This window comes from Uloborus diversus, chromosome 6, assembly GCF_026930045.1.
Source record: "Uloborus diversus isolate 005 chromosome 6, Udiv.v.3.1, whole genome shotgun sequence".
NCBI lineage: Eukaryota > Metazoa > Arthropoda > Arachnida > Araneae > Uloboridae > Uloborus > Uloborus diversus.
In genome coordinates this window covers 92,012,195-92,084,283 of record NC_072736.1, presented here as the reverse complement: position 1 = coordinate 92,084,283, position 72,089 = coordinate 92,012,195, and the positions used below count along the sequence as shown (strand labels likewise).

Sequence of the window (72,089 nt, the reverse complement as noted above, 5' to 3'; positions counted from 1 at the left end):
AAAAAAAAAAAAACCATATCAATTCAATTTTTTTTTGGAAAAAACCCCCCTGCAAAACAGTATATTAAATTTTTCTACATGGAAAGATTATAGAAAATTATTAAAAAAAAAAATACTTTACTTCCAGAAACCCCTTAGCATAAGAATTTTAAGAAACTATTAAAATCACTCTTTAAAACATATGTGTATTTATGATAGAACTAAAAAGTAATAGAAATTATTTTTAACTAAATTTTCAAACAGTATAATAATTGTTGCTAGAATAACAAATAATAGTGAAACAATAGAATTAATGTAGTTATTCTTATATAACTAATTGACATATTTATGCAAAACAGATGAAATTATTTGGCATCCATTCATAGGGAGCTTTTCTCTAATCAAGAACATAGGTTTTAATGAATGAATACAGCATTTTAACAATAAAAAAATAAAGATATTTACATAAGTACACAAGTTTACTGTATTTCAAATGATTTCAGTATGTAACGAAAAAAATATCTTAGATTGCTTTTGTAACAAACAACTTTGAAATGCGAGGAAAAAAAAAAAACAGAATAAAAAGCAATTAGTTAATCTTAAAATATATAAAAGAAGAATACAACTTGGTTATAAAATAAAAGAATCATTAAAGTCTGAAGAAAAGAAAACCTTTATAATCTGCGGCGACAACAAAAAGTATAACGGCAAAAAACTAATTTTTTTTTTAATTGAAAGTTCAATTTTAGAAATTAAATTAAAAACGTGAAGAATTAGTAACTTTTAAGCTTTTATGAGTATTAATTCAAAAACCAAAGATTTCTTCTTGAAATCGTGATTACAGTACGCTAATTACTTCGAGACAATGGAATAAGAGCAAAGGAGCTAAGGCATTAATGAAGGTTCCCTATTTGCCTGTATGGTTATTTATTTTACGTACCATTGAAAGCGTGAAAGGAAATTTCAAGCTAGGTAAAATTAACAACCTAACAGACACAGAAGCAATCTTAGGAAGTTCATCCTGTGATTAATAAGTAAAATTCAATACTTTGACGTTGAGGAAAAAAGATGCACAAATATGCGGCAGTGTATAATCGCACCTCATTAATTTTACTTTTTTTTTTTGAACAGATAACTGGCGGAAAATGCGTAGGGAATTAGAGTATTTAATTTTGTAAAGAAAAAAAAATCTTCATAAAATAAATTTTCCCTAATATTTTTGTTATTTTTTCAAAATTCCCTGATATTTCCCTGACTTTTCCCTGATTAATAAAGTTCCCTGACTTTTCCCTGATTTCCCTGATCTGTCGACAACCTGCGATTGCCTTTGGAACCGATTTCTCGTATCTAGTCAGTACTGCATCTATGGACTTGAAGCACACACGTGCCTAAGATTGGGAAATGTGTCACAATAATGGAATTAACACTTGTGTCTTTACAAGGTACATACGGTACTTTGCAAAAGCAAAAAACTATATTTAAAAATAAACGCACTAAAAACTCATATTACATTTTTTAAACTCTTTAAAGAATTCTACATTTCTCCATTAATTCAGCTTTCAAAAATTAGCGAATACGACTCAGTCCGTTTTCGGGAACATTATGCATCTTTATTAATAATAAAGCCGAAAGTCTCTTTGTCTGGATGTCTGTAGGCTGTCTGTGATGCGCATAGCGCCTAGACCGTTCGTCCGATTTTCATGAAATTTCGCAAAGTCAGTTTGTAGCATGGGGGTGTGTACCTCGAAGCGATTTTTCGAAAATTCGATTTTATTCTTTTTCTGTTTCAATTTTAAGAACATTTTTCGGAGCAAAATTATCATAAGATGGACGAGTAAATTACAAAATTATCATGACGTGGAATGGGAGAGCGAATGAATATAGCCAATTGGCAAGAAATTCGTCATTGATTATTAGTAAATATACAGGCGAACCGATTGACCTTTTAATTTTCAACTACGGGCAAAGCCGTGCGGGTACCACTAGTAGTAAATAAAAGCGTACCAGATTTGAGTTTTGAACTAAAAAATCAAATGAGGTCTTTTAACATAACGTTGCTTGTTGCCGATCCCGAACTCTAAGGTAGGAGAGACCGGGGCTGGTTTTCGCGCTTGGCACGTTTTCGATTTGACTTTAACTCGTTAGCGAGCCGGTAGAGCGAAGAACCGATCAGACTATTTGAAAGGCAGCGCTACTAGACGACAACTACGAGAGTTTCAGTTGGATGTCTGTTCACATCGCTACGTAACGTTAGTTTTACTTGTTTTTATACTGGTAAGTAAATTTTGATGACCTCATTTAAACTAAAAACAAACATATACGTCTTAAGTTAAGTTTTTGTCTGTTGTAATATATCAAAAGAGCACATTTAGGAGCTACCACTGATGTGATAGTTTGTGCATCAAATTCTTTTTTTGACCCTCTGCGGGCAGTTAAAGGAAAAACATGGCGACGGGGCAGGTTTTCGAACACCAAGCGGGCATATTTTCGCATCGAAAACGTGCCCCGTCGCATCAAAAATATGCCCCGCCTCCTTCGATCGCTACTATTTATCGATGTTTATTATATTATTTATTCTTAAATGGAGCATAAATAATTAAATACACATGAAAAGGTAAGCTTCTTATTTGACAACTTATCTTTTTAAACAAGAAACAGACAAAAAATAAATTACAATCTCAATCATTCATGAGAGATACATGTTAAAACAAAATAGGCTTAAGAGTTTATAAAAATAGCATTAAACTGATATGTTCACAGAATGACTTGATTATTATGACTTGATATTGATCTGTGTGTTGGGTTTTCAGATTTGTCATGGTACGACACTACAGCCACAAGCTTCAGCCGTTGGATCGCAGCGTGTATGGGCCATTGAAGAAGCACGCCAATTCTGCCTGTGATGCTTGGGTTTGCACAAATAAAAGGCCTATGAAAATATATGATGTCCCATCAATTATGACAATAGCAACGCCTCTGGCTTTAACTCCAAACAATATGTCTGACTTCAGGGTGTCAGAGATTTTTCCCTTGAAACCAGATATCTTTATAAATGCCGACTACATGCCAGCCTATTTCACCGACAGACCTGCCCCAGTGCAGGCAGAGGTGTACAGGCCTATAACAGGGCAGCACGAAGAGGCTGATACTCAAGTTCTAACACAGCCAAACGTAGGTTGTCCCACCCCAGAAGAAGTGAGACCTCTGGAAAAAGCGGGTCCGAGAAAACAGACCGGCAAATTGGAAAATCTAACAAGCCCGAAGAAAATGAAGAATCAAGTGATGAGGAAGAAGACTGTGCTTGCATTTACTACTTAGAATTATATAGTAAATATAAGGCTAAAGAGATATGGGTAAAGTGCACTCGTTGCAAAAGATGAGCCCACGAGTCTTGCATCAAAGGAAACCCTATGTTCTTTTTATGCATTAATTGTGACAGTGACGATGGCGTTTAGTATTTTTAACAGTCCTACATGTATTAAAATTATTAAGTAGCCAAGTTGGTGATGAGTTTTTTTAAATGTATATTTACTGAAAATCAATAAATAACCTACCTTAAAAATATTTCGTTTGATTTCCTAAATTATATTGATTTAAGTGCATGCGAAAACTTGCCCCGGTCACGGGGCACATTTTCGCACGTGACATAACGACACTCACTTAAAACAATTTTTCTGTAAAACAGAGCTTAATTAATTGATGTAAGTAATTCCACGTTGTAACCAAGGTTTCTCTGCATGGTGTAGTACAGTTTTTTCAAACGTAGGTAAATAAATAAAAAATAAAATGATTAAATTAATAAAAGCGCGAAAACCTGCCCCGGTCTCTCCTACAATCTCTGAGTAAAGAGTAGAAAAACAAAGCATGGAAATATTGAGAATGAAGGGAAGTCCTTTTCTTCTATTGTATAACTGTTAGCTGTTAAAAAGTTGATCCCAGTAAAAAATAAACTGCTCTGATCTGAAGATCAATGTTTACAATTATACAAAGTCATTATCTAAACTTGATATCCGTATTGTAATATTCTATGATCTATCATATATATATATATATATATATATATATATATATATATATATATATATATATATATATATATATATATATATATATATATATATATATATATATATATATATATATATATATATATATATATATATATATATATATATAATAAAATAATAAAGTTCTCGTAATGAAGTTTTTAAATATTGATAAATATTGATATCAGTTCAGAGCTTATTTAGTTAATATTAGGCATGCTTTAATTTTAAATGTTTAGTATAATTTGTCAAGTATGCTTGGGGTAAAGTGAAATAGGTCATTTCGTTTACTTATTCATTCCTTTATTAGATCACTTATGCATTCATTTATTAGTTCATTCATTTACATTCCTTCATTCATTAATTCATTTATTGTTTCTCCTATAATTTTAAACTAATTTATTTATTTATTCGTGTACTGTTCCATTATATATTTATTTAAACATTTATTCTTTTATTTACTCATTCATTGGATCAAAAAATCTTAATATATGTGATAGGCAATGATCAAGTACCATTTCTGACGCCATCAACAATGAAACTCGCGCCACAGCATGATAATTTGATAATATGTTTCGGTAATATTTAACATTCAGGGAAAGGATTTAAGACTTTATTGTGACAAGGTTGAACTCCATCCGGCAACTTAACTGTTTTACTGGTAAGACCGTCATTTCAGGGGGATGAAGAAATGAAGAAGTGGTCAATAATGAACACTATCTACTGGAGTTTAGGGCTAAGTACACTGGAGTTACAGTTAAAATTTCAACTAACAAAATATCACCGAAGAGGCAACTGCTACGTTCAAATGTAGAAGCAATTTTCACTCGTCATACCTTGAGGGGTGATTTTCTAGTTTTTAATAACGAAATAGAAAATATTTCATTAGGAAAATATTTTAATTTTCGCTTGGCCCCATGAAAAAAAAGGGGGAAAGTTTTCAACTTTTTTTTAAGGTCCAAATTTACATTCAAAAATAAAAAATAATACTTTAATGGAAATTTTATTATAAAATATTGTTTTTCTTCATGTACAGTCATTTTCAAAACAAATTTCGTACTTTTAAATATTTCAATTTGCCCTACATTCCCCTATTTAGCCTCCTCATTAAAAAAAAAATTTGAATGTTTAGATCTTGAGTTCATGTTTTTCGCAATCACAAATTGCGATAGGACCCTACTCATTGGGTTTCTTGTTTCTACTAAGTGAAACCTGTGTAAGTTGACCACCTGCGGTGCACTACTTTAGTGGCCAACTTAAACAGGTGGTCAAATTTCAGAGGTTGATTTATATGATAATGGCTGATTCCGTGCCTCAAAAAAGCGGCCAACTTAGACAGGTGGTCAACTTACAAGGGTGGTCAACTTCACAGGTTTTACTGCAATAGTTTTTATCGTAACCATAATTTGAATTCAAGACGTCAAAATTCAAACGAATACCAGGAGTTGGGTGCTGGATGTTATGTGATGGATGCTAGATGCTAGGTCCTGGATGCAGGTTGTTGTGTGGGATGAATTCAGTTTTCGCGGGAAAAGGATTGTGTAAAGTCGAGAAGGTCGTTTATAAATAACTAGCAGTATCCGCACTGCGATGCCTGTGCTAAGAAGTTAAAGAAAGTCCGTTGAACAGAAAAAATCCACGAGCCCCCTTTTGATGTTAAATGATCATTTTTCTTCAACTAAAATGCGTACACACCTTTTAAAAAACCTGTTAAAGTTTTTCTAAAATTTAAAACTATTCGCCAAAACACATAAAAAGATTAACAGTAGCTCTAAAACTCAAAATAATCCTTCAACTACATAGTTCATCGCATGACGCGCCAAGCAACCACGCTACCGAAACCCTGCCCTTTAGCGAGTGACGCGGTTTTTTCCCCTGCAATTTAAAATGTTTCGCCAAATTAACTGTGCTATAATTAAAAAAAAAACAAAAAAAAAAAAAAAAAAAACAAAAAAAAACAAAGAACAATTACTATTGAATAACGCGACAAATCAAATTATTTTCTTTGATAGGTAACTATCTTCAACTATAAGAACAAAAACAAATGTTGAAGAAATAAGGAAAACAAAACCCAATAGAAAAATCCTACAAAAACAAATTATGTACATGAACATCGAAAAAAAAAAAAAAAACCGCTTTCAAAAACCTGTTCGATGATCACAACAGCGTAGCATGGGTATGGTTCCTCGCAACTATCGACACTGTCGGCCAGCGCACCCTTGAAGAGTTAACTTACCCCACCATCTATTAGGAATTCATAGAACTAAACTTACCCCGCCATCTATTAGAAATTCATAGAACTAAACAATTCATTAAACTTTTAACTTGCAATAGCAAATATTTCGGTCAAATTGCTTTAACAAAATAGCCTATAGCCTTCCTTAAGAAATGAACTATTCAACACAAAAATATTTTTTTTAATTCGAACCAGTAGTTCCTGATATGAGCGCGTTCAAACAAACAAACTGTTCAGCTTTTTTAATTAAAAAATTAATAAGAAAAATAAGACAATGATGTGTCATATAATTATTTTTACAAATCATTTTCAGCATTTTTTAGGATGTTTGAGATTTGCCTCATGGTTGCCTCGAGCCTACACTCTCCACGAAGCCCAAACTTTCAGGTCGAGCCACCGTGGCCACGCTCGTTTTTCGTTCCAAGCATTTTATATTATAATATAAATTTTCCCGTTTTCAAAATAATTTTTAATGCTGCTCCACTCCTATTAGTCATAGCGTGGTGTTATATAACTTATAGCCTTCCTCGATGAATGAACTATTCAACACAAAAAGTTTTTTAATTTGAACCAGTAATTTCTGAGATTAGCGCGTTCAAACAAACAAATTCTACTGCTTTATATTATTAGTATAGATTCGACTCCGAGGGACACGAGGCCTTCCCACCCCACTCGGTAGAAGGAACATGCTCGTGGAGACCCGTGCACTTGAAGAGTTTGCATTATAGTGATAGAAAAAAAAATCAAAGGACATCAACTAATGTCAGTTAAAAACAATAAGCAATCGTGATGTTTCAAAAAAAAAAAAAAAAAATAGTTTGCCATCTGAGCTTTTAATCTTCCAGTTAACCGACCCGGCGGGTCCAACATTCAAGCCTCTTCCGAATTCAAGCGAATGAAAATATTTAGCTGAAAATCTCAACACCATTCCGTTTGCCTCTACCAAGCGTGATTTGGGCAGCTTCCAAATCTCGTGTCCCTCTAGATTTCGTGACTTCATGTAACATTTCGTCTTTTGTTTTATTCAGTGGTGCTATCATCACATTAAGCTCTTTTGCGGAAAAAGGTACGTCCGCACAGGCATCCAATGCAGCCAGATCTTTCTCAATGAAGCAATTTATTCGGGAAGAAGAAAATTGAAAAAAAAAAAAAAAAAAAGGAGCAGTTGACATTTGTCATTCCCTTTAGATCGTCACTGAAACTGAAAATTGATAATTGCAGTAAAAAATGATGCTTGCTTCACCCCAATTGGTTGCCACATCTGAATACTTTTGAAATGATTATTGCATTAGCGAACTCAGGATTTTTTCTTGGGAGGACATAATTAAAAAGAAAAAAAAGACCTTTCATATGTAAAGTGAGAGTTAAAACCATTGGAATTTCAAAGGCCTCCCTCTCTGAGATGAATGCATTTTCTTTTTTTTTTTTTAAATTTTATATTAGGTAAGTTTTATTACACACTTTTTACACGCTAATTTTATGAAATTTCTTGAAAGAACGAAGTAGTGCTCTTAATTGTTCTCAGGGTTTTCTATTTTGCTATCGAACTACAAAATCAGTTTAAATTTGCAAATGATAAAATACACACTACAAACTAATTATGCTCCATTTAAGGAAAAACATTAAATAAAGAAATCTGCGACAAATATTATTATTAAAAAAGAAGTTGGGAAAAGAATTTTGCAACAATCATATTTTAAGAGAAGTAATTTTCAACTATTGTATAAAATCTCCAAATTTAAAAAAAAAAAAAAAAAAAAAAAAAAAAAAACGCAAGTTTGGTTTTGTTATTGGTGGTCTAGTCAAGGGGTTCATGACCTTTTTTGATTTTCTTCTGATCTCTGGGAGAGGTTTAAGTCCCACAGTTACATTTGAATTATCCCATTATATTACATTTACATTCTTAAGAAATTCTAGAAAATGATTTCTTTTCTCTTTTTTAAGTGCAAAATTTCAAATATTCTCAGTGTTAAAAATCCAAATGGTACTTATCTCTTCTTCTCCTACCCTCTTCTATTTCATCTCCATAAATGAGATCACTATTATGGCATTTCTTTTATTTTTTTATTTCACTTCTCTGAAATAAATTTTATTCCTCTAACAATATCAAGGAATATTTTGTAGGAAATCCTAACTATTTCTTAGTACCTCACTTTAAGAAACGCTAATATTAGACCATCACAGATAAGAAGTAAAGAAATACATTTGTGCAGAAAAGTAAAAGATAATATAAAACGTTAAATCGCACAAGTATACAGAGAACAGAGAGTGTTTCAGGATTACAAGGAATCCCTTTTTTTTTAAAGAGGTGAGCTTATGGCTGAAAACCCGTCCGACGAAAGTCTTCATAAAAGGGGGTTCCTTGTTTCCCCGAAACACGTGTACGATGTCTTCTATAAATTTTTGCGATTTAACGTTGTTACTTTTTTTCAACACTACAAATAGTTTTTTTTTATGTCTACCTAGAAAACAAAACGGAAATTGAAAAAGTATTAAGATAGGCAAAGCAATTGAGTTAATTACTGGCATCGCTTCACTCTGTTGTGTTATTTAATGGATGATCAAAGAGAAATAATAATGCAGAATGTATTCAGCAGAAATAATTTACTCATTTAAAAAACCAAGGAGTATTTCACACCTTGAAAGAAACCCTAGCTATATCTCTGCAGCTCACGTCAAGAATCGTTAACATTAGACGGTTTTAGAAGGATATGGTTTTTTTCCCCTGATGGCTATCCAAAAAATATAACCGAAACAGAAAAAGTATTAAGATAAGAAGAGCAAAAGAGTGAATCCCTGGCGTTGCTTTATTCTGTTGTACTATTAAATATTATGATCAAAGAAAAGGAGTAAAGCCGACAGTATTTGTAAAAAAAAAAAAAAACGATTTTACTCCTCTAAAAATATCAAGAAGTACTTCAACACCTTGAAAGAAACCATAGCTATAACGATGCACAGATCCCTCTAAGAACCGTTAATATTAGACCCTGAGAGGTAGTCTTTTTTCAATGATGGCTGCATAGAAAACCAAACGGAAATTGAAAAAGTATTAAGATAAGCAAAGCAAATGAGTTAATTACTGGCATCGATTTACTCTGTTGTTTTATTTAATGGATGATCAAAGAGAAATAATAATGCAGAAAGTATTCAGCAGAAATAAATTTTACTCATTTAAAAACCCAAGGAGTATTTTCACACTTTGAAAGAAACCCTAGCTATATCTCTGCAGCTCACGTCAAGAACCGTAAATATTAGACAGTTTTATACGGACATAGTTTTTTCCCCTGAATGCCATACAAAATATAAAACCGAAACAGAAAAAGTATTAAGATAAGAAAAGGCAAAAGAGTGAATCACTGGCGTTGCTTTATTCTGTTGTTTTATTTAATATTATGATCAAAGAAAAGGAGTAAAGCAGATAGTATTTGGAAAAAAAAATAGTATTTTACTTCTCTAAAATTATCAAAAATTACTTTAACACCTTGAAAGAAACCCTAGCTATAAGGATGCAGATCCCTTTAAGAACCGTTAATATTAGACCCTGAGAGATGATTTTTTTTCAATGATGGCTGCATAGAAAACAAAACGAAAATGGAAAGAGCATTAAGATTGGCAAAGCAAAAGAGTTTAACACTGACATCCCTCTACTCTGTCACTCTACTCTCTAGATGTTCAAAGAGTTACCAGAAATTACAGCAAAAAAAAAAGTTTTACTCTTCTAAAAATAACAAGAAGTACTTTCACATCCTAAAAAAATCCCCTAGCCATATCCTTGCAGCTCACTATAAGAACTGTTAACACTAGATCACCGCGTATAGTTTTTTCCCCTGATGCCCGCCAAGAAAACGAAACCGAAAGTGAAAAAGTATTAAGATAAGCAAAGCAAAAGAGTTAATCACTGACATCGCTTTACTCTGTTGTGTTATTTAATAGAAGATCAAAGAGAAAGAATAACGCAGAAAGTATTCGGCAACGTCCGAATGCCAATTCTGCTGATGGCCGGCGCTTAAGCATGTCAAGTCAAATGAAAGCGAGAGTCACGCGATGCTGCAGCTGCTTGGAGAAAGCGGGTACGTGTACACGAACTGTCCCTCACGTATCCATCCATAACTTGGGAGTTGAATAACTTAGTCACGATACAGCCTGATTTTCTCGGCTTCCATTTCAGACAGCATCTTTTTTTTTCTTGCGTTTTCCATTGAGCGGTACTTTTTTTCGTTTTTATGTAGGAAAAAGAAAGCTTTATGAGGGAAAACTCTGAATATCAATTTAAAAATTAGAAAACAAATCTGATTTTAATATAAAACTATGATGGTCGTTGAGAAACTATTTTTTATGTCATAAGATTATGCTACGCTAACTTTCTCCTTTGGAACGCCCCCCTCATTGGTTCAGGTCATTGGTGTCCAAGCTATTTTTCCCGCTGGTCACACGTGATATTAAAATATTTCTCGCATAAAGATATATCGCTCATTCTATTATTTAATTTTTTCTAAATAGCATGGGAAAAAAAGAGAAATGATAGACAATTAACAAACCAAAAATAGCTGTCAGCATTACCACATGCTTATTGTTTATTTTACTGATGCGAACATTGCATCTGTGTTTTAGAAATCAATTTGTGACTACTTGACTTTAAATTTGCAACAACCATCCATAACACCGAGAGAAGATGATCATAAGTTTTGGAAGGTTTCAGAATAAGTTTCTCGTTTTGTATCATTGTACACAATGACGGGAAACTTGGATCAGCTTCGGGGCCACCTGTGGTACGTTGGCCGTGGGTTGGACACTACCGGTTTATGCAATGGCCTAATATCGAAGTCTTTTATTTCTAGTCTTCCTTGATCCATCCATAGTTTTGAACTTGAAAGACATTTACCAGAGAACCACACGAATTGTGCAATAATTATAATAAATGGAGTTGCAATCGAAAGAACATACTGAAAAACTTTTTGACTCATATATTGCCTACCCCTTTCCGGTCTGCATGTTTCAATATATCCATCTGAAAAGTGTGTGAAAAATGTCTTCCTTTTCTCACCGATATCCACTAAGTTTGGTGAGTTTTCTGTTCTGATAAAACGTGTTAAAAAGTGTCTGTAAATTTGCAGTGTTCCATCCTTTTATCATTATACATTGACAGAGTTCACAACTGAAGCTTTTTTGAGCAAGGACCCTTGTCTTTCTTTTATAACACTTTGAAGCACATTATTTGAACGCTTTCAGAACATTTATAAAAACACTTATTTGGCTCAGCACTTTTTGAAACTTTTGTGCGCTCATTTTGGAACATTTTTAGAAAATTTATGAAATACTCCTCTTTTTTTCAAATATGTTACATGCTGTAATTGATACAAGTACGAGTAAAACTGGATTAAGTCACCATACGCTGTGTTTCATATTTTGGTGAATGTTAGTCCTACGAATGGTAAATGTTTTGTGTTGGTATTAGTTTTAAATGGATATATCTAATTATGAGGATCTACAGGCCGTATATAAAAAGTTAGATTTCGTATCTTTTCACTAATTTTCTTTTTCGCTTCAAACTCTTAATATCTTAACTCTTCTGCTTAATTTGACCATTTTTTCAAATTGGAAGTGTGCATCTTGGACTAACGACGGCGAAAATAAAGGTTTTGCAAGCTAAACGGGGACGCAATGCTGTTAATGATGTCTGTTGTACACTTACATGTTTTAATAGTATTCCCTGATACCTCTCATACGTTAATGGCATAGCACTAATTTATTTCATCAGTAATGAACTAGTTAACATACTATTACTTAGTACAGCGATAAATTTTACCACTCGCAGGCTGCTCTATCAGATATGCTAAAACACTGACTCATTGCAAACTACTATACTTTGAAATTCAACACTACAGGAACCGATAATAGCAAATTGCTTGAATGTGTTTTCGTACAGGTGCAAGTATACCATTTTTATTAATACTTGAAAAATCACCCGTCATTCCCATCGCCCATGAAAATTACTTCTACATTAGAATGAAACCATTGCCTGTTTAGTGATATTTTGATAGTACAAATTGTAACCCTAACTCCAATGGATGAACCCTAAACTCCAGTAAGTAGCGTTCAATGTTTACCATTTTTTCTTGTCTTCATTTCCCTGAAATGACACAGTTTTACCAGTAAAACAGTTAAGTTACCGGATCGAGTTCAACCTTGTCCCAATGAAGCCTTTCCCAGCATGTTAAATATTAGCAAAACATATTATCAAATTATCATGCTGTGGCGTGAGTTTCATTGTTGAATCACGTGCGTTACTCGATCATCGGCTATATACAACCCAAATTCAAAAAAATAGAATATGAGAACTATTTAAACAAAACTTGTCAGTGAGTCAGGAAAAATGAATGTATGCTAATTAAACAAAGTAAAACATGCTATTTATGAATAGTTAAAACAATTTCAACAACGTTAATGTATTATTTTAACAATTTAAGGGTCATTAAAACATTTGAAAATTAAGTGGCATTTTTATATGAGTCAAAAAATAAGAATAATCAATTCATTTAATGAGAATATGAAAAGTAGCGAAAGTATTTGCATACCTGTTAATTGCGTAGGTTGCGACAAGTATAAAGCTTGGTGTCCGGAAAATTTTACGTTATTCTTTTGCTGAAAATGGATTTTTAACGTGACAAAATCGGAAACCAGGAAGTTGCTTATTGTATCAAGTTTAAATTTAGAAAAAAAGACAGTTAATCTTGGATTAAAAGCGCTATTTACTGAAACAATACCGATGGACCGACCAATTAAAAAATTAACCGAAATAAATGAGGTAGAAACTTGCAACAACTGATAAAGATGAACTCAAGTTGAAGTGAATCGTCCAAGAAGAATCGTTTTAAAACTGCCTCTTACATCCATTGATGTTGGAAAGAACCTGTAGTTATCGTGTCCAAACCAACTACACTTGGATGACTGCATAAACTGCAGTTGCAATTGCGGGTCCTCGAAGTAAAACCAAAGATGAACATGAAGCAGAGACGTGACCAACTCTCCTGGAGCAAAGAGAAGCTCATTTAGGTGCAACAAGACTGAAAAGGCATTTTATTCAGTGAGGAATATTCATTTGTAATATCTGTCGAAAAAAGAGGTGTTCAGGTTTGTCATTAGAGAAGCGAAGCCATTGAAAAATATTTTTTAAGACGTTCTATTAAATCGAGACATCCTTTATGGTGTGGGGATGCATGAGAGTGAGAGTTGCTGGAACTAGGTAACTGTATGTATCTTAAAACAATGCGTGAATTCTGCTGTTTATCAAGATATGCTGAATTACTGCATGATACTCTTTTCTGAGGCACAGCAGAGACACATTTATCTTTCAGCAAGATTCCGTTTCGTGTCACATCTCGAAATCGACTCGTAGCTTTTAAGCAGAAAAGGGATTTCGGTGTTAAACTAGCTTAGCAACTTTACCAATCTCGATACCATCGTAAATTAGTGGCATCATCAAATCTAAAGAAAAAGATTTATGACCTAGATCCCGCTAACAAAATTGAACTCATTGCCGCATGGAAACAGTATCTGAAACCTTGAATGTAAACAGCTGGTGGAATTTTCATCTGAAAGGATTAAAGATGTGGTTCTTGAAAAAAAAATGACTCAACAAAATATTGATAGTGTTTCGTTTCAAAATGTTTTTTCCCATTTTAACTTTAATATTCTATTTTTTTGATTCAATGTAAAGTTTCATCACTTTTAACTTTTGGAGAATTCTGTCAAAGATAATTTTTAATTAAGTTTATATGAAATATTATGTGAACTTTAAAGTCTAAGGAAGGCGGCACGTTCATTTAAATATCTACTTTGCATTTATATTTTGTTAGATTAAGCATTTTCTCCAAACAAAAAAAGTATTCTATTTTTTTGAATTTGAGTTGTATATATATATATGAGGATTACAAACTGCTGTCTAGGTGAATATGTGGAAAAAAACCACGAAGATCAACTTTTGCAAGGATTTTTCAATCCAGAAAGTGTCTGTTGAGACAGACTTCATGCTCAAGCAATAATAGGATCGTGGCATCTGTACAAACATGGGAGAAAGTAAGTGCTTCTTACATATGCATAGATATATTTGTGAAGGGACCTTCTGCCGAAACGTGTAACGGGAAAGATAATTTTATTCCGTGAGTCATATTTACTAGTCTGGTCACATGACTTGCATTCGAGGTGAGATGCAGCTTCATCTACATGCATATTTGTTCATTAAAAATGTGTGCTCAACGCGATGGCAGGTGCTGAACCCGGATATGTGCGTTAGCACTAAAACAAAAACCAGGTTTTTTGAACCTGAAGAACACAGTAACATTCATCGTGAATTTATTTTTTATAAATGATAAAATAGTTTTGAACTGTCGCCAGATGTATAGAAGAGATACATTTTCAGCTATAATTTAGTTTAACTCTTTAAATAGAAAGAGATTCAGTACATATACAGGGTGTTCCGTTTTAACCCGCAAGACCTTCATTTTCGCAACCTTTAGTCCTAGATGCATATTTAAAATTGCAAAAATGTTTAAAATCAGATGCAGAGTTAAGATATTGAAAGTTTGAAGAAAAAATGAAAATGAGTATAAAAATACAAAATTTAACTTTTTATACGAGCCCTAGGTCCCATGACTAATATTTAGAGAAATAATCTCCATTGAAAACTATTACTGGCACAAAAAACTTGACATTTGTGCAACCAAAACTCAAGGAGATATTCGAGTTCAAAATTTTGAGGGACCATACAGAAGATGAGATTGAAACTTATCGCTATTTCAGAAGAATGAAGGGTCGTCTAAGTAAGAACAAGGTATTTATATTTTTCATTGCTGTTCAAAAATAAATGCAAATGTTGTGCCGTGATACGCAAAAGCACACAACAAAACCTCGAACAATATGAAAAACCACACTCCATGCACACATATAACTTTAAACATTAGTTAACTGCTATATTTCCCCCCAAAAGGTGTTATTGATGGTCGGACTAATTTCAAACTTTATGTGTTGGAATTATTTTTCAATGGAGATTATTTTCCTAAATATAAGTTAGGGGACTTGGGCCCGTATAAAAAGTCTCTGTATTTTTAGACTTATTTTAATAATATTGCTTCAAACTTTCAATGTCTTAACTCTGCATCTCATTTTGAACATTTTTGCAATTGGAAGCATACATCTAGAACTAACAAAAATAAAGGTCATGCAGTTTAAAAAGGAACATGCTGTATATATGGCACTATGCTAAACTAATGAATGAGAAAATTGACACTTTATAGGAGAGTAAAAACAGTGAATATAATTTTTCTCCTCCTGACGCGTTTAGTTATTTTCAATCTTTAACTTTTTATACATAGATAATTTTACAAACATCGAATTTAAAAAACGCGATTTTTCCCATTCGTTAGTTTAGAATGGTGCCGACGATGTATTGAAGTTGTTTAATATTTCCAGAAGGCGCAACGCGCTTGAATGATTTTAAAAATTGAGCATTCAGCTTTTTTTTTTTTGGAATTCCCCCTCCCCCTCCAGGTTTTGGCGAAATGGTTTTCTTTTCTTTCGTGATTTCTTTCGGTCTTTTAAGATAATTTTCGTGGTTTTTGAAAATAACTGCTTAAGTTTTTTAAAGCATCATGGTTTTTATAGCTAAAGTGTTGGTAAAATAGGCATTGATACATCAACTGTTTCTTAAAGAAGTTATACAACAGAGTTAAAGCCATATTAGAGTCAGTATACGAGTCCTTAACAATCGCATAAATTTACAAAACATATGAAAAAATTGCCTTTATTATTAGTTTTTTGGGACTTTGTGAGGAATCAAATAGTGACCTGTATTCAGAAAATCAAGTACTTTTCTTACATAGTAGCATCTGTTGCAATTTTTTTGTTCTACATAAATGAAAAAAACTATCGAAGCAAAAGCGTTTTCTTGAATATTGAGGTTCGTTGCAAAATAGAAACATATTATCAGATTCCAATTTTTTTTTGCCCGTTTTTTAAGTTTTTACCAATAAAAACTTTTTGGCTGCATAGCGACTCGAAAATAATTTTTTTCTCTCTCTACCCTACTGTTTATTTTCCCGTAGCTTCACTTTGCACTTCTTAAAGCTATATTTATTCAAATCACATTTCAAGCATGAACTATCTGAAAAAAATTGCTAAATTTTTTTTTCCAAAAGGACAAAAAAAAAAAAAAAAAAGCAAAATTTGTGAAAAACCCATTAAACGTTATTAGCTGTAACTCCTGATCCTTTCATGGTTCCTATCTGAAAGTTTTTGAGTGGATTCATTACCTCACATTAAATACCATGCTATTTTTTTCAAACTCTGAAAATTTTTTATCCTCTGAATTTTATTTTTGTGTGAAACTTTTTTGGAAAAAAAAGTATTTAATTTACATGTCAAATTAAAGTGCGTAAAATTTTCATTGAAATGAGCTATTACACAACTCTGCTGTACCCATTGAACTCCAGTAATAGTATTTTAAATTACTGGTGACAAGTAAAACAAAAGTGCTTACAAATGAATTTTAAAAATTAATTACTCTTCTATTATGAATGATAGGTTTTTGTCAATATAAAAATCTGAAAGTTTCATGAACATTTTCAATGATCAGGTAGAGAATATATTTTTTTTTGGTTGATTCGACAGGTATAGTTGATCGTTTGATCCTGAGGTATAATTGATCGTCTCTTTTGAATCCATTATAGAGTATAAGAATTACAAATTTAGTAAATTTGAAAAAAAAAAAAATAAATAAAATAAAATTAAATGAATAATTATAATGAAAGATAAATAAAAACAATTAATAACTAGAATGTGCCCTAAAATTAGTTTATCCTTTGTATTATGAAGAAAACTTGGAGAAGAAGCTTCATAAAAGCGCAAAGTTTTTTTTTTTTTTTTTGACTCATGTTACCTCGATCTCTTATAATAATCATTCATTTTTTTTGTTCTTTTGGTTTCATTAAATATTTTACAGTGTGTTTATTATGCCACCCAAAATTCAAATCCTTGATAAATGTTTCTGCATGCAACGTTCATATCCCTTCTCCCTGAAGTGCGTTCATCAAAAAACTCTTACATCAGACACTTAACTTACTGTTCGAATAAGCTTTAATAGAGGGTGGAGTCTCTTAGCAGTCTCAAAATCGATCTTCCGAATGATGCCAAACAAATATTAAAGTATGTCCTTCCAGTGAGCCCTGACTAAGACAGAATCATTGCTGTTACTTATAAGGCGGTTGTTATACAACGCGATGAACAAAATCGTTGAAAATACTCGCTTAATCCTACATTTGGCAGATTCGTTTTGATAGGTTTATGGGTCATTACGTAAGGCATGGGACGTCAAAAAGCAAAATTAATGTCCCCTATGGCTCGATGGATTTGTTAGTCTTGGAGAGGGAGCGGGGGGGGGGGGGAGGAGGATTTCTTATGTGTTTTGAATCAAGCAGTTTATCTTCGAAAAACTACGCTGAAAAAACACGATTTCTGTGAATGAGCCTCACATTACAGGCACCAAAACAAAATAATTTTGCAATGAGCACAAAACTTGCAATTAATAACTCACAACTTTTGGATTTTTAGTTCTAAACTCAATGAATACAACATGCAAACGCAGCACCAACATCGATTTTCGAACACGAAATATTTCTGACTTTCTTTCAGCTAGCATAAAATTCCAAAGGTACCCAGAAGAACAGACCTACAGACCCACTTTTTCCCCATCTCATATAATCCATCTCCTCCCTTCACTTTTTTATTTTTTTATAATTACTGAATTCATTTAACTCCGGTTTTTCTTTTGTTTTCAATGATATGTTTGTAGGAATAAGGCATTCTGTCATGTTTTGCTTACATAAAATTTGTTTTGAAATTTTTTTATTTTTATTTTTTTTTAAACCCTGTCGTCTACCTGAACCTCACATAAAACTTCCTATTTCAAACGGCGATATTTTGATTCCAAATATAGTTTCTTTTCACTTTTTTGACTTCATTCATTCACATAAAACACATTCGAGGTATTAAAACCATTGCTAGAATCATTCTTAAATGCCATCAAAGTTGTCAGTATTTTATTTTAGACTAATTAATGCTATTTATCTGACCGGATTACCACACGATAGTGTACTAATGAAAAAAAATAAAAAAAAAAGCAAACAAAAAAGCATTGTAAAACATGTTTCTGGACGCATAAATTATTTGCCCTCGTGCCCCCGTTATCGAAATATGTAGTCTTTAAATCTAACGAAATTTTAAGAAAAGTCACCAAATTTAGCGAGTTTCAGTCAGAAATGGAAGACATCTTGCACACGATTTGTAGATGGACGATGAAATTATGTGATCAATTTCTCGCCAAGTCTTTAAATTTGGCGCCTTTCTTAAAATTTTGGCAGATTTTAGGCAAAAATTACTGTTTTGGTTCTCTTGAAAAGGGCCAATTTTCACGTTCGTTAGTTTAGTATGGTGCCGACGACATATTCAACTTCATGCGAGGCTCATAAAATATTTGATAAATTAAGAGAAAAAAACCCATTTGCATATGATTTACATTCCCACTTTACGTACATTAAATGGTAGAAATGTATTTCTTTCTTTCTTTCTTTTTTTTTTCTTCATAGTTTGGTCACGAAAATATAAAATAATATAAACGAATTTTAATTAAAATTTAAAGTTTGAGTTTGCAGCAAGGGCGCCCAAATGCAAAATTGTAAGGGGGGGGGGGGGGGCTCAGATATTTTCCCCATGGTTTAACAGGATATTTTGCCCATGGAAACTGATTTTAGTGCAGATTGGAGTTATTAAAATTCGATGTGTTTAATAACTTATTCATTAACAATTGGAGAAGAAATGTTTTCACATTTTTGCAAAGAAAAAAGTACTAAACGCAAGGAAGTTCTGATTTCAAAGGGAGGGGGACTTGAGCCCCCCTTTGCCCCCTATATGGGTGCCCTTGGTTTGCAGTTTGAATCGACATTCTGTGCACTCTTGATTGGTTTTATTGAAGATTTTCAATATCAAGTTCAATTATCTATCGTGTTACTTTCTCAAAAACGACTATTACTGTAATACAGGCGTCCCCGAGTTCAGTAAGAATTGGATATAACTTGGAGGACGCGTGGGCGTAACGTGGAATCGTGATTTCTGCTGTGTTGAATCAAGCAGGTATGTTGATTTTACCTGATATTTTCTTCACTATAAGCTGAATAAACATCCCATAAAGTGCCTACTTTCAATGGATTTTCTTAGGAGAGCACCGTTGAAAGCATCCGAGTTGTGTTCTAAAAACGTTTCATCACTTTTTCTGGTGAACAGAATGTTTCAAATGGCGCACTTTTATAACCACGTGGAATGGGGTGGTTTCCTTCAGTCAAAAGTACTACTTTTAGTCATTGAAATGGATAGAATGAGCAAAAAAAATTACATGAACCCAGAAAATACTTTCATTTTCCCAACAGTTTTTTTAAAATTAATTTTTTAAAATGTCCGATTTTTCAAACACGGCGTGGTCTTTATGACGTCACAAACGATGCAATTTGGCGCATCTTTCTACTACGTTTCTATACGTTATGATAATCAGGCAGCGAATTAAAATTGCTCTCTACGCTTGCTATCAACCTTATCGTTGCCAATACACGTGAGTGGCATTTCATCATTTGTGATGTCACACGACAGAAGTGTAAACAATGAAAGCGCACCGATTTAAGTTTTTTTTTTAAATATTAAATTTAAATAAATTATTTAAAAAATGGTCAGATCCTATGTTTTTAAGCATGCTCTTTCAGAAAAAAATACTTTAAAAATTTTGCAAGAGACCCCATAGGAAAATAGAAAATAGGAATATGAGTTTGAAAATTCACAGAAATTAAAGAGAACCAATGGTTATGGTCATGGTTTCCGCTGCAACTTAAGACCTTTATTTCCATTTCTCACCAACCTGTCCTCCTTATGAATAATTTTATAAATGAAACATATTCACAAAATTCTGGGGCAGTTAGGACAAGCCTACCTTAGAATGCTGAAAGTTACTTACAATTGCGAAAAGTTTACATTCAGGGATAGTTTTACACGATACGATCAAAAATTAGTCTATACCCGAATGAGAAATGCGAGTTGTCTGAAGGAAAAACGAGCTGATGTGTGCCTCACATGACTTCCTTTTACTCTAATTTAATGATAAAAGTGCCTCGGAGTAAGCAAAGAAACACTTTTAATATTTTCATCCCGAGTTTGTTGCGATCTGAAGCAAAAAAAAAAAAAAAAAAAAAATATATATATATATATATATATATATATATATATATATATATATATATATATATATATATATATATATATATATATATATATATATATATATATTAGGGTGGTCCTTATTTTTGAAGTTGTAGATATTTTACACGACGCCCCCTCAATTTGTTCCATTATACAAACCAATGATCCATGCAAAATTTTAAGTCAATCCATGAATATTAACAGGTGCCCCTATGGCCCATTTTTTTGAGTTTTGAAGAAAAAATTGCGGATTTTCTCATTTTTATGTAAAAATATTCCTAGGTTTCATATTTAAAGTAATTTCGAACCTCAATAGATGTTGCTACTTCCAGATCAACCATTCTCTCACTTTCATTCTGTAAAATTTTACATATTACATAGGGTACATGTACACCAATGGCCTTGGGATAGGCATACCGCCATTCGCGCTCGTTTCAAACCAAGCGGCAGGGAAACATTTCTTTCCACCAAGATGGACACAAGGGATTCTAAAGGCCAACACATTGTCTCCTCCAGGCTTTGGGGGTGTTGATTTAGAAAATTTTCTGTGTATGTGATAGGTATGGCAAATAGGGTCACTAGGTTTCCATGCTATAAATATAAGTAATGACAATTATGTTTTAATTCGCTGTTCTTTAGTTATATATTTAAATGATTATGCATTCTTATAATTTAAATTTTGAAAAATCCTCGATTACCCTACCATAAAAATAAACTCTAATATCCATATCTAAAATATAAATTTTAAAAAATTCCACATCGGAATAATGTAAAAATCTATACTTTAAACTGTCTTCTATTTCAGTAAATAGTCCTTTATTATCATCAAATTCCTCTTGCAATTCACAAGATTTAGAAACCGAAATGGGTATCTATCCTAACCTGTTGAACCTTTTTTCTATATCTGGTCTACCACAACGCAAAAAAGCTTGACAACTATTGAGATCTGCTTGCATTTCATCAATGTTAGACAAATGCCATATTAGGGACAAAGATGCTGCTCATTTATTAAGAGCCTATGTAGATGCAGTAAATTTAAATCCAAATAACCTTATGATCAATCGTACATCCCTTAAGAGAGCAAGAGAAAATCTTCGACAGGTAAAATCAGATTTCATGAATTTAAATTTAGATTTTTTAGTTATTCCCTGGGATATAAAGCTACATCCAGATGTAACTGGAAAAAAACGCCGATAGGCTTACCATGATAGCTTCAGGTTCCAATGTTAAACATCTACTCAGAATTTCTGAGATATTTCTTCAGCTGTATATGATATCTTAGATGATTGCTCTTTATTGCTAACTGTTCAAGCTGCATTGTTTGATACAACGGCTTATAATATTGACCATATAAATTGTGCATGTAATTTTTTAGAGAAAAAGCTGAACGGTGATATATTACATTTGTATTGCCATCATCATGCACTTGAAAACGTACTGCAAAGTGTTCTTAAATAAGTTCTTGCCTTTCTTAGTTTTAGACTCGATATTCCATTATTCAATCGCTTCAAAATTTTGCGGAAAGATCTCCATTATTCAAACCTTATAACATTTCAATCAAGTACACATACCACTTAAATTCTAAAAGACGAAGTTGATAACATATTATTGTTCGTAGAAAGAGGAATTGAGAAGCATTCCAAAGAATTCTCATAACTTGTAATAATACTTCTTGGTGAAGTCCTACCTCTTACAGGGATATGTTTTCAGCTACCTGGAACTTATGCCTGAGACAGATGGATGGCAAAAGGAATTTATTGTTTGAATATTTATATATTTAGGAAACAATTCAAATTGATCTTACATGAAGAGAATGCCCGTAAATGCTGTTTTACAGTTAAATGTTGTATGAAGATATAGTTTTTCGCAGCACCCATTTTAGTCCTTTTAAATTAATATAAAGTCTAGTGTCTAAGAAACCTGCATCGTACAAAATGATGACAAACATGCAGCAGAAGCAGTGATTAAAAAATTCATAAATCCCTTATGGTACTTAGGGGATGAACTAGTAGCTTTGCCTGTATTGGATGAAGGAATTAACTTTGAAGGTAGGAAAAGACTACTTCAAAAAAATGCTTGCTGAATAGGAAGACGTGTCTGATGACTGTATAAAAAATTTCAAATAACAGTAGATGATTTGGAATACTTTCTTAGTAAAGATCTTCCTCTTTATAGAATCAATTACAAGTCAATAAAACTGTTTGATATGTTACAAACACCAAAAGATGTTTTCCTATTTGATCCTGATTCATTGCAAAATGAAGGAAGCTCTTTAAAGGGAAGAGATATCGTTAAAATGATGAAAGTTGTGAATGATACAACTGAAAGAGGAGCACAATTAATAGAAGAAATTTCACAATCAATTTACCAAATATGAGTCACAAAAGCAATTTAGTATTTTACAGACACTCCAAGAATATCGGAAAAAAATTGCACATGATTGAGATACATTGAGAAAAGCGTGCGATTAAGGTAAAGTTTCTAAAGCAATATTTAATTCTTATTCAATGTAAAATCTTTAAACCATATGAAGAAACTAAAAAGATTACTTTTAGTGCTACCTCGCTGTAAAAAATATTTTGCAAACCTAGGAGAAACGATGTATGGGGTCTGAAGTAAAAACTCGAAGATTTGTGAGAAAATTATCAAAAGTGTTAAAGTTCAACGTGCTAGGGACACGTGTTATTATTGACCGATCGAGTTCAAATTTTGCACCGATTACTTTTTATTATAGTGTCACAAAACTGGGGGGCGTCACTTGTTGAATTCCGGAAAAAAAATTTTCCCATATAAATAAGGACCACCTTAATATATATATATATACAAACGCGGCGACAAAAATCGGCAACCAAAAGACTGGCGATATATCGTCAAGTGTCCGACAAATTATAATACCACTCGAGCTTGCATTGAAATTAACAATGATTTCCCCCCAAAAAGGTGTAAAAGATCCCCTTAGGAACATCCGAATGCTACCAGAAGGGGAGATGCACAACTAAACTCCACTAGAAGTCTACGTACCAAATTTCAACTATCTAAGGCATACCGTTTTTGAGTTATGCGAGATACATACGCACATACACACATACGCACAACGCACATACACACATACATACAGCCATCACGAGAAAACTCGTTCTAATTAACTTGGGGATCGTAAAAGTGGATATTTCTGGTGTCTATACGTTCTTAGACATACATCTACGCGTATGGTTGGGTTGAAAAAGAAACTCAATATTCATTTAGGGGCGAGAAAATGGAAGTTTAAGCCGATTTTTGAGCGAAACTTTTTTTTGCGAATACAATACTTCAGAAATTCCTTTACTCTGTAAAAAGAAGTAAAAAGATATGAAAACAGTAAAAATTGTAAAAGTGGATCCGTTCAAGGGCATTACTTATGTTTTCTGACATGGTGACATGCTTTCAATGACCAAAGGTTTTCATTCGATGCAAAAAGTAAAGCGCTCCAGTATTCATTCCCAAAGTTTGGCTTAAGGCCTGTAACTGGTCTGTGAATGAACACATACGCACAGTTTTACCTTCAGAAATTCCTAATATCCGTAAAACTAGTGCATGGCAGTGATTTTTTTTATTGATATGTGTTATTCTATTTTAATAAACAAATAAATGGAAATGGAAAAAGAAAAGAAAAACGGGGGATTATTTTTACAGCTCTGGATTAGGTTTTTTGTGATTTAAATAAAAAATGATGCAGCAACCATGTATGGAAGTGTATACGTATACTTTCTAAAGGAATACAGAATTAGACATGAAACTACTTTGCTGGGCGCAAAAAAAAAAAAAAAAAAAAAAAAAAAAAAAAAAAAAAAAAGAAGGAGCAGTCAGAATGAAACAAAATTTTCCACACGTAATGTCAACATTGGTATTAGAAAGTGATTACCAAAGGAAATCTAAATGATCCTTTATTAATGGAAAAATCCAAAAGGTTTAAGTACCCTGTTGGGCTTCCTCTAGTGTAAATGTACGAGGGGATACAGTCGAGCATTGACACATAGCAGCCTTGTACCATCGTCTACTTCATCTAGTAACACAGTTACTGTGAACTCACCACTAATTCGATCAAACTCATATGCTGTCCAACTTACCGTTTAAGGTAATTCCAAGCATTCTCGACTTCTGACAAATGAGCGAATCGTGTAGGTCTGAGAAAGTGATAATGTGTAAGAGGAAGTCCCCTGACACCCTTGCTATGTGGGACCGAGCATTTTCCTGTTAAAAACTGGCTCCTGGGAGCCCCCCGCCAAGACTGCCAGCACATGTGACAGGAGCCATGACACTAACGAACCTTTATGTTGTTATGGTGTGGTGGATCAATGTTCGGGATGGCCGTGTTTCGTATATGATAACACTTAGTAACAATACCTCCGCTGTGGGTGCGTTATGCCACTGAAAAATAAAGACACTATTTGGTATTTCACAAAGGTACCCATATGCTTCGAATAGCAAAAAAAAAATTTTTTTAGCATCCTAAATGTGAGAAAAATAATTAAGAGAGAGAGAGAGAGAGGGGGGAGAGAGGGGGGGAGGAGGGGAGAGAGAGAGAGAGTATGATTCTTACTGGTTGGAAAAAGGGAAAAAATGATCAAATTCCAAAAATGCTTAATTACAGCACAAGTATTTAAAATTTTTGTTTATCTTTTCATACATCTTTCAAATTATTTACGTTCCTTTAAACTGTTTAGTGCGTATAAAGCGTAAATTTAATTGAAATTAACCAAAATTTGATTTTCTCTTAGCTTTTTTCACATTGTAATATTTTTTCTTTTATATTCCAGTGTTATATTTTTCACAATAACTATGCACTGTGCTACACTTCGTTGGTCAATAAATTATGTTTTACTACATTAAAACCCAGAATTCACCACGAGAAGGTGGTTGCACTAGTTTGGTTATGAAGACAGTAACATTTAGTGACAGGGTGAAACCAACCTAAACCTAATAGCTCTTAAAAGTACTCCATATACGTAAAAAAGGCGGGCAGTTAAAAGCAATCTAAGAAAATATTGATCTTTCTCTAAATCAACAATATCTTAAAAATATTAGTCACCTTGAGTGCCATTAAAAAATTATGGCAATTTATTCAAAAACTTTTGTTAAAATCAAAATATTTCCACAATACATGAAGGTTATTAAAAGCAGGCCGATGGAATATTGCCGGTTTCTTTTTCTACGAGGAATTGCAAAATTTTTGCATACGCTATCTACTTTCCGTAGGGGGAATTATGCAGGAATTTAACTTATTTTGTTTTGCCGTACAGGTAGTTTCTTCGTTTGGGATCGTTCGTGCTTCCTGGATTTAAAGACTAATGTTGTAGCTGTGGAATGGGATTATTTCCGATGTAAATTTTATCAATGAGTTTATTTGGATTTTTAGTAAGAAACTCAAAATGTACTTCTATTATTTTACAAATACCAGAATTCTGATATTCATTTCCTAAAAATCTCCGGATTACTGTGTTTGAGAAAGGTTTTATCTTTGATGTCTAAAAATGTCTAGGAAGATTCACCTACTGTATCATTTTCACTTAGAGTGAGTGGCAGATTTACCACGTCGCGAATGTCACAATTGCTAGGGCCCACTACAATCGAGGACCCAGAAGAAGATCCGAAATGACACATGAAAAATATTTTACTTTGTTCTGTTCATCTCTATAGTGCGCTTAAAGGGAATTGTCATATGCCTTCAAAAGTGTAAATCTGTCACTGATTAGTGTAGAGTAGATCGGGGCACGTTTACGCAGTGCCCCTTTTTCAAAACAAATTCCGTAGCAAATATTCTTACTAGTTTTTGAGCATTAGTCGAGCTTCGGTTCAGCATGCAGAAAGAATAATCTATTTTCTTCCAAGTTGAGTAAATTTTGTGTTGAACGATTTGAAGCTTATTGTGAATAAATAATACTTAGTTAAGAAAAAACAAATACATGAACATTAACAGAATTTCATCCTTTTTTGAGAATTGTATTTGTATGAACTGAAATGTTATTGAGTGTTTTTGCACGTTAAAAATAAATTCAAACTTGGTGACGGGGTAAGTTTACGCGTTGAACGTCGGAGCACCTTTACGATCGTTCTTACTGTGTCTTACTTAAACGTTCCCCTGATACTTTTTTTCGCTCCAAACTGTCTCAAAGATTTTTAGAATTTTCCGGCTATTTAGTTTTGAAAATTACCATTTAATTTTCAATTAAGTTACACATTCGTATCTTATAGTTTACAATCATAAAGTGCTTGTTATCTTTATGCCCCTTCAGCTTTAACTTTATACACTATTTAGTCTGCAATAAATTTGCTTTATTTTAGCAATAGTAAGACATTATGTTCAAAACACTAACAGAACCACGTTAGGTGTCGAAATAAATATGCGTTAACGTAGCCCGTGTCCGGAGCAAGTTTGCGCAACCGACTTGGACTTAAAAATAATTTTTTTAACAGTTGAAAACACAACCTGAGCAACAACTGAACATACCAATTTTGACTCCATTAACTGCTTCATAAAACCGTAATATCTAAAATTTCCTAAGTGAAAACATAAAAATTAGAAAATTCATTGAAAAAAATCCGCGTAAACGTGCCCCGGTCTACCAGATATATAGTTAAAGTCTTCATCGAGTGTAATAGAATTAAAACACGGGTACGATTTGCAGTGATATGACATTTTAAATTGTGCATGTTGACTAGATTTTGTATACTAAAGGAAAAACACGGTTTTTTGTTTAACGTCTGGATATGCGCAGTTTCACCTATCATAAACATAATGAACAACAGTTTTGCTATACAGTCTAAGTAAAAACTTTAAGGCCAGTGTACTTTTGTGAGAAATGGGATACACCTTAAACTAAGGGTCAAAAAATCGTTTGAGTGATAATTATTAACCTTAAATACAAGGAAAAAAGACAAAAAAAATAAATAAATAAAAATTGTAAATGTTTCATTATCAGAATGTATTACAGCTCAATATTTGAACCTGAGTAAAATCTTTAAGGCCAATATAGAAAAAAAAGCACATGAGGACAAAAATTCAAACATTTATAAGCTTGTGTAGGAGCTTTTTCTTCAAATATTCTCGTTTTCAGGAATGAAACTAGTTTTTGACAAAGTTCGGGATGCATTTTTTCCATTCATCTTCGGTAGTATACTTCAGCTCTATTGATAAAGTAAAATGTCCCTCATTTGCATAAACTCTTCTTGCCAAGTCACCCCTAAGTTCTCTATTTGGTTATGATCTGGAGACTTAGTTGGTCATTTCAAAGTTTCAACATTGTTGACTTGGAACCTATTTCTTGCACTGTTACTCGGAGCAATAGATGCATTGTCTTGCTGATATTTCCAATTTTCTCCAGCAATAAATTCAGCATTTGGTAAAAGATGACTTGCGAGGACATTTTGATATGCTTGCGAGTTTACCTGAAACAAACGCAACTGATTGCCTTGTAAGCAAAGCACTATGAAGTTCTGACAGAGCCTCCATCTAATTGGCGATTTTAAAATATTTCTTTTTCTATTCGTAAATCATACTAATAGTACTTCAATCCGTTTGGTCCATCCAAATTCCATTTCTTTTCGTTAGAAAAAATATTTGTATTCATTGGTTATCCCAGGTCATGATTTCTTAGCTAAAGTTGAAAGTTGAAACGCGCTATACTGTGCCTATTCAATAACTGAGGTTTAAGAAATTTTGCAGCTTTAATATAGCTTCCACACCTTCTAATTGTATTATTTATCGTTTTTGACAAACATTAAAACATTATCGTCTGAATAAGTTTCCTGGTTGAGTACTTTTCAGGTGATGTAAGTTTCCAAACTCTTTTTCCATGATGGGAGGACAAAGCTTTAGGCATTCCCGGATTTTCTATTTACCCTAATTGTGTTTCAATCAAACAAAAATGTTGCCTTCAGTCTTTGATATTTCTATTTATTTCGCAATAGACGACTACTTATCCTTGTTGAAGAAAAAGCTTCAATCTGCTCTCTTTCTTGAACAGTTAAATTTTACCATTCGATATCTTCACAAAGATGACAAAAATTTTGAAGAAATGAAATGGCAAAACTGCAAGTTGAAGGGTTTTCACTATTTTGTTAACTGCGGTGACATTTATTCCAGTATATGTTCTTGCAGTTTTTTAGAAATACTAGTAGCCTTAAAGTTTTTACTCAAGCTGAAATACTAACTTTGAATATACAACTGCTTCATTGGTTATTGCATGCTTCACAAATCCTGTCTGTTGCGTTATTTCTTACCAATGAACATTAATAATTTATAATACAAAAGAATTAAAATCCCTTTAATTTCATTTTCCATTTTTCGCAGAAAATTACACTAGCCTTAAATTTTTTACTCATGCTGTATTTTGGAGTGCTTATCAGTAATCCAAATATATGCCATCTAATCCTGTATATTTAGAGCTAGCAGATCTTAAGGTTAAAATGGAGGACAAGTTTTTACTAACTGACTGTTGGGGAAAACAAAATTCAATGTAATTATGCATTTTTTTTTTCTATTTTTGGTCAGGTAAAACATAGTAGGTACATTATTTGCAAGAAGAGAAACTAATGATAGAAGACTCTACGTGCTTGTGCTTTTGTGGATTGCGCAGGTAATTTAGTCAGTTATTTTGTTTCCACTGAGCAACTACTAGTGTGAAACATTTTTAGTTATTTTCATTATGAGAGGAAGTATAAAAGGGACATTTATATATGTTGACGTTGAGCATGCTTAAAAAGATTTACTTTTTATACAAAGCTGAAAAACACTGCCCCGTTGTTTACGTAGCTTTTGCTGCTCAAAAAATAAGGGGTTTGTTGGTTCATGTTTGAGATATAAAATAAAAATTTGATTTTGTAACATTAAAAAAAAAAAAAAAAAATCATCTATTGCAGTTTTTCTATCGTTAGAAATTCAACAGTTAGGATCAAACCGCTTCACAGTTTGTACATTTCTTAAAATTAATCAAATTTTCGAAGGACCTAAATTTTATTTGGAAATGGCGATATGTTTTTCATTTGAATTGTTTGGCAAGAGCTCGCTAGACCGTTTGGTAAATCTGTACGCCTGATGCAAGTCAGCAGACATGATAGATAGTATGAGTTGTTGGAAAAATATGGCCGTAGCCATATAATCTTTATCATTTATCTGTTCTTTTTCCTCACTTTTTTTTTATATCTCAGAGTAAGTAACACAGTTCGGTCAATTGCTTAATTATTTTACGCTGTACATGAAAAATATATATATATATATATATATATATATATATATATATATATATATATATATATATATATATATTTTGAACTTGTGAGTGCTTTTTTTTGAAACTGATTACATTACCTGAAATTCCCTAGGAACATTAAAAAAATTAAAAATTTCAATGACATTGCTTTAAAGCAGTTGGCTTAATTGCAGGAAGCAAAGATAAATCTACAACGAGTGGCTATTTTTCTAAAAATTCGATGGCCCCTTTTATCGAGCTAATTCACTCCGCCCTCACCATAACCATCAATTACGGACAAATACCCACCAACACTGCACCCGTTACAACTTCCTAGCCCATTAATAATAACGGAACATGCCGGGGAAAAGAGAGAGGGAGAATTCAGGAAGAAAGAGAGGAGAAGAGAAAGAGTCGTCAAGGAGTGAAAGCCTCACCTGGTCATGACAAATGAGAGAAGGGCCCGTGGGTGTGTCCGGCGAATGTGCCCCTATGACGTCAGCCGGCCACGCCCTTCCTCAGGGGAAAGACTTTGGCCTGAAATTCCGGTATATCCATACATTGCATGCCGGTTGATGGGGAAGGTGAACTGCGTCTGGACTTCAAGGGAAGACTGGGTTGGAGAAAGGTAAGGTGAACCGGCTGGCCTTTTCATTAGAAGCGAGTAAGTTGCGCGCTTTTTTTCTTGATTGAACTTTTGACGGATTAAAAATGGAGCAAGAGCAATGCGATGGGACTCCGTTTAAATTCTTCCCAGTTTAAAACTCGAAAAATAAAAGCGATTTTTTTTTTTTGTTTTTACTATATTAATTAGCTGAAAAAATATTGAAACATTAACTTACTCCAAAATGTGCGAACATTTTGAATTAGAAACTGTTTTTGATAAATCGTCAAAACATTCAATTCCATGTTAATAATGCACCTTCATGAATCAGGACATACAAAAAGCAAATTAATTTACTCTCTGGTATATTTATTTTAAAATATGTTTGATGATCCGGCTGTTCACTTTCTTAGATGCAAGTAAGTTACGTGTTATTTTCTTGATTCAAATTTTAAAAAGTTTTATTTAACGAGCTGATGTTTGCATCACATAACTTCCTTTTACTCCAATTTTAATGTCATTTCCCCATTATTGGCAATTTTAATGTGATTCAATAGTTTACTCTGTAAATATCACCACCAGTGGCCAAATTGAAACCAGACTTAAAAAATTGCCAAATTTGTCGCCACCTTGGCGACCAAAAGACTGGCGATATATCGCCAAGTGTCCGCCAAATTATAGCACCACTTGAGCATAAATCGAAATTAACAATGATTTCCCCCCAAAAAGGGTCAAAAGACCCCTTTAGAAACACCCGAATGCAACCAAAAGGAGAGGTGCACAACTAGACCGCACTAGGAGTCTACGTACCAAATTTCAACTTTCTAGGACATACCGTTCTTGAGTTATGCGACATACATACGCACATACATACATACGTACGTCACGAGAAAAGTTGTAATTAACTCGGGGAATGTCAAAATGGATACATCGACTTTTTATACGTTCTTAGGCACTTATCCGCGTGTGGTCGGTTTGAAAAAAAAAAAAAAAAAAAACTCAACATTAATTCGGGGGTGAGCAAAATGGAAATTAAGGCCGAATTTCGAGTGAAAATTGTTTCGCGAATACAATACTTCCTTTTTTGTAAAAGGAAGTAAAAATGGAGCAGAAGAAATGCGGTAGAACTGCGTCTCTGTTCAAAAGTCCAAAAACAAAAGCTAAACTTTTTGTTTTCAATACATTAACACGATGAAACATTAATATTGAAACATTCTACTTGCTCTGAAATATGAGCATATTTCAAATTATAAAAAAATGTATGTTTTGATAAATCGTCAAAACACTCAAACATATGCTAATAATGCACACTAATGGATTTAGATGCAGAAATAACAAATATATTTACAATCCGATGCATTCATTAAACAATATTTTTTAGGATCTGGCTATTCTCTTTCCTAGAAGAGAGTATTGTGCGAGCTAATTTCTTGTTTAAACTTTTGACAAATTTGATTGAAATGGAGCAGAACAAATGCGGTGGAATTCCGATGGGCTAGCTTAAAAGCCCAAAATTTGAAAAGAAAATGTGTTTTCAATAAACTAATTAGCTGACGCGTTAATATTGAAACATTAGCTTACTCTAGAAAGTGAAAGCATTTCAAATTTTAAAATATGTTCTGTTTTAATAAATCATCGAAACATTGAATTGAATATTTGGAAAAGCAAGAAGTAAATTATTTTACTGTCTTGCAATTATTTTACTGTCTATTAAAATAGATTTTGGGATCCGATATATCTTTTTAATTTTTTTTTTGATGTACTTTTAATTTTTTTTTTTAATGTTAAAATCAGTCAGGAGAAATGTAACGAAACTACTTTCTTATGTTTGTGAACTTAAAAGTCCGAAAAATTGTAAACTCAATTCTGTGTTTCTGATTGTACTAGTTATCTGAAATGTTATAGTAAAAAGATTAATTTTCTCCAAAACGTGAACACATTTATGGATATAAAATAATTTCTGTCTTAATAAACTGTCAAATTGTTCACGAAAATGTTAATAATACATAATGCGCACTTAAGCATTTGGATGCACTAAGAGCCAATTGGGTTGTACGAAAGTTTAAAAGCATTTTTTTCCTGCAAGTGCGTGTATAAAAGCGAAGGATTTAACCATTTTTTAAAAATAGTTTGACAAAGTTTAATGTATACTTAAGAAATATATTTTAATTGGTGCGCAGATTCAATTCCATTTTTTACGCTTCTACTCATGACATCACAAGTGATGAAATGACATGCACTGATGCCATTAGTACAGAGCACAATATTTTGGAAAAAGATAAAGATGATTATTGGCACTTGAAAAATATAAAAATATTACAGCTAGAGCAATGATAGTAATGAATTTCATGTTTGCTTCAGAAAAGCAAAAATTATCATTATGATTGCTTTTCATATTACTGTTTAATGGCAACTTAAAAAAAAAATGAAATGCATGAATATTCAGCGTGGCAACGGAGTAGCGCGCCAAAGTACATCACTTGTGACGTCATAAAAACCACGCCTAATTTCCATAATCGGACAGTTAATAAAATTAAATGAAAAAATAACTGTTGTGAAAAATGTGGGTTTTTTCTGGCTCCATGTTATTTTTTATGCTTATTCTATAAATTTCAGTGTCTAAAAATACTCCTTTTCACTAAAAGAAACAATCCCATTACTTAACTATTCGATGCATTTGTTTTTAAACATATTTTTTGAAATTGCATGATAATTCTTGATTAAACTTTTGACAAATTTGATAAAATATGGAAAAGAAGAAATGCAACGGAATCCGTTTGTATGCTTCGTTGCTTGTCAGTCCAAAAATTGAAAATGAAGCTCTGTGTTTCTAATTATATTAATTACCTGAAGCATTAATGTCAAATTATAAACTTACTCTGAAACGTGAACATATTTTTTGAATATGAAATAATTTCTGTTTTAATAACTCGTCAAACTCCAGTTATGTGTTTTTCGGTTTTAAAGTATTTAAATTGAAAATTAAATTCTACGTTTCTAACTAAATAACTACTTAAAGTGTTAGCGAGGAAATTTGTACCCACCCCGAAAGGTGGGTATATTTTACAATATATATATTTTTTCTGCTTTCATAAATCTTCGAAGCATTTACTCAGATGTTCATAATGCACATTCAAGTATTTAGATGCATAAAAAGCAAATTAATTTACTATTCCAGACATTTGTTTTCAATATATTTGTCGAACCAGCCGGTTTTTTCATTGCAATGTAAGTTGCGTACGTGTTATTAATCGATTTTTTTGATGATATTTGCATGAATATGAAGCAGGAGAAATGCGGCAGAACTCTGTATGTATGTTTTTCCGTTTAAAAGTCCAAAAACTGAAAATGAAGTTCTGTGTTTTCACTATATTAACTAGCTGATAAGTACACATAAATTAATTTTAGCTCTGAAAAATCATCAAAATATTCAATCTGACGCGCACTGATACATTTGAACAACAGAGCAAACTCATTTCAGAATTACTTTGCAGAGAGTTCTGAAAAGGTAAGAAATAAAATTAATAATTGGAAATGCATAAAACGAATAAAATAAGATGGGGGAAAAAATACGGTATAGTGATAGTCGTATCTTTTGCTCTTTTGAAGTTTTTAGTTAAACATAAATTTCAGACTTTCTAAAATGTTGCTTCTTAAAAAATAAATAAATAAAAAATAAGTAAATAAAAAATAAATAAATAAATAAATCAAAAATAATAGTAAAGAGAAAGAGAGAGAGAGATGATTTTTAGATGTTTTTCATGTACAAGTAGGAAAGTGATCTTTAATACTAACTTCGCTTTCCACAATTCAAAATGTGTGTTTTTTTTTTTTTTTTTTTGTCTTTAAAAAATGCATAATTTTTCAAAAATGTCGGAAAATAAAGTGAATAAAAAGTAAGTTGTGCTTTAGAAGTTTCTCTAACCTAATGAACCTGAATTTCTGAGTTTTCAAAGCCAAAATATATTTTCGAATTAATGAAATTTAAACAGAAAAATGTACATAATGCTGTTTATACGTTTCTATATAGTACAGGTTTTTAAAGTAAGTTCTCTCCGATTTTAAAGTTATAAATTTAGAAAATTGAATGAATATGAAGCAAAAGATCACTGTACAAATCTTTAGTGTGATTTTCAGAGTAATGTGCAATATTTTAATTTTCAAAAGGTTAAACTGATGTGCACATTTTCACACAAATTTTGAGAAACATGGAGTGAAAAAACATACGACAGAGTTTTTATGCATTTTTTCAAGACATGACATTATACGTCACATTAACTCATGGTAATATATACAGTAAACTTCTGAGCCCCCAAGGGGCTGTCCAAAACCTTCGATTTGTTGGTATTTCAAGTTATGAGAAAACTTTGAGATAAAGGAATATTCGAACTATCGCGAATTGGCTATAATTTTAGTAGAGCAACTAAAATTACATGGCACAATGATTGCAAAATTTTAAGTAAAAATCAGAAATAAGTTTAGTTCACTTTCGAAATGTTAAGATTTAAAACGTTTGGTGAAATGGTAAAACTTTTGAACAAGGAGAAATATGGGGAAAAAAATCCGTTACTAGGTTTTTTAAAATTTTGTCTGCATTCTTTTATTTTATTATTCTTACTTTTTTTACTTCTTTATTGTACTTAAAAATGTTAAACTACTTTTAATGTTGATTTTAAAACATGAAGACATAGAATGTAGATGTGTTTAAATTAAAATGCTAGAACTCTATCAAAGATGTAATACAAGAGAGCAATGGGATGCCTTTGCTGCACTTCCAGATTACATGTGTTTTGCAAATTATTAAACAAATTTCATTATTTTTTTAAATCTCATTTTGAGAAAAATGGAAGGTTTAGGCTCAAGTGATCAAATAATGCTTTTTTGTTAGGACTAGATGATGAACATAAAAATGAACTTAAGTTAGATGATAAATTTACGTTGATGATAAGACTAAACACAGATTATAAATTTTTTAAATTACTTTAAAAGCTTATTATGATGAAAAAACAAATAAAGTATTCTGTCGTTCATTTGAAGTGGCAATATGGAAAAAAAATCAAAACATTAAATAAAAATAAAATAAAATAAAATAAGATAATAATTAAATCTCAACACTATTCAGTTCTTTTTTAAATGTAGTAGGTTAAAATAAAGCTTTTCTTCTTCTGCCATAACTAAAAAGGACAAACGATTGCTGATAAATAAAATATCAACAATTTTATGTAACGTGTGCAAAAGTTATTAACTTGATAAAATTAGTAATGCATTTTGTTTGGTATAACTATTACGAAATTGTACAAGTATTTTTTTAAAATTACTAACTTGCTTTGGGTTGTCAGTTGTAGCACGTCATAAACAACGCTTATGTTAATTCAATATAACGTTACATGCGATGAAAGTTTATTACTACATGAGTACGAAATACATGAGTTAGCTGGTGTTCTGCATTTGTGAAAATTAGATCGCATTAACAATTCAGATGTTGTAATAATTTAGTCAAAGATGTAAGTATTTTTACATGTCTACGTTTTTTTTGAACAGGAAATAAAAACAAATAAATAAAATACAGTACAATAAAATTGAGCTAAGACTCATCATACCTTTCCAATTAGTTTTATTTATTAAATATTTTTTTTCCATCATTTTACTTATCTTTATTGTTTTATCCATATTTATTTGTTTCTTATGGTGGCAAAACGTTTTTGAGATTTCATTGCTTAAAAAAATATTTAGCAAATTTAGGTCTTTAAGTTTAATTGTCACTGTGGGTTTAAGTTGGTAACAAGCTGCTTTTTTTTTCGTTTTCTTTTCCACCCAGATTTTTCAGTAAGTTCGAATTTCATGTTGTTCTCATATTTCCCCAAAAGTTGATAAGGAGGGATAAAAAAAAATAGAGTAAAACATTAGTTTCATTGAAAAACTAGATGGTGTTTCGCATTTTACATGCAGCAGCGTTGATAATTCCCTAAACAAAAGATCCGGTTTCAGAAAGATAAACTACTTGTTTGTCACGCCTAAGCAATTAGAACTTCGCAATATTTAATCATTTTGAAGTCCAGGGAATGGGTTCATTCTTATCATATTATGTTTTTCCTCAAGGAAAAAAATAATCGATGAATTGCGATTTCATTTTACGAATTGCTGGAACTGAATGCCAAGAACGGAATATATGCTTCGTGAACTATTTTCTTTAGGATTATCATTCTGAAATATTTTATATAATCTCAAACTTTGTTATGTGGTACGAAACATTATAAATTATTCTGATATTTTATTTTCTCAATGATACTCGCCCCCCCCCCCTTTTGTTTTAAATTCATTTTAGTTTTCTGCCGCTTACACTCACATAAGTGTACATTATTTCTTTTCTTAAAATTACGTAACGATGAGATTTAACGAATTAATTTTTGTCATAGGGAAGCCCAGGGTCGGAATGGGAATAAATTTCGGCACGAGCATCCAGACAAAACTGGCGCCTCTTTAATTAATTAACAAAAAATCTCATTTAATATTAAATATTTACTTAATATTAAGGAACATAATTGATTATTAAAACAATTTATAATTTATTCTAAACTAAATTATTAATTTTATTGGTTGATCAATTAATTATTTAAAACAAATAATCAAGTACCGATTTAAATAATAAGCTAATATTTATTAAAATCATTAAATAACATTTTATTTAACAGAACCAATAATTACTTTTTAAAAATAACTAATTTTTCTCTTTTCATTGAATAATCAAATTGATTGGGGACTTGAAAGGCATGGCAGTATGAACTTAATCGTAAGTATGACTCAGAAATAGGAGGTCCGGGGGTTTCTCGTCTGAAATTGTTTTGAATTATTTCCCTTTAAATCATTTTAGACTAATTTCAGTAATGTGAGAAAAAGATGAGGTTCGGAAGCACCTCACGTTCCTTTTTTCAAAATTGGAACTTTAAAAACGCTATTGTTATCTAATTATATTAGGAAAAGGGAATTCGGGGGCTCTCCCCCGGAAAATTTTGAAATAGTAGCTCTAAAAATGCAGTTTTAGGCGATTTTTAGTGATGTTAGAAGAGGAGAAATTCGAGATTAATTTTAGAAATGTTTGGAACTTGTAGTCTCATAACCACATTTTAGGCGATCTTTGATAATATTAGGGGGATGATAGGTTCAGCAAAAATGTCTTGCTTTGAGTGATGGACAAAGAATTTCGTATTTTGTTACTGTTGTTACTGTCAACAATGATAAAGTTGTTAAAGGGCACGAAAGAATATTAGAAGCACGTCTTGCTGATGCCAAATTTTTAATATCTCAAGATAAAAAGGAAAATCTAAATTATTATGTCAAAAAATTAGGTTCGATATTATTTCATGCTTCACCCCCGACTGTTCTTTAAAATTAAAATTTAAATGCAATTTCTATCTTTGATTATGAAGGTGGAGAGGAAGTTTCGCGGGGCTTTCCCCGGAAAATTTTCGAAATTGTAACTCTAAAGACGCAGTTTTAGACGATCTATTATATATCATGTTAAAGGAAGGAGAAAATTCGGGACCCTTTGGAGATGCTCTTAGATAATATTATCAGATTGTTCAGGAGTTGTCACCCGGAATTATTTTAAAATTGAAGCCTCAAAAAAAAAAAAAAAAAAAAAAAAAAAAAAAAAATAACGATCTCAAGTGAATTTAAGGGAGAAGGGGGTCGATACCTCTAGAAGTTTTCCAAATTAAAGTGCTAAAAACGAATTTTTAGGCAATCTTCAATGATGAGAAGGGGAGTTTCTCTTGCACATGGATGAAGGGCTCTACTGGAAGTTTTTTTGAATTTGAAGTTCTAAATACGTAATTGTAAGCGATCTTTGATGACGATAGTAGAAGAAATGGAGTTTGGAACTCTTTCTTGGAATTTTTTCGAAACCAATGTCTTAAAAACGCACTTCCAAGCTACTTTTGCTGTTGTAAAATGAACGGATAAGGTTCAGGAATCTAATTTCCTCCCCCTTTATTTTCAACTGTGTGCCATAGTTTTTCATACTGAAATTTTCAATTTCGAGCCCCGAGAAGTGCTTTGTTTTGACAAGGTTAAACTGGAGCAATTTTGTGAAAAAATTCAGTGAAATCTCCCCTCATTGTACCCATATCGTATAGATTTTTAATGAGTCGACGAAGTTTTACGACTTCCGGTCATTGGTATCTTATATTAAATCAATGCTCATGATGGAACATGCAAATAGCAGAATAGCAGTATGCAAAAAATTTTAATTAGTGTTTCATTGAAATGTTTGCACATTATACCTAGATCGTATTGATGTTTACGTTTAGTGAGTCGACAAAGTTCTGTTACTACCGGTGTATGGTATGTTAAACCGACGTTCAAGATGGAACATGCAAACGATTTAAAGTAATATTTCATTGAAATGTTTGCTCATTGTACCTATATCATATTGATGCGTTTTAAATGCTATTTTAAGATGCAACTCATTAGGAAATAGGGTGGGGTTCTCCGAAAAGAGGTTATTGTTCAATGAGATTAGTCAGTCGACAAAGTTTGAAGACAACCGGTCCATGGTATCTTTAACTTAACCGACAATCAAGAGAGAACATGCAGATAGCAATAACCAAACAATTCCAAGGAATATTTTCCGTTTTAGACGATCGTGATACGAGGTTAGCGCCTTCCTCCGAGCGGAAGGGATTGATAAAACTTCGAATTGGATATAGCTCGCGAGGAAGCACGTGACTGGTGCAAACATAGAAGCTTCCGCACTTTCTAATAAAAGAATAAAAAGAGCAATACACAGGGCCGAGTGCATTTTTCGGATATCTTTCACGTGGATAGACAGTGCCAAGAAAGTTCCACAACAGAGGTTGGTCATCTATGAGTAGGAATTGGTGAAACATTCGAGCAGGATATCAATGGATGCCCAGTGAAAGGTATGATTTAATTATAGGTTGGATTTTTCTTACCATTGTAGTTGCTTTCTTACTTCCCAAAAATATTAATACTAATTTTAACATAATGCCGTACAACAGCTGCTCAATGAAAAATTCCTTTGCTTAAATTTTATATAACTCTTATTTTACGTTTTAACTGCAGAAATTTAAATTATAATGGGAGAGACCGGGTATAGCTGATGCACATTTTACTGTTTGATTTTTTTAATTTTTGTTTCTTATGACACGCATAAAGATCAAGTTTCTTGTATGTATCACTACTTTCCTATCAATTATTGACTTTAACATCTTCATTTACATAATTCTTTTTGCATTAAAAAAATCTATTAAATGTTCAAAAAATAAATTTAGATTTTGCAGCATACCAGTCTATATATGCACAGAGACTAATTAGAGCAACTGCTTTGTGCAAACATTATCTTATAAAATGTTACTCTTTCCAGTAATACCCACCAGATTTCTATCACTAACTGTTTTTGTAAAAATGTTATTAATAATTAAGAAAGTACAACTCTTTTCAAAACAAGTTGTTACATTAAAGATCACAATTTAATTCACGACTTATGTACAAGTGCTTCCAGAGTCGGAGGAAAAATGACTGATTCGGATTGGAGGGATTTTTAAGTCTCTTATTATTGATTCTTTTACCATACAATCGATCTGACTCCCCCTACACAGCCTTATTTATCTACAGCGGGTCATTAGAAGTACGTTTTCCATTCTTTGTATTAGTTTGTACAAAAAACTTCGGGATGAAATCTTCTAATATCTCACACTAGTTTTGCCCAAAAAGATTTCCAGTCGGCGTGCAAATCCTTGTAGCGAAGCATTTCAGTGTTGTCAATGAAGGGAATTACTCAATTCGAGTTTGAACTGCAAAAAATCAAGATAAGTTTCCAAAATTACATTTTTTAATAATTGAAGGGATCGGGGCAGAAATGTGACAAGCCTCAAAGAGTGACTTTTCGATCAAAGTTTTGTTTCTCATAGCTAAAATTGAAGTAAACATGACAATGGATTATGTCATTTGGAAAAAAACATATCTTGTTTTAGTAATGCAGAATACAGTATGTATAATATCATTGAAAGTTCTACAAATATGTTTTATAAGTTGGAAAGTGGATTGCTGAAAAATTCACATCATGTGGCACATTAAATTTCCGCCCTGAGCTCGTTAATTGTATATTTTTGAAATTTTCAGTTTGATTTGTCCACATTGCTTTTTTAAAACTGCTTGAGTCACAAGTTTCTGAATTCAACGAAATGTGTGTTCTTGTTTAGAGTTGAATTCTTTTGTGAGTGATGTCACAGTACATTGAGCTGAAAATCTGACCAGTAACAGTTCTCTAAACGCTAAGCCTGTCAGTATTTATTCTGAAATCAATTTTCTATGCGAATACGGACATACGTTCGACTAATAATGTTTAATTTTTTTTTTGTTGTTAGTAAGTTTACTGTTTTGTGCATCAACTTTGCTAGTAAGTCACTAAATCAATTTTTTTCCATTAACCACTGACGTACTATGTATGATTTACAGATGATTTGATTTACAATATAAGGCGGCATAATATTAGCTACTAATTTTTGAGAGGTTCAAAAATTATTTAGTGTTTAGTGAATAAACACTTTTTTATTCAACGATTTTCGAAGACGTTTTAACATTAAAAATTACATTAAAATGAGTACTATCTTCTTTTTAAAGAAAAACAAAATGGTCTGAAAAAACACAATAACAGACGGTTGTTGTTCCTTCTACAAAATAAATAAATTAATTAATAACAAAACAGAAAGAGAAAGAGAAAAGCTTAAGGACTTCACAAGAATGAAACTTTTCCATGTTTTTATGTTATTAAATATTTTTTACGAAATTCTTCTTTTTAAAAGAATTACAAATGCTGAGAAAATTGTAAGACTTCAATTACTAAAAATTATATATAATGTGCGTTTTTATTCATTTTGAAACCTAAGGAATCATTCAAGGAGTAAGAAGTGCTATTTCATAGCCAACGCATAAAATCAAATAAATAAATTAAATAAATTAATATTTTAAATCAATTAAGTAAATTAACAACAAAAAGGAAAGGGTAAAAATTGTACAGGAGCAAAACGTTTCCTCAATTTTATGCGATTTATTTATTTATTTCTTGAAATTCTAATTTTTAAGAGAACCGCAAACGGGTTTAATAACTTGTAAGCTCAGAGTTTTGAAAATCTATCTACGTCTGCAAGAGCTAACTAAGATTTAATTTAAAACATGGAACGAAAAAATATTGTATCGAGGTGTTTCGTGTCCCAAGATGAGGCACCATTCCCTATTTTATTCCGTACAACTTACTTTGCAAAATTGTTTTCACCAATGAATTAGATAACTCAAGAGCTTTGGAAATAAAACAGAAGTTCTTGATTTACAAAAAGGATCAGCTTAATAACGGAAAGTCGGATTGTTAAGCCCCCTCATCCCAAAAAAGAAAGGGAACCCAGATGAAAAATTTGAATTTTTATTTCCATTTATGAATCTTAAAATTCTTGAAACTAGAACTATAAAATATTATTTCAAATGCTAGTTTACTACATCTTAAAATCCCAACGTTGCGTCACATCAAATAAATAAATTTCCTTCTTGCAAAGAGGTTTGGTCTTGTATATATTGCTGAAATATATATAAGATAATAATAATAATAAGAAAAGATATGTAAGGTAAGATGCTTTATAATAATGAGATAAGAATGTATGTGACCAATGAAATAAATATGTATAGAAATACATATTTATTTCATTGGCCATTTTAAGTTGAATTAGGGATATGTCGTTCATGGAATAGCGGATCTAAAAACTGACTCCTTAAAATGAACGGTGTAGTACGATCTCCAAAGAAGTGAACGACCGTTCTTTTGAACGATAAACAGTTGAACATGTGGTAATAACCTGTCGTTTGTTCATTCATTTCAAATTTTATTAGCCTTTAAGATATACTACACGAGTAAGTAGTTTTTTTTCTCTTCTCTGTTTTATAACGAAGCATTCGGCATTACTTTCTCTGCATTTTTTTTGTCACAATCTTGATTACGCCGGGCATTTAATGAAATAAGTTCTGTTATTTTTATAGCACTGTCCAGAATTTTTAATTATTTTTATTCAAACAATTTATAAGTTTTGATTATTTTTATGCAATAATTTTTTAACAAACTTCTTTTAAAATTTAAACAACTTTTTATATGAACGAAGTCGTTCGAATGAACGAGTTCAGTGTACCTGTAAAAACCATGAACGATCCTCTGATGAATAGATCATTAAAAATGAGAAGTTGAATAGATGAGAATCACAGAGAATAGTCAAAGTTTTACCCTCCTATCCTTTCAGAAAAGGGCGTATTAATATCTTGTTTATACCTACTATCAAGCGATATCATTTTATCGACTGTTGCTGAACTAATAGCTCCTCCACTCTTTATGAGAATATAAAACCTGCCCCATGGATTCTAATTTTGGTCTTGCATAAATTATCTCAACACTGATTTCCGGGTACTACCATATAGTTTATTTCCCATGCATTATTTAGCATATTAATTATTACGTACTGGTTGCTGTTTTATGTTTTTAGATAAAAGTATTTCATTCGCAGCTCTAGAACTTGAATGCCTCACCTTGTTGTGATCTGAGAAATTGGCCAAAGAGGCAAAAAAAATCCATTCCTATTTTGTGGTGAAACTTATATTTCAGACAGTTTGTGATGTTAATGTAATTTCCAAATAAAATGAAAGATAAAAACTCCATAAACACGAAAAAAAAAATACTGTCATTAACTTATATAAAAAAAAACGATTATAAGTTACTGGATTTGTACGTTTAACATCTCTAGTAGCCAATAGCCAGAGACTGCACCGCGATTTATAGTTTATTTTAATTGCTCATTGACGAGTTAATAATGCTTTTTTCATTAATTGTCTGTTTAACATCTCTTGCAGCCAATAATCAGAGACAGCAGCGCCTCCTATAGTTCATTTGAATTGCTAATTGATGAGTACCTTGATACTATTTTCTGCCATTTTCCTTAATTGTTTGCTTAACATCTCTAGAAGTCATTAGCCAGAGACTGCAGTACCTCCTATAGTTTATTTGAATTGCTCATTAATGAGTACTTTAATTAATACGTTTTTAATTAATTGACAAAGACAATTTTGAATTAAATGAATGAATAAAAAAAACATATAATCTATTTTTGTAGTTAGTTACATTCATTTGCAGTGCACTTTCTAACGAGGTTTTTCTGCAGACCAGTCGCTGCATATTGCAAAAGTCAATTCATCTATCAACTGCTATACGTAACTGTATACTTTATATTAACTTGATATTTTATCACTGTTTGAGGCAATATAAAACAATTTCTAACAGAGTATACTTAGCTTTTCAATAATGTTCTTTACTTTTCCTTAGATACATTAATACTATTTCAAATATTAATAACTTCATTAATTTTTTTAAGCTGAGTAAAATACGAGTGCAATCCTTTACTTTCTTATTAAAAAAAAATAATGTTTTTTTATCATAACTATTATTATTATTTCAATTTTTGATTCATTTATAAATATTTTTTCGTTCGTATTTTCCCCAATTCTTTCTTCTTTCAAAAAAAAAAAAAAAGCTTTTTATTAGTTATTTGAAGTTTAATTTATAAGTATTAAAGTAAAAAAAGAAGCACTAAGCACCAAATTAACAGTTTACAATAGTTCAGCAATTTTTCTTTGCATGGTGAAAATTTTAAATTGGATAACTTGTTCAGTCAAATTAAACAAATAAATTAATAAAGCACTAATTCATTAGAGCCTAGAAAATATTTGACCCGGATTTCATCCGAACATCTGGATGAACGGGGATCTTATAAACGAGGTATTATTGTACTTAAAATAGTATCTACGAACCAAAACATAGTAATTATAACATTAGAGTTGATAGTTTTAACACATTTAACAAATCGTTAAAAAAAAAAAAAAAAAAAAAAAAACCCTGAAAAACAGTTTTTTTAAAGACAATATTAGGAAAATCTTAATATAATATTGATGCAATGAGGGAGGGGGGACGGAGAAGGCTTCGTTTTGGGCTAAAATTTTCTCTAACCCCGCTTTCGTTGAAAAAAATATCTGTTCTTAACGCAGACATTTAAAACCGACTGCTGTAGCGATGATGTTTTACTGCAATGTTTATTTCCCGACATGGATTTTCTTTCTTTTTTTTTCAAAACTTTTGATAACAGCTGCTTACAGTAACTCTTACAGTAATTCTATGCATCCTGAAAAGAATTACTGTAAAGGCGCGCCCCACTAGATTGGTAGGCTCTGGTTTTAAATGCGAGGAGAAAAGGCGGTTTTCTCTGCATTAGCATTGCGCTAGCTAAGAAAACACTTTTACAGAATTAAGTTCAGTGAGAATTAACATTAAAGGAGCTTAGTGTCAACATTTTACTACAAATTTAGCAACAAAATCCAAAACTTTCCTGAAATAATAGGATGGTTCTAGAACTTTCCAAGTCTGAGATAGGTAATACTCTCTGGGAGTTTTCTGGATAATTAGAGTTAAGTTACAAACGTGAGGCGTAAGAATTCAAGCTCAGCTGAAGAGAATGATTTGTGTTTAAATGTGAACTATTGGAATAGTTTATAAAGGGATTCTTAACTTCTGGTCCGATGGGCCGTCACCGGTCTTTGGAAAGATTTAACTAGTCTTCAGATATTTTTTTTTGTCCATGTTAAAATTATTTTCCTTGTTCAAAGAACAGTAATCCCATTTCTTACGATTTTTGAACGTTAATGTTAAGATGTCCTTTCATAATTTTCTGTGATTTTTTATAAAAGTTTTATTTACTTATATATAGTTGCATAATAAATATATAAATATATTTAAATATTACTGCAAGTAAAGCGGAATGAAATTATGCTACAACTAATTTTTGTAATATTTCTTTAATACCTGATAAAGTTTTTCTTTTTTGTAAAAAAAAAAAAAAAAAAAAAAAAAGAGAGAAAAGAAAAACGTAACGGTTCTTGAAGTTTCTTCAAATTTTTATCTGTCCGCGGCACAAAAAGAATTGCGAAGCGCTAGATCATATTTCTCTGGGGGATTTTACTCAGCGTTATTGTTAGTAATAGATTAGAAATGTGGTTATTTGAAAATTTTGCAAATTAATAAATGAAATTGTTAATTTAGTATTAATTATCTTATTGATTCTGAAACTTTAAGCATTTAGTATTTTTCTCAATACATATGCGCGGGGTAACATTTTTGAGTATATATTTTCCCTACATTCCCATAATTCCAAATTTTTTCTTTTAATTTCAATACATTTGAATTGTAAATGTTAATAGAGCGTAAAATTTCCATCATAAAAGCGTCTTAATTAATCGGTTTCCATTTGTTGTCGTTGCGACGGCGAAACAATATGCTTATGCATCTGCAAAAATGAAAGAAATAAGATTTAAAAAGATTTTAACAAAGTGGATCCGTAATAATAATAAAAAAAAGTTTATTTTATAAATGTAACATTCAGTTACGAAGTCAGATTTCATATTAGCTGCTGAAATTCCAACGCGAAATTTTGTTACAATGGAAAAATTCAAAATTTATTGCAAGTAATTTAAAAATACTGTGATAATTTAAAATCATAGCATTTAGAAGTAAGTTCATTGCATTTAAATATTTCTTTCTAATATTGCTGAAATTAATTTTTGTGCTCTAGATTAAAAGTGTCTCGAAGCATTTCTTTTGTTGCATCAACCCAAAACGAGTGAATCGTTTTTTTCCAATTTAAAACACGTAATATATTTAAGCATTTCCCATTTCTTAAACTTTATAATTAGATCTTTAATTAATTATAGGTAATTTACATTTTAATATCACAGTTAATTTTGTATTGGTACACAAAATGATTAATGAATTCGTTCCTTATACTACTGCAATTATTCGTGGAATCTATCAAATTCCATTTTAGGATCTATTTTCTATATTTTATTTACTTCAGAATCATACTATCAATTAAATGGAATTTATATAACAGTAATTATTTCGCTATTACATTCATTTCTAAAAAAATATTGTTTTCAGAGCATTTGTAAATGAAGTAACTTAAAAACTTAGATAAAAACATTACAAACATTAACTTGGTACACATTAAAATTTTAAAAGTTTACTTGGTTAAGATGAGTATTTTTATGATATTAACATTTCTGTGAAACATTTGGATCTCATCTCCCATGTCATATCAAATCTGCAGTTCAAAACATAAGTTTATTGTTTTATTTTTGAAACTTTTGGCATTTAGTATTTTGCTGAAACCGTATACACGGGCGCGACGTTTTTAAGTACATATTTGCACTGCATTCTTGTATTTTGAAATATTTTCTTCGAATTTCAATATATCTGAATGCAACGCGCGCCGGGTAATTGAATCAGTGGTTAGTTGAATCAATCGCTTTAATGAATCAAACCCTCAAAACCAGAACGAAATCCAACATAGACATTTAAAAACTGTCGGATATCTGAATCAAACATGCCGCTTAAATGAATCAGAATTACATAATCAAGCATTTCCCACAAACACGTGATGCATCATTGAAGTATTTTTCTTATTTTGACCTGAAATAATATATTTCTTATTTTTTTACTAATAGTGAATGGAGAGAAAGGCTTGATACTGCACACTTGTATTGAGATTTCTCAGGAAAGGCCTAACAAAAAGACAGGACGGAGAGAGATGTGGTACCTATAAAGCTTCTGTGCTCTAGGCTGTATCACAGGTATCTTTAAGATTGGTGCAACGAGGTAGGAATTATGAGGACTATAGTCTTTTTTAAGACATTAAAAAAAGGGTTTTTAAATTAATTGCTTCTCTTCTAAGGAATTATGTTGTAGATATTTTTACAAAGCACAAGTAAGTTAATGTTTCTATTTTGCATCCTGTTTTCCAAAAGATAAATAAAAAAATAATGTTTTCAATGAACGAACACTTCGAACGATGTTTCAGTTTACTTGAGAAAAAAAATTGAACTCTCTTAAACTCCATATAGGACTCTATATTTTTGTAGAAATATTTACTAATATTTCCTTATTGAATCTGCCGCTATATTGAAACAAAACGGGTAAGAAGAACCTTGATTCATATAAGCGGCGGTCTCTGCATAAGGAGCTGTTATGTATCATAATATAAAGTATTAATTTTCTAAAAAACAATTACACTTAAAAATAATGATTCGCACTTCTTGCGGGTGTGATTGAAGTTACACCTGCAACGCGTACAAAGCATTAATTTTTTGTGCAAAAAAGAAAAACAAATCTTTTATAAAATTGGTACTTTGTATTATGTTACAAAATGGTTCCTTTCATTCAAATATATAGAAATTAAAAGCCAACGTTTAAAACTCTTGTCATATAATGCAAACATATACTAAAAAATGTCACACTCGTGTAAATGAGTTGAGCAATATTGAAATGTTACACCAAAATGCAGTCGTAACGAAAGAAAAAAATATAGTAGTAATAATTACACTTTATACAAGTGATGTCCAACCTTTCTTTTTCCGAGGACCACACTTCATATTAAGGTAACTCTAGCGCGCCAGAATGCATGTAAATTTTAAATATATTTTTCCCTAGATAGCATTTGAAAGCACGTCAAAGGAAGGAAAATTACAAACCAAGAATTGTTGTCATACTAATTGTATCAATACAAAGTTTCTATCTGTCTTCAAAAACCAATATCTGACCCTTTGGCTCAAAATTTGAAACAATCATTCTTTGTACCGAATAAAAGTGATAAGTCATTTAGCAGTTAATAGAACGTAGTTTTTGATTCAATATTCTCGTAGTTTTTGATTCGGTACAAAGAAACAATCATTCTTTGTACCGAATAAAAGTGATAAGTCATTTAGAAGTTAATAGAACGTAGTTTTTGATTCATAATACTGAACATAAAAACGGGCCACATTTGGCCCGCGGGCCGTAGTTTGGGCACCACTGCTTTATTTATACTAATTTCCTTCTCGACGAATTTCTGAAAATAGTGAGGCATTAAGTAAAAATTAATTGCAATAAATTAAATTTTTTTCCGAGATGAAGACAGGTTATTATATTAACCTATTTGTTACCTACTTTTAGTTATTCTGGTTCTGCTCTATTCAGATCTTGATTTGCATGGGAACTCATGAAAAGCTCAGCGCCCGCACTTCTTTTTTTTCCACTAGACTGCTTAGTTATTAGCTAACTAGCTATTAGTTGAATGAATTAAATACATCAGCCTATTTTTAATCGCTCGCGTAATGATCATGTTTCCAATGCATACCTGGTATATTTCACGAATTTTCATCTGCAGTTATTGAACTCCCCCCCCCCCCAAAAGAGAAGAAGATAGTATGAATAATACTGAACTGTATGCAATTTTGAAATTGAAGCAGTATTAAAAATTTCCGTCGAATATAACAGAATATAATACTAGTGTATCAAAAAGTGTTTATGAAATATTGGTTCAATATTGTTGTATCGCGTATTAGCATTTTAAAAAGTAACAATTTTTTTGGAATTCAGAGAATTTTCAAACAAATACATTAATATCGTTTTTGAAGATCATAAATATTTATTTTCTATTGATATATTCTTATTGCATGCATACCAAAAATGTAAAAATTTTTGCACAATAGGGTCATCATGTATTGTATAGCAATATTTTTTCTAACTTAAAAGAACAAGAAATAATTATTGCCCTTTTATTAAACATCAACAGTTACAATTTTGTTGATACTGAGAAATGTTAATGCTGAAGAACATTTCATATAAACTGGTTTTGTAGTTTTATCTATTCGCTTAACAATACACGCCATCTCGATTCTTTCTTTCAGGATATACAAATTTCTATTTCATATTTACCGAAATAACCGTTAATTGCAAAAAATAATATCAAGAATGAGAAAAAAAGAAAATCTTGCTAAACTATTTTATTCGTTATGCTTTCACTATAATCCACAATGAGCAAACCTTGAGTTCTTAGACATAATAGTAATACAAATATTTCGAAGTTTTACTGAATTTCTTTTTCTATTTAAATATATAGACAGGAAAAATGAGCTGAAATTTGATTACTGAATCAAATCTTCCATGTAAAGTGACATTCTGAATATATGGAGCTGAAATTTGGTTATTGTCTCGAATCCTCCGAGTAGAGGGACATTCAGAAGAGATGGAGCTGACGTTTGGATACTGACTCTTCCTTGTACAGCGACATTCAGAAGAGATGGAGCTGACGTTTGGATACTGACTCTTCCTTGTACAGCGACATTCAGAAGAGATGGAGCTGACGTTTGGATACTGACTCTTCCTTGAACAGCGACATTCAGAAGAGATGGAGTTGACGTTTGGATACTGACTCCTCCCTGTAGAGCGACATTCAGAGCAGATGGAACTGAAATTCGGAAGTAGTCTTTTGCTTGCTGACTCAAAATTTTCAAGCAAAGTGGCATTCAGAAGACTTAAAGCAGAAGTTGGACTACAGACTTTTCTTTATTAGCATTTGTTTACTGACTCGAATCCTCCGAACAAAGCTACATTCACTGTTTTGTTCGTTCGGCTCGAGTTAGGAAACAGACAATATCAACCACGCAGAATAAATATCGGAAAATAAAGACTGCTAATTTGAAAACTGGTGAAGAAAAAAAAAATGACGACAATTTCAGAACAAGAGTCAACGAAATTAGCCATTTTGAAGAATGAAGGTAATTTCTTAAAATATTACTAAATACTGATTTTTAGCTTTTCTAATAAAATGCATAGGGTCAGGTGGGGGTAAAATGGGTTCATTAATGTATGTAGTTCAGTGAAACTAAAATTGAAAGTGACACTTTTCAAAGTTTAATTGAATATTATTTTAAAATTTGTTATCAATATTGTTCAATTTCAAGAAAGTTAGTTTGATGAATGTGGCAACACAGAAAAAACACTTTACTCACTGCGAATGACAGTGTTTCAAGCCAAATGTATGATTTAGCAACCAGCTTCTGAAACTTCGAAAATTATTAAATGACAGTGCAAAGTTAGTTTTTTCGCCACATTAGAAGTCCTGAAGAATATCTTGTTCCTATTAGTAAAGAAAAATATTCAATACTTTCTTTTTTATTTCATTTATGTTTTTCGATTCGGTAAAGTAGGTCACAGTTTGGCTTAGCAGCTCAGATGATCTAATTCTTTTCATTATTTTTTTCCTCTATTTACAAGTATTGCATAAAGTTTCCCAAAAGTTAAACAGTTTGTTAGTAAGATTTTTCTTGAAATTCAATTTTTAAATTGCTTCATATAAACAATGTAACTTTGAACAATATTGATTTTTATCAATTTAAATTTTTCAGAAACTTTCAGTTTTTGAGCACAGAAATGGTCTTAAGCTAACTACGTACATCCCTAAGAAATTTAACCATATCTCTCTTCTTAACATTTTTTTTGGCTACGCCACTGGTTCAATGCACGGGAAGAACAAACATTTTGTTTCGAACTTAATTTATTGAGAATACCTTTAAAGATCACATAGCAAATAAACACACTAATCTATGAAAGTTAGAGCATTAAATCACAGAATTAAAAGAACTGCTGTGAAATTTTCATTATTGAAAGAATTATCAAAAAATTGGAAAAACAGATTTAAAATTTCGAAAAATATATTCTAAAATGTTTTACAGAGTATAGATGGCAGCACATATTAAAAATGTCCGGTTAACCATCATTTCCACCATGCGCCGATAGAGCGATATAAAAAAAAAAAAAAAAAATCAGGAAAACCTTACAGCTGGGCCAGGGATCCCAATTAAAAAAAAAAAGTATCATTTCAATTTCTCTTGGTAACGATCTTAAGTGCGGTAACTTTTATTAATAAAATTATGTTGTTCAAACCTCAGTTAAAAAAGTTGTCATAGAGCTTCTATTGTAATTATAGTTTATTGCATTTTTCGTTAAGTTTCTTAAACAAAAAAAAAAAAAAAAAAATCTGTGATTTGTATTCAACACAAATGTAAATCAGAAAATCAAATAGTGCAAGAATTTTGAATGTTTCGAAATCGGGGAAAGAAGGAGGGGAAAGGGGGTCACATGCTAAAAATGTTTCGAATTTTTTATTTTTCAAAAAATACTATCGATTTCTCAGTGAAAAATCTTTTCATGATTAAATAGTATATGTTTATTGGAATTTTTTGAGATTTTTTTAAAAATATAATTTTTTATATGGTATTTAAAAAAAAGTCTTTAGTTGCTCACATGTCCCCCCCCCCTTTAAAGGGGCACATATAATCACGATTGAAAATTCAGAATAAACATAATATTTTAAAGATAAACTCTTTACTACGAAACGTACGTAATAGTGTACCAATCACACATTGAATGGTTTGTAACCTATACTCTGTTAGTTTACGTTTTAGTTATTGTGTCATAAAGAAAATATTTTTTACCAAATATATAACAGCTCACTCAAATTTTAAAGGCTCGTAGCATGGGCGCCCATATGCAAAAATTTTAAGGGGGGGGGAGCTAAGATATTTTTCCTATCGTTTACCAGGATATTTCCTCCATGAAAACTGATTTCAGCATACATTAGTTATTAAAATATGACATTTTTAATTACTTACTCATTAATGTGTAGAGAAGAATTGTTTTTACATTTTTGCAAGGAAAAAATAAAAGTAATATTAAGTTATAATTTCTGAAGGGGGCTTGAGCATCCACTTGCTCCCCCCATATAGGCGCCTATGGCTCGTAGCATGTTTTGATCATTGTGTGGACACGAAAAAAATCTTTTTGAGTACATAATACAAAGAATTTGTTACTACGAAACTATAATTCTAATTATATAGTACTTCATACAGAGTCACTCGTCTGGTGTGCTAATTCTTTATTAGCTTCCAGTTTGTTTGGAGCTCTTGGCTCCTTTCAGGTTTTACGCCTCCAGGTCAGTTACTTCCTATTCCCGGCTGATGAGTGCTAAAAAGCACGAAATTGCAGTCCTCAGATGGAATGACCGAGCTGGCGGTGTATTTTATGATAATGTATTTTAAAATTATTTTAAACTTCAGCTTTTATTAAATGAAAAGAGTTTGTTTCTTTTTATTTCAATTAAGTATCACATAACACTAAATCGCAGACCAACAACTTTGTACTAAAATAAATTTAAAAATAAAATAAAAACAATAAAATAAATAAATAAATACATTAAAAATATCAATAATGAGTAATTATAAATTTATAATCTGAATATAGGAAAATAAAAATTTAAATATTTACACATTTTTTAACCCTTATAATATGTTATTTTATTAAAATTGATATTACTAAGGGGATACGGGAACTGCTCACATGAACCCTTAGATGCTGTGTTCACAAGAGCGTCATCATTTACCTTAAAAAAAAAAAAAAAAAAAAAAAAAAAAAAGAGAGAGAGAGAGAAAGAGAGAGAGAGAGAGGGAGGGGGAGAGGAGAGAGAGAGAGAGAGAGAGCATGATCCTTACTGGTTGGAAAAAGGGAAAAAATGATCAAATTTCAAAATTATTTAATTAAAATACAAGTATTTCAAATCTTTTCATGCATCAATTATTTACATTAATTTGATGTATGAAAAAATATTTAAATTATTTACATTCCTTTAAACTGTTTAGTGCGTATAAAGCGTAAATTTTCTTGAAATTAATAAAAATTTGATTTTGTAAAGCTTTTTTTTGGACATTGTAATATTTTTTCTTTTATATTCCAGTGTTATCTCACATTAAAAACTAGTATGTTGTGGCCATCACGAAACTTTCTTCTATATTTTTCTTTTCTTTTTTTTTTTTTTTTGATCCCTCCCCATGCTTGACAATATGCAATATTCCCGACAAAAACAAAATTACACATGCAAAAACTAGACGACCATCCCAATGTCTGAATTATTGAAAAAGTAAAGCAAAGAGCGAAAATTGAAAGTTATTTTAAAAGCCTTGCTTGAATTAATTACAAATATTTTATTTGTTAACAAACATAAGATGGCAACAGTTAAAAATTTTAAATCATTGAGATAATATTTCCTATCATTTCCATACAATTAAAATTACGAGAAATACGCAGACGACAATCTATTACGATTTATCTTTCTTATTGTTGCATTAATAAAAATATTTTTATTCGCAAAAAAAAAAAAAAAAAAAAAAATCAACACCTCTTGGAGCGATCGGCGTCAAAATTGAACCAAAGCCTGTTTACATATGGATTCACATATATTCCAAATTTCAACCAGAACGTAGCATTACTTCTTGAGATAGGGCACTCAAAATGGAAAAAAAGAACGGGTGATTGTGCTACCCCCTTTTTAGCTGTTGACACAAAAATAAAATCAGTTCTTATACCCACTAAGGGCTACTTGCCGATAAATTTTTCTTTCATTCCGTTCATTATTTCTTGAGATACAGCAGTCACAATTGACGACAAAAAACGTTCTATAGCTCAACCCCCGTTTGAGTTATTGACACCAAAATTGAATCAGCATCTGTTCCTGTTAATACCAACATATGGACCAAATTTTGTTTGATTCCGCCAGTTACTTCCTGAGGTAACTGGCGACTTCTTGAGGTAATAGCAAGCACGCGTAACTCGAAAAACGTCCCATTGCTCCACCCCCTTGGAGGAATTCGCGCCAAAAACTAATGGGCACAAGTTCACATAGGGGCACATATGTGTACTAAATTTCGTTCGATTTCATGCGGTAGTTTTTGTTGTAGAGCGGCCACAAAAAACTGGTCACACACAGACGTGACACACATACATACACACACAAACACACACACATACATACATACACACACACACACAGACAGACAGACATTTTCCAAAAATGGTCGAAATGGACTCAGCACACCTCAAAACGTTCGAATCCGTCAAAATTCGAAATTCGAAAATTTGCACGAATCCAATACTTTCTTCTATATATTAGATATAGAAGAAAGTAAAAAGATTTTGAATGTTTATATCATGGCTTGCAATAATTAAGTTTAGCTTATTTGTTTAAAATATGTTTTCACTCGAAGAAGACTGATAAAATTATATACAACACCTGCTAAAACAAAGAAGTTGCCACCACATAAACGTAAAATGGCCCGTTGATCTAACAGTTTGTGCCAAGAGGTAGGACTGGTACTGTCATTACTTGAGATTTTTTCAAGATTTTTTGCTTGAAGTAATCTTGGTTAAACATACCATGCTCACATGTCACAAAAAAAGCATGGCTATTTCTTTAAATTTAAGATAATTTAGTAATTTTTGATAATTGATTGCTTGCACCGACTCAAAATTACGAAAGTATACTTACATTAATTTAAAAACATAGTTATTAAGGATAATTAACAGATCAAAATATTTGCAAAAATATTTACTTAGGTGTACGTATATTAGATTATGAACTTAGTTATTAAAGTAAAATAAAAAAGTTTATTATTTTTTGCTTTTCGGTTTTTTCGGCGGTTTAATTTTTTTATTAAAAAGTTTTTACTTTGAGTTTTTTGTGGCTGTAATCTACTAATTAGTACAGGCTTGGTTTTTCATTACTTTAAAAAAAGGTACCTACCTTACTTTAACTGTTAACTGTTATATAATCTTACTTTAACTTTATCTGTTATGTAACATAAATACTTTAAAAAAAGTAAGCTTTATGCACCAACATGCGCAGGTGTACGAAAATTGCTACTTGAACGAGAAATCATCTAGCAGCAAATAAGGTATTTCTTAAACCTTACGAGGAATAAGCTTTAGCAGAAATACAGAGACTGAGAGGACTAAACACAAGAGACTGACAGGTTCAAAGCCCATTCATCATAAGTTTTTTATTTATTAATTTTTTTTTGTAATATACAACTCAGCATTAAAATTCTGTGAGGTAAAAATAAATCACCCCTATTTTCCCGCGCATAGGGTAGGAATTTTTTTTCCAAAATTTGTGTGGGACCAAAACTTCTGTTTTCCAATAAAAAATATATCAAAATCAGACTACTCTGTTTCTACCGAAATTCAATAGATTACCACTCAATTTCACAACACCATCTCAGGACCGTGACTAGATTTTTGTTTGATTCTGGGAGGGTTTTATCAATGAAATTTCTCGTGAAATCTGTATGATCAATTAAATTGGATTTCATTCGTATATTCTATTGATTTTGTCCCAGTAGCTTAAATGAGAGCGGGTTCTGCTTCAAGAGTCATTCCACGTCAACTGACCTAATTTTTCAAATCGTCCCCACTCGACCATCTTCGATTTGGATGAAGTTTTATAGAGGCGTAGAGATGCCTTTGAAACTAATCTATGCAAGTTTTCAGCTTCCAAGATCCAAATCCTGAAGATCTAGAATCTCCGAAAAATGTAATCCAAAACGGCGGATCAGCTTTTTGTGCCAAATTACCAAGTTTACACCAATTTTACAGAAAATTTTATTACACTGGAAGCCTGAAATTTTAGGCGCTGAAAGTATGGTTGACCGTTAGTATATTGAAGTATTTTTGTGAATTTGAGCTCTTTAGATTTTGTGTAGCATGCGCGTGAACTTGTGAAAAAGCGCGATGGGAAACTTTTTTCCTGGATTTAAGGTTGTCATAAAATGTAAACAAAATAATTAAAAACCTCTTACTGCGTGATTCCATTGTAAAAATGCTTGTTTTTAATGGGTTACAGTTACCGAGCTTAAATATGTATTTTCTGGAAGATATTGTGATTCAAAGTGGCTATCAAAACCCTTCAAGTGAACAATAGCCTATTTTCAAAGCGCTATAGCTCAAGTTTGTCATCTCGCATCTTCTTTTCGTTTATACCATTAGAAAGAACACACTTTTTCCTTTCAAAATAAGTTTTTTTCTTCGATGGTGTTCTTTCGAATAAGGATAAAAAAGCGAGCTTGAAATTATGTCACGCGTAAAGAATTGCCATGTTCATTCTCAGATTACGGTATATTTTATAACACTGGAAGCCTGAAATTTTAGGAGCTTAAAATACTTTTGATTGTCAACACGTTCTAGTAAAGTAAGACCAAAAAACGTTAGAAGAAGCACAAATTTGTAAATTACAGCAAACACGTGTTTCGGCGTTATAGGGAACGATCGCAAATTTTTTCAAACATATTTTTTTTAATATTTTAAGCTGATTTCTAGGAATAAAATATTCCTTACTTTTCTTCAAAAAAAAAAAAAAAGAACAAATAAAATAGCAGCACCTTTTAAAGAAAGCAGCTAATACACTTCTTTCCATTAAAAAAATTTTTTTAACAGCTTTCAAAACGAAAAAATAATAATAATAAGTTCATTAAAATAAATACATCATATAAAAAAAAAATCGTTTCTTTTTCCCCTGTTGCCAAAAATAATTTTTTAAACGAATTAATGCACTTACCAAAAAAAAAAAAAAAAAACAATAAAATGTCAACTTAAATAAATAATTTTCATTGTCAAAAAAAAAAAAAAAAATCGTCTGCGCATATTTTTCGAGTTTATTCACCAAAAACAAAATACCTAAATTAAAACTTTAGCGTGAAAATAAAAACAAATCATATCAACAATAATTATTTCACAGTTAAAACCATAGCAGCGGAGTCGGAATCGGAGTCAATCTCATTTTGGGATAAAAGAGTCGGAGTCGAATATCCAAGAATCGGAGTCAGTCATTTGTCCTCCGTGTATAAATGTTTGCCAAAGCTATGAAGTCAGAGTCGAAGTCGGGGAGTCGGAGTCCGATTAATTGTCGGGAACAGGAGTCAGAGTCGGTGTCAGGTGCCCCTAAATTCTCGGAGTCGGAGTAGGGAGTAGGTCGTTAAGAGCTATTTCCAACAAAGTTTGTTTGAAGTAAATCCGCCTTTAAGTTCGGAATCTATATTGACTTTCAGTTTCCCCTTAGGCGCTAATGTTAAGAGATTTGAACTGTTCAAAATTGAACGAAAACTTGTTCAAATCAAAAAGATATTTTCGATACATGTTTTTTATCAAAAGTTTTTCCCTACAAAGTTTGTTTGAAGCCACTTCGCTTCTAAGTTCAAGATTTATTTTTGATTTGAATTTCCCCGTAGGCGCTAATGTTAAGTTTTTTTTGAACTGTTCAAAATTGAACGAAAAATTATTCAAATCAAAAAATGAATTATGGGAATGAGATGTTCTTGCCGAGATCTTTCTAACAAAAAAAAATTTGTTCGAATCGGACTATTCATTCAAAAGTTATTAGGGGGGGGGGGGGGGGGACAGACAGACAGACCGACAGACATTTTTCCCCATCTCAATACCCTACTTTTCAATTTTTAATTTTTCAATATTTATCTAACTATTTTATTTATTTTTGACTTTTTTTTGTTTTTCGGGATATTTTTAAGATGTATTAAGCCTTCTTTCATGCTTTTTTCTTCTTTCTCTGATTTTTACTGGGAAAGTAGGCTAATGATTCAAATGCTAGAACTTTGTAATTCTATTGTCTATATGCATGTTTTTAATGGGTTATAGTTGCAGGGCGTAAATATTGATTTTCTAAGGGACATTGGCATCCAAAGTGGCTATCAAAGTAGTTCACATGAAAAATAGCCTGTTTTTAATGCCCTGTAGCTCAAGTTTGTCACCTTGCATCTTCCTTTCGTTGGTACCATGAGAAAGAACGTATTTTTTCCTATAAAAATAGGTTTTCTTTTCGATGGTGTTCTTTCAGATAAGATGGAAAAAATGAGCCTGATATACTATTTGTCGTTAGCGAGAAAATCTCGTTCTTAAATAAATTAAGAATGGTAAATGCCATGACAACCGACTTATAGGGATTTTGCAACTGTTATAAGTCACAAATTGTTTTTAATTAATTATTTAAAAAGATACTTTGCAAATTAAATATAATAAAAAAAAGAAAATTATCTTTTTCTTTCTAGTGTATCAGTCCGCTTCCAGAACAAAATACTTTTCTGATTCTAACATATTTCATTTACAAATTTTTTTTAAAATGATTAATAAAAAACTATTTCTAACTTATAACAGTTGCAAAATCCCTATAAGTCGGTTGTCACGGCATTCACCATTCTGTATTTATTTAAGAACGAGATTTTCTTGCTAACGACAAATAGTATATCAGGCTTATTTTTTCCCGCTTATCAGAAAGAACACCATCGAAAAGAAAATCTATTTTTATAGGAAAAAATATGTTCTTTCTCATGGTACCAACGAAAGGAAGATGCAAGTTGACAAACGTGAGCTACAGGGCATTAAAAACAGGCTATTCTTCATGTGAACTATTTTGATAGCCACTTTGGATGCCAATATCTCTTAGAAAATCAATATTTACGCTCTGCAACTATAACCCATGAAAAACATGCATATCGACAATAGAATTACAAAGTTCGAGCATTTGAATCATTTTTGTTCAGAATTTATGACATTCTAAAATCCAGGAAAAAGTTTCTTTGCTGTGTTTTGTCAAGACTTTGCATACGTGCTACACAAAAGTTAATAAACTCAAGCTCACAAAAATACTAGAAAGTGTTGACAACCAAAAGTACTTTAAGCTCCTAAAATTTCAGGCTTCCAGTGTTATAAAATATCCCGTAATCTAAGATTGAACATGGCAATTCTTTACGCGTGACATAATTTCAAGCTCGTTTTTTTATCCTTATTCGAAAGAACACCATCGAAGAAAAAAACTTATTTTGAAAGGAAAAAGTGTGTTCTTTCTAATGGTATAAACGAAAAGAAGATGCGAGATGACAAATTTGAGCTATAGCGCATTGAAAATTTTCTATTTTGTTCACTTGAAGGGTTTTGATAGCCACTTTGAATCACAATATCTTCCAGAAAATACATATTTAAGCTCTGTAACTGTAACCCATTAAAACCAAGCATTTTTACAATAGAGTAAGACATACGAGCTTTTGAATTATTTTTGTTCAGATTTTATGACAACCTAAAATCCAGGAAAAATTTTTCCCATCGCGCTTTTTCACAAGTTCATGCGCCTGATACACAAAATTTAACGAGCTCAAATTCACAAAAATACTTGAATACACTAACGGTCAATCATACGTTAAGCGCCTAAAATTTCAGGCTTCCAGTGTAACAAAAATTTCTTTAAAATTGGTGTAAACTTGGCAATTTGGCACAAAAAGCTAATCCGCCATCTTGGATCACATTTTTTGGAGATCCTAGATCCTCAGGATTTGGATCTAGGAAGCTGAAAATTTGCATTGATTAGTTTCAAAGGCATCTCTACTCCTCTATGAAATTTGATCCAAATCGGAGATAGTCGAGTGGAGACCCCTAGGTCACTTGACATGGAATGACTCTCAAGGGACTATGAGCAAACGAAAAAGGCAACGAATCTATTAAATAAAGATTACACTACATAACTTCACCTTTGTTAATATTCGATGGCTTTTTAATAACTCAAAAGAAAAGATGCGTGTAATATACACGCATATATATATATATATATATATATATATATATATATATATATATATATATATATATATATATATATATATGTATGTGTGTGTGTGTGTGTGTGTGTGTGTGTGTGTGTGTGTGTCTGTGTCTGTGTCTGTGTCTGTGTGTGTCTGTGTGTGTATTTCGTAGATATTGTCAGCATTATTTCTTACAAAACAGTGCAAGATTTTCCTCCATATTTTGAATACCAGGAGCAAACAAAACTTAATTTGAAAGTGCTAAACTCTATGTTTAAAATATTTTATAAATGTCAAAAAAATATGAACTTATAAAGTATTACTTCGAATGCGTGTATATATATATATATATATATATATATATATATATATATATATATATATATATATATATATATATATATATATATATATATATATATATATAAAGATTGAGAATAAAGCACTGAGTTCGTACAACTGTTCAATAATAATTTCATTTTTCAAATGAAATTTAAAAATAAATAAATATAAACAATAAATAAACAATAATTGTATTTTTTTTGCAGAAAAAGGCATGCAAAACATTTTTTGTTCTAGTTTTGAAACATTGCAGAGGAGGTTTGAACACTAAGCCCACACCTTGTATACACCCTGCCCCATTCACATTTTGTCCATTTACATCTGCTACGGAAATTATATTCCGAGTTTTTGATAGAGAAAACAGACAAAAATGAATGAAAGTATCACTAACATAAAGAAATAATTTAATAATAATATCATTACAACAAAAATAAGATATATAAGGAAATTAAATTCCACACTTGTGGCATGCACAGGCTTCCGGCTCCTTGAGGTGAATGACCATCGTTCCTTGCTGTCCGAAAATTCTTTTCCCGTCCTGCGTGTAGCAGTCCGTTAGAAGTATTTCTCTTTGTCTCATCCACGTCTCACGGCAGCAATGGCATTCCTATGTCAAAGATTTTGAAAGAAATATTTAGCTCGATTTTAAAATAGTGTCCCAGTTTGATTGACTTTTTGAAGTGATAATTTCTTATGGGAGGGTAAACCGATTTGTGACTTAACGCACGTAACGGCGCATCTCTCGTCAGGCATTCCTTCCGTTCGCGCATACGACAGAAGCGCGCATGGTCGGGGAAATTTTGTTTCTTTACTCTTTGAGTCGGCTTTAAGCGTTAAGTCATAGTAGAAAAAGTGATGATACTAACAGAAGATGGATGATCGTCGCAAAATAAAGCAATCTCCTAACGAAAGGTGAGTTTAATAATACAATATAATACCATTAACATTGTAAACAATATATATTCAAAACAGTATTTAATCTCTAAATTTATTTTCGAAACAAAAACATTTTTGCGATTAGTTATACTAAAAATATCTCGTTTCATTTAGGGTTTTGAACTGTGATAAGGTGTTCCTATTTTAAACGAACTTCATCCCCGCAGACTCCGCAACGCGGGGGTTGGGGACGACCGAGAAAACAAAAAGTAATAAATAAGCATTTAACTTGTGCATCACAGAGTAAAATCTAAAATGTTTCGTAAGTTTGAGTGTTTTTTCTGATAAACGAAATATTTAGAAAAGACTCATTTTTAATTTTTTGTTTTTGCGCCGACATCAAAACTTATGTTTAAAAGTAGTCTGAATGGTGATCAAAGAGTAAAATTATTTTTCGTTCAGAGCAATTTTGAAGTCGGTTCTTTTTTTCTTCAAATTTTTTTTTAAATAAAAATCTAACGAGCAAGCACCTTTCTCTCTTTCTTACGTATTCAAACGTTCAATATTTATTTACAAATTATTATTTTAGGGCTATTCAAATGGAAGTTGTTACAGATGTGCATCAATATCAGCAACAGACGCAACAATACTCGCAACGAAATATACAATCAACTCGAATACGATCTTCAAATGTTGAACCCCAAAGAAGACACAGAGAAAAGAAAAAAGCAGATAAAATGAATGCCGTTCATCTACAGCAAGAACAACATGATGTTCAAATAAATAAACGCCAACCACAATCTCATGCTGAACGCCAAAAAAAATATAGAAAATTATTTCTTGAACGACAGCAGCAACAATTTTGCTTCTGATCGAGCTAAAAATTTAGTATCGTTTCTACAATCCAAATTACAGTTACAAATGATTAATAAGCCAAAAGACGCCACTACAAGTCACGGAACTGTACTTGATGCAATCTTTGCAATATAGTTTGACAACATACAGTAGAAAAATTTCCTGCTTATTATAGCTACCCTAAGCCATTTGTTATTTTCATAGGATTAAATAATAATAATAATTTAATCCTATGAAAATTATCACTTCTGCCGAGCGTACCGTGACGCTCATTTTTGTTTTGTTTATTTATTTGTTTTTAAATGATGGGTAATAGTTTCGATATCAGATAGTGTAGTGTGCAGTAGCAATAGGTAAAATCTGTATGGGTGAATTAGAGAAAGAAAAAAAAAAAAGAGAGTTTTGTGGTCAAACCATATTTTATAGAGGACGTGAAAGGCTAAAGCTTCTCTGGGTGGATGATGTGGAAGATAATAGTCAGGTAGACCGGGCTCGTTTACGCAGTGCCCTTTTTTCAAAACGAGTTATAACTGGAGAGCCAGCAGGCATACCAAATTGATGCTGCTCCCTAGCAAATATTCTCACAAGTTTTTGAGCATCAGTCGAGTTTCTGTCTAGCATGTAGAAAGAATAATCTGTCATCTACCAAGTCGAGTAAATTTTGTGTTAAACGTTTTGAAGCTTATAGTGAATAAAAAATACTTAGTTAAGAAAGAACAAATATTTAAAAATGAGCAAAATATTATCCTTTTTTGACAACTGTATTTGTATCAACTAAAATGTTATTAATTTTTTTTTGCACATTAGAAACAAAAGCAAATTAGCAAGAAATCCATCATCTATTATTTGTAAATATACAGGCGAACCAAATGACCTTTTAGTTTTCTACTACGGGCAAAGCCGTGCGGATACCACTAGTATGTTAATAAAGAAGTCCAACCTTTGGAGGCAAGGGCACCCCATACTTTCAGTCATTTATTATAACACAACATCAAAAACGTTGTAAAACCAAATTCTATACTTTCCTGACTGTACTATTCCATTTCGCTGTTTCAGAAATAACAACATTTTTGTTCAAAAATTCAAGCTGTTTTTAATTCAAACAAAATATCCTGTAATCCGCCACAGAAACTTAGTGTTCTCGCCATGTATGATTTCGGTGGTAGGCGATTTCATTTTGATTTATCTTATGGGATATAAATAAATTAATTTTATCAAAATTTAATGCGAAATTTAGAACACGTCATTACACTTTCAAAATTACTTGTTGCAGTACCATAAAATCTCATTATATGAATACCAATGCAACGGAATACCTGTTTGAATGAAACTGATGTTAAGGGGGGAGGAGGGGAGGGTGAAGCACCCCCCCCCCCCCCCACGAAACTCGAAATGTTTTGTACCGTAAAACAGAAGAAAGTTTTTTCTTTTTTTTTTTACTTACTTGTTCCAGAAAGGAAAGTAACAAAGTATTTTCAATTCTTAATTGTGTAACTATTAAACAAGTGAAAATTTGTGGAAATACAGAATAAGCAATTCTAGTTTTTATTTGCTGCAAAGTATACTTGAAATTTAGACACCTATTAGGATTTCCTGCTCTCTTTCCCAATTCAATTCAGAGCCGTAGAGGGCCAAGGCAGGCCCCTTGTTATTTTGTTAGACTTCTCCTCCTCCCCCCAAAACTCTTATAAAGCTTAGACTAAGCCGATTTCGGGACTCCCCAAAGGTCGGGTCCCTAGTTTTCGATTAGGCTAGCATCTGATTACTAAGATGTGCCTAATACAGCTATTTGATACATCCTGCATAAAAAACGCAAAAATCACGATTCTCGCGTTTTTGCAGCATATTTTTCAAGATAAATTTTTGTGAACTAAACTATTTTTTTGTGCATAACTTTTGAAAGTTTTGTTTGCCTGTTTTTCTTCATAATTTTGTAATCTTAATTACCCCCCCATAAAAGGACTCAAAATACAGATTTTTATATCTATTTTTCAAAAATTTTCCCTGAGGAACCCCCTCAAATTATGGATATTCTACATTATTCCACTTAAAGGGCCATTTTCCTGTTAATCTTCTCACTACATGGAGAATAAAAAAATAATAAGAAATTAAAATAAACATAAAAAAAAAAGTGGGAGCATAAAAAAAATAAAAAAAACCGAGACAAAAACGTGTGTATGTGTGTGTTAGAGCAAAGTGCGAATCCAGGACCCTCCCGAAAAAAATTCTGGATATGGCCTTGCATTGCTTGAACTCTAATACAACTAAATTCCCATTATAAGGAATAAAATTAAAATCGGGATTTTATCGCATTTACAAAGGAATTCTGCATTCTTGAAATCTTCGTTACTTTTATCTTTAAACTAAATAACGCAATGAATTAAATATTTGGTAACAATAAGTACAAGTCAAGTATAGGTTTGGCAAAGCGGTACCTATACTTGACGTTAAATTATTCTAATACAATAACCTCTTGAACCATTGGTAAAGTATAAAAGTTTAGTATAATTAGTAATAGAAACACCAAAGTTTGATACGGATTGAAGTAGTTTAAGCTAACGTAATTGCATAAGTAATCCTTCTTAATGCCTTACGTCTGAAATATTAACTAATTTCAAAACTTACACCATCGAAAATCAAATCATTAGTTTCATTACATAAGATTTGCATATAACAAAGATTAAGCCATGCTTGTTAGCTTTGGTGCTAATGTCCGTAGTAAAACCTTAGCATTTGACACATCGGCTGATTGAATTTGCAAAACCGAATTAAGAAATTCCAGAGTTGAAATAAAAACGAGGGGAAGGTGAGACCCCCTTAAAAGAAAATTTCAAAACACAGAAAGGTTTGAATATGAATAACAAATCAGTCTTTTTTGCAAGTTCACAGACACATTAAAACACTGTAGAGTACAGATTGTTAGATTTCATAGGAAAACTAGGTACCCGACGCGCGTTGCTACGCCAACAAAAAAATACATCATTATAGGGGAGACCGGGGCAAGATGACGAGCCGGGCAAGATGACGAATGCCTTAATGTTTGCGTTTTAAACTAGGTAACTGCATCAACTGCATGCTACTGGCTCTCCTATCCGCTGTTCGTTCAGCAATAATATTATAGACGCTGAAGTCGCCATATTTGTGTCAGTTCTGAAGCTCTGATTGTTTACCGTTGCCACGATATAACTTTTACGCATGTGTAAATAAGCTTTGCTGCATACACATGTAGGATATATCGTGTCTCTTGAGTATTTATGAGTAACTTAGTTTAAATACTACCTATTACCATGAATAAATGTCAATTAATCGCCTTTTTTTATGGAAATGGAGAAGAATCCGTTCAAACAGGCAGTCTGGGGCAAGATGACGGGCAGCAACGCGGGGCAAGATGACGAGCTTGCCTATTGCAAGTGCTTTAAAATTTATTAAACTAACTATGTTGTCCACTTTATTAAATTCCTGTAAACGCTGTGTGTTTGTCCACGCGACCTTGCGCTTCTCCTCTGGGGCTGAAGAACGCATTGAATCAAGGGAGGTATCGTTCGAAAGCGGGTGACCAGGGGCGATTTATAAACTAGTTGACCAAATGACTAATTGAATGAATTAAATCAAGCAAAGAATCTCCTGCTCTGTTGTTGATTATTGACAATCATAAACCTCACATAACTTTGCAGGCTATTTTATATTGCAGTAAAAAAAATTATCATGGTTGGGTTGCCATTTCACACATCGCATTGTCTCTAGCTCCTGATGCGTCATTTTTCTGCCCATTAAAAATCTACTATAGCCAAGCATGTGACAACTTTATGGTCATTCATCAAGGACAAACTATCACAGAAAAAAAAATATTAGTGAGCTTTTGAGCACCGCTTACTTCAAAGCAAGCTACAGTTGGAAATGCCGATAAAGGGTTTAAAGAATAAGGTATCAAGTCTCATAATTTTCTTGCTTTTAGCGAACTATGACGTTGTTGGCTCTGAAATTGAGAATAATAGTACTAATCCTCAGACCAACATATAAATCCCTTAGACGAAGCAGAAGTTATGGCAAATGCTGATTCAGATACACCAAAGAAGCATGTTAGTGTTTTTGATTTCAATGCATTGTCTAAAGCAACATAATGCGAGAAAACAAAAACTGAAGCTCAAACATTCTTACAAGCACATCCATCAAAGAAATGTCAGAACAAGGAGCAAAGCGGGAGGAAAAAAAGAAGAATTATTTTAAAATACAAGAAAAATAAACTCGTGAAGCTAAAAAGGGAGTAAGAAAAAAAAAAAAAAAAAAAACTCAGACCAAGTTCCTGTAGGCCCAAGTCTATTACTGTGGGCCCGTATTTATGCCAAGCAATGCAGTTGCATCAAATTCAAAGAATAGTATTCTAAGATGCCTTGCTTGGAAAGTGATATTTTGTGATCCTCCAACAGAAGAATGGATCCAGGGCTGTAAAATTCAAGAGTGGTGGCATGAGGAATGTTTAATCATGAAAATGGTATTTTTATTTGTGTCTATTGTTAGCTGCACAACGTAACACTTGAACATAACGCTACAATGCATTACGCTTAATTTGATACTTAGTAAGATGTAAAAACACTATTATCATTTGTAAAACTAGGTAACATATTCAAAACATAAAATATGTTCAACCTTTTTCAACGTTGTCATCTTGCCCCTAGGTCAAAGTCATCTTGCCCCAGTACTGGGGCAAGATGACGATTTGTTAAGGTTATGAAAAAATAAAAATATCCTTCGTTATTTTTATGTGAAAAATTAAATGGTAATATATTGAATACTACAAAGGACTACTCTAACTGCTCATCTATATATATAAAACGCTTATGCGTGGCGCAAAACGAGCCTTTATTTCTTTCTCTCCGTTGGCAACGATCCGCTTTGTTTACGATCGTTGTTTACAAGTGCTGCCGACTCGCTTCTAGTGTTAGATGTCTAGCGTTAGAATTTTGAGTTTTGAATGAGTGTTTTCGATCACTTGAATATAATTTACAAAGAAGAAAGCAGTGTGCTTGGGAGTCTCTAGATGAAAGATTTAAACGCTGAGCGGTAAGAAATGCTGCCGATAGGATTAGACGCGCAAACGCACGCCGTGAACCGGGAATTGCAAATCGAGTGATTTCTGTGTAAGTGTTTTCAAGCATATTTCCGGTATAATCATGCACTTTACTGGAGAAAAGAGTTGAAATGACAGTGATAGTAATGAAACTGGAGAAAAATATTATTTTATTTTTAAAAAAATGCTAATAATAACACTGATATTTATATCCTCGAATACCACTTATTTTATCCGATACTAACGTGCCTTTTAAATTCAAACGTGAACAATTTCCTGTTAGATTAGCCTTCCTAATAACTATAAATAACGCACAGAGTCAAACTTTTAATAAATTTTTTTAGTTTGACAAAACTACTTTTCAGTTACAGACATGTCATATGTACCTAAGGCATTCAAAAGTCATAGTATCTGAAAACCCAGAAATTTTCTATTGTGTATCCAGAGAAGTATTATGATTTTCTTCTTTTTTTAAAAAAAATCCTTTGCAAAGTTAATGTTGATGTCAAAAGGTAAATTGCCCTTAACCATAGTGCTTACAAAAAATAAAGTTCCCTACTTACGAGGGCTGCAGAATCGGAGGAAAATGTCTTACTCCGACTACAGGATTTTTAGAGACTACGACTCCTTTACCCAAAATTAGTCTGACTCCGGCTGTGACTCCTCAAATATTGGGAGAGCTGCGAATTTTGATAGAAAATCCTACTGACTCCGTCTCTTGAAATTTTAAACCTTTGACTCCGACTCCTTTACCATAAAACCTGTCCGACTCCACAGCCCTGCTATAGCTTACCATGAAAAGAAGGTTGATGACTTTAATGCAAAAACATCATTTGTAATAGGTTGTTTGTTATTATTTTGGAATAGATAGGATTAGCGAGACCATGCCTCTTACTCTTTGGTGCTTTCTGGAAGATTCTACCTATTACAAATGATGTTTCCCTTACAGGTCATCCGCCTTCTTTTCGTGGTCAAGCTTAACTAACTGCAACCTGTAAATACTGAATTTTTTTTCCAAACAAATTTTTTATATACAGTGAAGCACCGCTTATACGTTTTTGAATGGACTATGAAAAAAGCGTACAGATGAAAAAATGTATAATTGGTAAAGAAAATATATATTAGACCCTCCAGGGACAATTTAAAAAACATATAATTGATAAAAACGAATAGAAGAGAAACGTATAAACTGTGCTTCACTGTACTATGTTATTCCACATAGACTAAATGAATTTATTGGACAATTCTCATTGCAAAACATGTCGCTTAGTTTTGCAATGCATTGAAATTAAGAACTGAACAACAATGACAAAGTAAAACAACAAATTGAATCGTGAAGACCGGAAGAGCAAAACATTTCACATACTTTTGCAATGGCATTGATGTTAAGAACTGAGCCACAGTGGCAAAGTAAAGCAACAAATTGAATCGGGAAACCTGATTTTACTGCTAATATGTTTTCACAAAATCATTTTGACCCTCTGTTTTATTTATAGTTATTAGGAAGGCTAATCTAACAGGAAATTGTTTACGTTTGAATTTAAAAGGCATATTGCTATCGAATGAAATAAATGATATCCGAGGTATGACAAATATTAGTGTTATATAATAATCAATAATTTTTTTTTTGGTACAATAATATTTTTCTCCAGTTTTACAATTATCAGTCTTAGGTCAACCCTTTTTTTCCAGTAAAGTGCATGATTAGTCCGTAAATGTATTCGGAAACACTTGCAAAATTCTCTCGATTTGAAGACAGTGTAAATTTGTGCACCTTAGCGTATCGGCAGCATTTCTGACCAATCTGCGTTTAGATCTTTCATTTAAAGACTCCATAGCCCACTGCTCTCTTCTTCGTAAATTATATTCAAGTGTTCTGAAGCCCAGAGGTAGCCCTTCCACACTGCAGGTTCGGGTTCGATCTCCGGGTTGGGCATGATTGATTCAGCTGTTCATTCCTTCAGTGGGTCGATAAAATAAGTACCAAGTATACTTGGGAACTAAACCCACGGGGTTCCGCATTAGGCTGACCTCTTAAACGAAAACATCTGCCTAGCACCCCAGAGCCCTTGGTCAGAAGGAGTGAGATGGGTCAACACCCACAGTAGGCCTTGGCCCTCATAAGCTGTCGTGCCACTGGATTTGGTTTCTTGACTTTTAAAACACTCATTCTAACATTTTTTGACTAAATCGCTGCTTTCAGAGAATGTCAAAAGTTGCTTGCTCTTTGCAACTGTTAGACATTTTGAAACATATATATATACACATATTTTGACACTGAACATAGTATACTTAATGGCCATGAAATGGTTTTAAGTGTGTTAACATTGTAGGGTTTTTTTTCACTGTAATTTCTTTTGTATTCAGAAAATGTAGGAAAGAAAGATTATATTATGTTTGTAAATTTAGTACAAAAATATCCCTTTGCATACTTCTCTCAAAAGATAATGGAATTGCAAACTTTTGCTTTATAATAATCCACTGCATGAGTTGCATGTCAAAGTAATTTTCCCCCTTTAAATGTATGAAAATAATAAGTGTTATGATATTCATATTAAGAAAAGAAAAACTACTTTTTAAGATAAAGATAAAACTAGACCAATATTTGGTGACCGGTGAGCGAGCGTAGCGAGCTCGGATCGCGAAGCGATCCGAAGGAACTGCGTAAGCAGTTCCGGGGGTTGGCGAGCGTTAGCGAGCAGGGGGCAATAGCCCCCTAGTGTAAATTTAATTTTACTATCCTTAAAAATAAATTAATAAACCACGAAAATTGTTAGCATAGTCATCTTGCCCCGGTCTCCCCTACTGATTTTCATGAAAATCGATTGAACGGGTCAGAAGTTGCTACTGTGCAGTGCCACCTGGTGGCGAGTGGCTTCAATGAACATTTTATGCACCTTCTCCGTGGAAAAATACATATATATAGCAATTTTCATAATAATCGGTCCAGGTATCAAGTGAAGCCGTGACTGTACTCACATTTTGTACTCACGCAGTTTGCAAAATCAATCAATCGCTAAAAATATCAAATAGAAAAAGTTTTAAATCCCCCCGTTGCATGAAAAGCCATAAAACAATAAAGAAAGAATTTATTTGTTCAAACTCAAGAAAAATAGCAACAGCTATCTTCTTATCAATGAGTCTTTCACGCGAATTAATTTCTGCAGCCGATAATTTTATTCGTATTTATCCAATGGATTGTGACTTAAATTGGAATAAAAAAGGAACTATCGATCGGATTTTTTTCGAACTGGTCTATAAACATTCCCAGTACCAAAAATAACAAACGGTGAAAGTTTCAGCCAAATCTGCCGGGTAGTTTTTGAGTTCATGGATGACATACAGACAAACATTCATTTATATATATATATAGATGAGTTGGCAAGATTATTCCACATTTATTCAATACCAGTGCTATAGTTTATGTTGTAATTAATCTCTTACTTTTAAGAAGCCTGTTGGTGTGACGACGCTAGGTTGTATCTGTGACGTGCAAGTACCCTCACACTTGGTGACGCCAATTGTTCCTTCACACGAGCGAACGACGTTGCCCAAATCATCGTATTCTTCCTTCATCACTTGGATGGTAGATGGTAAGGTCTCGCACGTGTCCCTCATGATAGCTGCGGATTCGGAGACATCAGCAGATTTCTGGATTTCGGATTTTGGTTGGTCCCGACACAAAATTGGATTGGAAATGGAAAGAAGGCAACAAGCAAAGATCAAATAAGAAGTCAATGTCATCTGCAAAGAAAATAAGAAATGTTCGGGAAAAAAGTGATATTTCTCTCGATCTTTTGATACAGTATAAGTGCTGAACAAAATATTTTGTTGTGTTAATAGTGTTAAAAGAACTAATTCACGAATAGTAAGAATGACTAAGGGTGGATACAGAAATAGTTTTTGGCAGGGGCACCGAGAAATGAAAAGTGTCTCCTTCCCCATACAACTTTTTTTATAAAAAAAGTTCTCATGAGGTTCTTAAATTTCTTTTTTTTTAAAGAACCTTTGAAGCCAATTAAGTAACTTTAAAGTAGAAAGTACTGCACCAACATATGATTTGTGTAATTCGAATATTACGTTAAGCGTCTTTCCCTACATTTTCCCTTTCAACCCAATAGCATTTTTTTTTGAGACATATCACAATTATTTTCCGTTTACTACAAGGCAAAAATTTCGGTTTTTTTTCCCTTCAAAACAAAAAAAAAAAGAAAAAAAAAAAAAAAACCCCAGATTTGTAGTCTCTAATTGGGAACATTTCACACAATCACACACACGCTTTTACATCCTTTCAGGCCTGTGTTCAGAATTTCGTAAAGGGAGGGGTTTTGGGCCGTCATCTCAAAAATTTTCCGGGCGGGAGGGGAGGAAAGTGTTAGGGCTCGACATATTAAATTAAGAAAACAACAAAATATGTACAAAAATGCTTAAGTTCATCATGTTTGTAAAATCCAGGGGAAGGGGTAGCTATGGACCCCCATGATCACCCAAATGACGGGCCTGGGTTTTGGCTTCAGTGATTTTCATTCTTAGTTGCATTGTCAGGAAAACATCACAATGAGTCAAATAATTCTTTTAATGGTCACAATGAGGTGCTTAGCAGTTTGGAGGAAGGGGGGGGGGACGGTTCAATTCCGTAGATGATTAGGATTTGAAGCAATGTACTACCAATTCTATTATTGTATTTTATCTTCAGCAGAAACTCGTTTATCCGGATCAAATTTGTAGAGATAAAAAAATATATTTACAAAAACTTATGATTACAAAAACGGAACTTTAAATACACCGAATATTCGGTTTTTATTTTGATTAAACATACTACTCCTGCATTGAACGTACGATATAGTATAGTGCTAATTTAGCAAACAATATGACATACTTTGTAGCAGGGCCGAATTTAGCTTCATGCCGCCCCTAAGCGGATTTGAAATCTGCCGCCCCCTCCACTTACGTAATTTATCCAAGATCAATTTAAATACTGAAAAGCAAAAAGCACTTATTTTCATGAGGCTTTACTTTTACAAGCCCATCTTAATCGAGAAAATTTAAGACTCGCGAAATATTTAAACTTTATACATTATAATAAAGTTTTGATTCTGTTAATAGTAAGTTCACAAAATATTCAAAACGTGAAATCACCAATAGCTTTATTTTCGTGAAAATTTATGTACTCTTTATA

The 72,089-nt window shown here is 32.2% G+C and overlaps 1 protein-coding gene and 1 long non-coding RNA gene across 2 annotated transcripts; one reads left to right on the top strand and one right to left on the bottom strand.

The window, feature by feature from the left end:
• Window positions 1-39,160: 39,160 nt before the first annotated feature.
• On the top strand, window positions 39,161-70,485 carry LOC129223757 (uncharacterized). The gene is made up of 3 exons (XR_008580645.1): window positions 39,161-39,305; window positions 49,419-50,076; window positions 70,362-70,485. It is a non-coding gene; the product is annotated as an uncharacterized LOC129223757 (long non-coding RNA).
• LOC129223756 (partner of bursicon-like) lies at window positions 60,499-70,726 on the bottom strand. Its single transcript, XM_054858116.1, has 2 exons — window positions 70,355-70,726; window positions 60,499-60,718 (listed from the first exon to the last, which is right to left on the bottom strand). Exons 1-2 carry the CDS (start codon window positions 70,652-70,654, stop codon window positions 60,560-60,562), a joined length of 459 nt encoding a protein of 152 aa, XP_054714091.1. The 5' UTR covers window positions 70,655-70,726; the 3' UTR covers window positions 60,499-60,559.
• Window positions 70,727-72,089: the final 1,363 nt, after the last annotated feature.

What these genes read in the sequence shown, in the direction of transcription:
- LOC129223756 (XM_054858116.1), bottom strand. Translation starts at nt 70,654, where the DNA reads ATGACATTGACTTCTTATTTGATCTTTGCTTGTTGCCTTCTTTCCATT. An exon ending in CACCAACAGGCTTCTTAAAA is followed by an intron (nt 60,719 to 70,354) that starts GTAAGAGATTAA and finishes TCTTTGACATAG; the next exon opens with GAATGCCATTGCTGCCGTGA.